General features: G+C 38.8%; 3 protein-coding genes and 1 long non-coding RNA gene across 5 annotated transcripts; 2 read left to right on the forward strand and 2 right to left on the reverse strand.

Annotated features, from left to right (window-relative positions):
• Positions 1 to 478: 478 nt before the first annotated feature.
• LOC131985190 (ictacalcin-like) lies at positions 479 to 3507 on the reverse strand. The gene is made up of 3 exons (XM_059350255.1): positions 3432 to 3507; positions 1670 to 1815; positions 479 to 1524 (listed from the first exon to the last, which is right to left on the reverse strand). The coding sequence occupies exons 2-3, from the start codon at positions 1805 to 1807 to the stop codon at positions 1384 to 1386; spliced, it is 279 nt and encodes a 92-aa protein (XP_059206238.1). The 5' UTR covers positions 1808 to 1815; positions 3432 to 3507; the 3' UTR covers positions 479 to 1383.
• A 6270-nt stretch (positions 3508 to 9777) lies between these two features.
• s100a10a (S100 calcium binding protein A10a) lies at positions 9778 to 12142 on the reverse strand. Its single transcript, XM_059350032.1, has 3 exons — positions 12047 to 12142; positions 10159 to 10320; positions 9778 to 10038 (listed from the first exon to the last, which is right to left on the reverse strand). The coding sequence occupies exons 2-3, from the start codon at positions 10297 to 10299 to the stop codon at positions 9886 to 9888; spliced, it is 294 nt and encodes a 97-aa protein (XP_059206015.1). The 5' UTR covers positions 10300 to 10320; positions 12047 to 12142; the 3' UTR covers positions 9778 to 9885.
• A 19725-nt stretch (positions 12143 to 31867) lies between these two features.
• LOC131985468 (uncharacterized) lies at positions 31868 to 33037 on the forward strand. Its single transcript, XR_009395635.1, has 3 exons — positions 31868 to 31916; positions 32057 to 32221; positions 32590 to 33037. It is a non-coding gene; the product is annotated as an uncharacterized LOC131985468 (long non-coding RNA).
• Positions 33038 to 35115: 2078 nt separating this feature from the next.
• trim46b (tripartite motif containing 46b) lies at positions 35116 to 55217 on the forward strand. 2 transcript variants are annotated; one of them, XM_059350429.1, is made up of 12 exons: positions 35116 to 35490; positions 38417 to 38678; positions 40074 to 40263; positions 41115 to 41313; positions 42263 to 42409; positions 43379 to 43474; positions 44665 to 44918; positions 45574 to 45695; positions 45875 to 46213; positions 50161 to 50390; positions 51415 to 51482; positions 53718 to 55217. In XM_059350429.1, the coding sequence occupies exons 1-12, from the start codon at positions 35395 to 35397 to the stop codon at positions 54172 to 54174; spliced, it is 2460 nt and encodes an 819-aa protein (XP_059206412.1). In that variant the 5' UTR covers positions 35116 to 35394; the 3' UTR covers positions 54175 to 55217. The 2 variants fall into 2 exon arrangements, with proteins under 2 accessions (XP_059206412.1, XP_059206413.1); XM_059350430.1 differs by lacking the exon at positions 35116 to 35490 and adding an exon at positions 35941 to 36303.
• The last annotated feature ends 16872 nt before the right edge of the window (positions 55218 to 72089 follow it).

The raw sequence follows: 72089 nt of genomic DNA on the forward strand, positions 1-72089 counted from the left end.
GCTATTCCTCCATACATCCACCTGCTATATCCTCCCATCATGGAAGCGTATTATGACATGTACGGGGCAGGGTAACCAGGTCAGGGCGCCCTTCTCTCACAGGGCTAACACTTACCGACAGCAGCTTCCACAGTCTTACCTACAGGCAATTTAGAATTACAGTTCATCTAACCTGAACATCTTCAGGCTGTGCAAGAGAACTGGAGCGCTCTCACACACACAGAAAAACATTCAGACCTCCATTTAGAAAATCCTCAGCCTGACAGGTTTGAACAGGACCTGTGAGATTAAAGTGCCAAGCGCCCTACACATCACCTTTGATAATTGTTATAATTCATTGTCTGTTTTGCATGTACCTCATTCTGAAAAAAGAAATACATCAATGAAGTAAATGTAGTTGCGATTAAAAAAAAAAAAAAGAAATATTAAGGTAAAGTTACATTAAGCTACAATACTATTTAATGTAATCAATTTTTATTTAATCGTCTGAAGTTTGCTAACATTAGCAACTCTAACTAAACTATACATACGTACAAACATGCAGCTTAAATTGCAAAATGGAGCAACATTGACATAGCATTAAGAGAAAATGACAATAAACAAAATTATTAACAACAATAACTACAATTTTTGCAGAACTAAAAATGACATTAACACAATAAAATGTTTTTTTAAAAATCAGCAAAGCAAGTAAAATAAACACCATATTAAACATAAAAATAAGAAAAACAGTGCTTAAAATTTAAAAATGATGGCTCACACATTACTCCACATTCAAAACCAGATTAAAAAGATAGGTGTTTGATATAATTTTGAAAAAAATATTTAGGGGCATAAAATCCCCAGGTCTTTTATGAAAGAGGAGATGATATCCAAGAGGAAGACTGTGTTATTTCTTATTTCAAAAGTTATTTAGTATTGCTTTAAATGGAGCACTTTGGTAAATCTGTTCTACCTCTCTGTATGATACAAGCACCATCAGTGTCATCCTTCCTGTCATAACCTGCTTTTATGTTTTTCCTTTCCTGAAGTTAATCTAGCTGTAAGATTTTAATGCATGAAAGCTTAGCGTCAACAAAACGTAACCACATCAAGTGTTTTGGGCAAATATCACAAGTACCATAAGCTCACTATAAGTACATGTCTGTGCAACTTTCCAATATTGTTGTTAATGCTCAAAAATACAGAAACACACGAAAGTGCAAAGTGTTTCAAAGAAAGAAGTTTCTTTTATTGTGCGATACAACAGATTTTTGTTTTGCGACTTCATGGTAGTTTAGTAAATAGTAGTAAATATTAATTATTTCTTCAGAACAGCTGTCATGGGATCTTTTTCACAGGAAGGCAGTGCTCTCTGCTGGCCCCAAGATGGCGCTCTGATCCCTAACGTTTGCAGAAGAACTCGTGGCACATCACAGTGAGGCAGCCAATCATATTGTTAAACTCTGCGAAGTCCACCTTGTTGTCCTTGTTGGTGTCCAGGCTGTTGAAGATTTTGTCCACCGCTTCCTTGTCATTTGCTTTCTGCAGGTGAGAAAACATGTTGAAGAAAGTACAACAGGCTACACAGATTCCACCAAGAGCATCAACTATCCTCTACAATGCACAACACACATACAGTAAACCAGTGTGCATCCTGTTGGATAGCAAGAGGTCAGAGGTCACTCACCCCCAGCAGCCCCCCGAGTTCAGTTTGAAGCAACTCTTTCAGCTCCCCTTTAGTCAGGCTGTGGCTGTCTCCATCCTTGGCAGCGTATTTACTGAAGGACTCAATGAGGAGGGCCATAGCCTTCTCAATGTTAGACATGATGAGTGCTGGTTTTAAAAGAAGAGAAAGAATGAAATAGTGACACATGGAGTTTGATGGAGAAGATGATGCTCTCATTTATTGCCGCTTTGACTCCATCTAGAGGCAGAGGCTGTTAACTTTCACTGACATGCAATGGAATGGATCATGTGGCATTGTGGTCAAATTAGGAATGTTAAACAAAGGACGTTTATATCCTCAATGGTTTTTACCAGGGGAAGGAAAGGGAGTCGCTTTGTCTGATACTTAAAAAAATCTTACATCCAGTCTTCTGATTATGCCATTGTTGGACTTTTTTCCCTTTTCTGCTACAGTTTAAAGGAACAGTTCAACCCCAAATCAAAATTACATATTATTTCTTTTACACGAAGAGCCCTTTTTTAATCTAAATTGTTTTGGAGCATCATAGCCTGTATTAGAGACATCGGCTGTGGAGATGTCTGCTTTCTCTCCAATATAATATGCTTTTTAAATGTATTTTTTGGCACTCGAGCATAACAAATTAAATGCCATCTAATTCCTATACCTTTTTTTAAAGAAAGTAGTAATATCTACAGCCGATATCTCCAACACCAGAACAATCTATACTGATAAATAGCACCACAGGTAAAAGGTAAATGTATGTATTTTTTATTCTGGGGTGAACTGTCACTTAAAGTGACTAATTTCTTAATCTACCATATACAATATATATACATAAATGAATGCATAATTTACTTAATTAAGGATAGCAGCAGGCAGTGGCTGACATCCTTGTTTTTGTCTCTGCTAAGGTGTTTTTCTCAGGGTTTTCCATGGAGCTGGATAAAAATAAATCCTAGGTTTCCACCGGGGCCCAGCGGCTCTTATTTCCCCCCCTGTCACCTGGCTCTAACACACAGTCTCTGCTAAGTGACACATTGTTATGGCAACAGTTTAATCTCTCCAGGTAACTCAGTTGAACCAGGTAAAGAAGCAGGTCAAGACTTGATTAAAGTCCCAGCAGTGATGTGTGATGTCTGTTCTCTTAACGGTGTAAAAGTGTTTTTTTTTCCACTGACTCCATGAACCCAAGAGAGTCAGTTCTGGTTGCATTCAGACTCATGACGCGTCTCTCTCTCTCTCTCTGGGGTGTGGTGAGCAGAGGAAACTGTGGTGGCAGAGGGTTTGTAACCAGATGGGAATTGTGGAGGAGTAAAGCACAAAACAAATACCCTGTAACTGTTCCGATGTTTAATTTGTTTTTTTTTAAATTGAAAGCGTGATTAAAAGCTTGATGGCAACTTCTAAATGTACAATGTATCAGTAAAATAGACTAAAGTTAAAAAAACAACTGACATCGGAGCAAAAAGAGCCGTTTCTGTTGCAACTTTTGTTTCACAAGCAATAAAGGGAGAAATAGTTTTCATGTAAAAAATTAAAAAAATGTAAAAAAAACAAAAAGGACACATGGTGAGAACACAGCTTGTAACTTTGCAGTTTTACTTTCCATTAATAAAAATCACAGAAATTACATTAAAGTTTGTGCGTTCAAAATAAACTCCTATTGGGGAAAAAAGTTTTGGTGCATCTTTTAAGTCATTTAAGGAAAACTCACAACAGTAACAACAAAACCAATAATTTATTCTTTAGATTTTTTACTCACCAAAGCGGTTTTGCAGAGATTTAAGTAGACTGGAGAGTGAAAGTCTGTCTTAGAGGAGCTGCAGTGATGAAGAAAAGGATGCAAAGGATGCTTTATACACCACCACACCCTTTATCCCTCCCTCCATAACACTCCTTTCATCTCCAACCACTCCCACTTCTCCCCTCGTGCCTTGTTACTTTTTTTCATTTGCCAAGCTATTCTTTAAAAAAAGAGTAACACTGGGTTTATTGTTTCAATAAAATCATTAGAAACAGCTGATGGTTATTCATGCTGGTTGTTAGGGAGTCTGCCTTAAACACGTCATACATTTTTTACAGTCAGATTTTCGAAATGTTAAGAATTTGCGTAGTTTATCGCAAAAACATTTCAAATGTTATGATCTTGGTTGCATTTGAACCTGTAATTAATGCTATTGAGACTGTAGACAGCATGAAATATGTAGAATAATTGTAGCAGCGTGCTGTTTCTTTAAGACTCTGCAAATCAAAAAGGGGGATGTTTTGTACTACTTCATGCTTGCTACAGCTACAGTATAATTTAAGCCAATTTAGTAATGTAGCACTCTTAAAAAACATTGTTTTCACTCTTTGATGCAAATATATATATAAGTAAAAGGAATTTGAGATGTTATGTTTAGTGTTAGTTGCCTTGTTTTGTGTGTGTTGCTCACTGAAGCTGTTTTGCAAGCTGATGAATACAGCAATCACTGTGTGCACTGAATCACTTTTTGTAATGTTGTAGCCACATACAGCTGCTCCATTTAGAGCTCACTTTTGTTTCTTTACGGGAAGATACACAATTTGTGCAATGCACTTTACTACAGACCCTTGCAAAAACAAATCTCTCAAGACTCTTGGCAGCTGGACCAAGAGACAAATACTGAAGCAGTTTTGAGAAGTGTTTCTTTTGTCCTACAAAATCATTTTTTGTAATCATTACAACATTTTTGTATGTGTATTTTGAATTCCACTGTTCCCTTTTTGTTTGAGTTTACAGATTTGTCATACCATGTGTGCAGCAAAGCCCAAAATGTGACTAGACTTATGTTGCAATATCCTTGAAAATCAGAGCAGAAAGCACTGAATTGGTACATATATTTCAAATTAAATTAGATTTCATGTTTATGTATCAGAGCATGCTTTAACTGCATATTGTGTGTTTTTTGTGTGTACATAATTTCCTTTTTTTCTATTTTTATTTAATTGTTTGGGATGCACATGATTCAAAAATAAAAACATTTAGGCACAGTGACTCACTGAGGGTTGATTGTTATGGTCCTGAGTGGGTCCTCTCTTCCTTGCAATTTTGTGGTGGAGGCTGTGACTCACAGTCATGTCCCTGAAGCTCATGAGTCACGCTGCAGAGCCCAAAAATCAGAGACATTAAAATGAGAACTGTGGCAGTTCTGTACGTATGTTTGTTTGTTTCACCGTGTGTGTGGCCGGTTGCATGACAGTAGCGTTCGATATCAAAGACCTTTTCCTGTCTCTCCTCTCTGGTCAGGCTACAACTGTTCTGCTCTCTAATTAACAACTTCAATTAAAGTCCAGTGAAGTAAGCCTACAGATCATAGGTTGGAATTGAAGTCACTGCCACCAACATTCATGAAACTCTGAAACTGAATTTAAAATGAGAATTTTTACATTACGCTGCGCATTTCTAACTGTGGAAAACTTAAGTCAAAGGTTCTTTCCTGTCGTCTTCCTTCCTCATCTTACTCACTCAGATTGACCAAACAAGGATGGCAAATCCATGGAAACTACATTCTGTATTACATCCAGATGTGATTCATACAAAACTATTTGCAGTACAGCTGAAGCAGTTTTCAGAACTTATCAAATACTTATGGGGCCAACATTATGATCACAGTTAAACTCTGACTCCATCTAGTGGCCAATTAGGAGTACACTGAAAATACAGCAAAACCTTCCTAACAAATAATATATCTGTTTAGAAAATATAATATACAAAAATAAAATATACACACTGAGAAAACTGCCAATTAAGGAAAAGCACAAGTTTTTCTAGAGACTAAATACTTCTTACCACCTCCATAACTATTCTTACATGTCCCACGACCCCCCTAAAAACACAACAGTAATATGATTTTATGCAGCTGAAAGTTGCATTTAGATATTTAGTCTGTTTGATTATTTTGTCACAGTTTGAACATATCAGTGCACTGTCATTTCATGCATTAAAAGACAGTAATACATATTTAAAATTGTCAGCCTAAAAACATTCCAGACACACGGTTTAGTAGCAGAGCTGACAGAAGTCAAAAAGACAATAGCACCAGAAGAAAAGTGCATTAGTGTCCATGGGTAAAGTGCTGTTTTCTGTTGACAGGTGCTTAGTTTGTGTGTAGGGAGGGGACAGCTGGTGGAAAGAAGTTCCCACAGTGTCTTTTTCCCCCTTATAAAACAACGTGATGCCCCGACCGCGCCCCAAATGGTCTGTACTATCACCAACCACACCACCCTCACCCTTCAGAAGGTTGCTTTATTATTATACACACAGGAGAGAGATGACAGGAAATGGTTGGAGAAAAACATGAGGAGTGATAAGGAACAAAGGTCCTTAGCTTGTAAATATAACTCGTAAAGCAGAGTGTTGCCTCACATGCAAACAGTGGTGGAAGAAGTATTCAGATCCTTCCCTCTTTCTGTCCTGTGAGAACCATTGATCTTTAAAAGATCAACGTTTCATGGTTTCAGAAAAACAGCCCTGTATTTCAATGATTTATTTAAAGGAGGGCAATTTTCATCCTGTTTATCACAAACGTTCAAATTCATTACATCGTTTAACTGGAAAGGGATTAACCTAATCAGTAAAGTAACTAAAGCTGGCAGACAAATGCAGTAAAAACTACAACATTTAGCTCTGAGATTAAGTGGAATAAAACTCTAAAGTTGCATGAAATGAAAAACACTCAAGTTACGACCAAGTAATTTGTACTTAAATACAGTGCTTAAGTAAATGTACACCGTTGCAAACAAACAAACACAGACACTAAGTACTTTTACTTCCCACATTTCAGCTATATCAAGATGACAATAGTTTGGAGTCATTTCCCAGCCGCTACAAAGCGGATGTTAGAAGGGTTTGGTATGTTCAGAACATTGCTGTTATTGTTTAACAAATTGAAATGTCCACAGAGAGGGGCTGTTCTGCCCGTGTGTGTGTCCAAGAAAGGTGTGGCATGCTTTAGTGAATGTTTGCTAAGCTCTGAAGTCACACCATACACACCTTCACTGTGTATCAGTAGAGGAATCTGAGGGTATTTCAGCTGACAAAGGCTGTGACAGGTTTGGGCCTGTTCACTGACATCATAGGGTCTTGCTTCATGCTCGGAGGAAGTTCTTCATGTGATAATGGTTGTGTTGTTTCAGGCCACATGATAAATGTACAGAATATATGTATATATATATGAAAACAGTGCACATTTCACTCAACTACACAAAAGGGAATTGAAAAAACAGTCAACAAAGAGGGAAATCCCGGCTGTAAACTCAGCTTTGGGTCACATGGGCGTGGTGCTTGCATAAACACACACACACACACACACACACACACACACACACACACCGTTGTAACCTAGCAACTTGAGTGTTTGCTCTGTAACCATGAAAGCTGGTAGTCAGCAGAGCACAGCTCTACCCAGGGAGGTGTGTTCAAGGCTTGAGACACTGTTCAGCCCTGAGTTTGGTCTTTAAGGCAGGCCTTACTCAGACAGTCAAAGTTCTGCCTACAACAATAGCTCACAAGTGGCATGCTTAACCATGTCAATGCCAAAGTACCTCAAACCTGTGTTTTTTCTAACGGCCAGTAGGGGGCGACTCCACTGGCTGCACAAATAAATCTGATTATATAGAAGTCTATGAGAAAATGAAATTCCTCCTCACTTGATTTAATTCCTTTGTAAGCCTTTTGCTATTTTATCATTTCAATCGCTAGTTTCAAGTCTTCATAAAAGTTTGTTTGTAGCTAGCCCGTATCAATCACATTGCAGTAAACAAATAAAATAAATGAATGATACAAGTTTTAGTTGTTCTTTCTCTCCGGCTAACGTTTGCATGCTATTAATTGGCCGCTAATGTTAGCATGCTAGCGCTGTACTATCACCAACAAGGCGAGCCGTCATCAGGAGAGAAGCAGAGCAATGCGTATCCACGGCAACGTGTCAATAAAGTTATAAAGTTTAGTCTCATTACTTTGACCCTTTCACATTGTATTTTCACTTAATGAGTTTTGTTCAGTAAAAATGTCTTGTCCAGCGTTTGGTTGGACAGACACTCCAAGGAGTCACTGTTCATTTTTCTGAGGTGAGTAACATACATTTTGTTTTTTTGCTAGCCAAAACTAACATCCCAGTAAATGCTCCAGTTAATGCTAACATGAATTAGCAGCAGCTTCTCTCAGTCAGGTTGAGGTGTAGAGAGGCTGTAGTCAGTGTCGTCAGATCCCTCTCGCTCCTCCACAGTCCAAATATTGTCTGCTCCCCGTATCGAAAACAAAATGGCAACGCAAGATGGCGACGAGTGTAACGCTGAACTCGATGCTTCCAACGGGCAGTCCACAAACCTGTGACTACATCCATTATTTATATACAGTCTATGTTCAGGACCAGAAAAGAGTTGGTGCAGCTGTGGAACCCATTTTCCCAGACGGGAGCCGGCTCTTTGGCGGTGGAAAACCAAAGAACCATTAGCAATTAGGCACTGGCTGCCTCTGATGGAAAACCCCTATTATAGTATTGTGCAACTTCTCTTCTATAGTAAATGGTCAAATCCTACATTACAAAGTCATATCCTAACCATTTATAACTTAAACAATTGATTTGCAGAGCTTGTCAAGTGCTGCCTGGAAGACTTAGAGCAAAAGAAAAAGTCTCTTTTCAGTTCAGGAAGAGTCAGAAGGCGTGGTTATCCTGTTCATCGCTCTGGTGTCATCCAAGTTTCACCAGACATGAAACACAATGAAAAGAATTTAGTGGAAAAACAGCAGTGTACTGACCCGCTGTGCCATGTGACTCAGCCCTCTGCATTTCTTCACAGTGCCCATGGCTGTCTTGCTCACTCAAAATCAAATAGACTAGAATGCAACAAACTTCATTCAGTCACAAGGCAGCCACTCATGGGATTTATCAGTTCATGAATGCATCATCATTTAGACAGTTGCAACACCAGCTTCAGAGAAAGGTGTGTTCATGATTGGAACATTCTGCAGATTCCTCAGAGCAGCGATAAGCAGGACTTTATCACACAGAGAGGGAGAGGTTTGTCTGCAATTTCACATATAGGGAGCCATAAATTACGGGTGGGAATTACATCATCACACCTAGTGTCGCTGGTACGGTTGCCAAGGGAGTCAGTACACTGTGATCTCTGGAAGTAGCTTCACAAGGGCATGACGAGAGCGCAAAGCAGAAGCAGGGGAATTGCTCTGATTTGGGGATTTGTGTCCATTTAAAATATTTATAGTAAAAAACACTTGAAACTCAAAGAGGCATAGATGTGTTTATATTTAAATATGCAATGTGTAAGATATGGCCATATTTTTAATTTAAAACAATTAAAACACATATTATCAATAGAATGGGATAAAGTAACAGTTCTTGCATTATGTCAAAGACTTCTATGTGTTGTGCTAAACACCCCCCCCCCCCCATCATGTGTTGTGTCCAGGCTGCTCTCAGAGAGGAAGAAGAAACTACACCGTTAATTGTAGCAATAACAGCTTTACACCTAAAACTAAAACTAAAATAAGACCCACACCAGAACTGAGATTCTGCTTTTAAGAGACCGTTGCAATGCACAAGTCTGTGGAAAGTCTAGCTCCATCCCGGCAGAGATTACTTGCTCAGCAGTGTGCCAAGACAGTCCTGCAGCTAGGAGCCATTACTAACCACCGCATGGATAGCAGCATTATGGTGAAGATGGAGACCTGGCTGGTTGAAAACATCTCCAACTCAGCTTAGCTGTGAAGCTAGCAGGTAACATTGTTTACCTTGCAGACCCCACACCTGACTCCGCATTGCATCTACCTGTGTCTCCTCTCTGTTAGGCTGTTGGTCTCTTTGCACTCCACTGAGCGACTTATCTCCACTGGCATGGAACCAGACTTCATTGAAACTGTCTCATTACACATCGCAAGTTTATTGCATGTTTCATTGTGATAACATTATACAATCTTGAACAGTGTCATAGCTGCAATTAGTTAATCATGCAATTCTTGCACAAGGTAAAATGCGGCCCCCTATTGTGGCCAGGACATAAAAGACAGTATGATACCTTACAGGCAAACACAAATATACAATAAATAACCACCAGATACAACAGGCTTGAAATCCTTCAGTGAATTTATTGGACAAAACTATTACTACTTTTTACAAAACTTTAAATGCAATTGAAATGAATTTTTTTGGTTTATTCTCTTCTACTTCTGCCGTCTACTTCTTCTTCAAGTGCACCTGATAGCACTGCTCACAGGCAATGGAAAGTCCAACAACCAGAGAAACAAACTCCTCAAAGTCCACCTGGCCATCATTGTTGGTGTCCAGGTCCTTCATGATTCTGTCTACAGCAGCAGGGTCCTTCTGGGACTGAGTTAAAGAAGGGGGGGATCAACAACAAAACACTGGGTTATACTCATTATGTGACAAGTAATAAAATAATGAACGTGATTAAATTCTATGATAATTAACTTTTATGTCCCTTCTCACCTTGAGGAAGTTAGACAGCTCGTTCTCCATCAACTCCCTGAGCTCTTTCCGGTTGAGTGTGCGGGTCTTGCCTTCCTGAGTGGCGTAACGGTGGAACACCTTGATGAGTGACTCCATGGCTGTCTCCAGTTCTGAAGGCATTGCTGCTGAGGTGTGTTTTGACTAAAAAAAAAAAAGAGTTTAATTGGAAAGAAATATGATCAATGATGGCATAGAGTATGTCAAATCTGGATCATTATACTTGTTTTGTTTGGTGATTCTTGCTGATAAACTAATCAAAAGGCTGTCATATAAGAACATCTTCTACTGATAAGCTTATCTAAGGATTTGAAAGGGCGTGGGGGGGCTCAAATGCCTGGGGGTGGATCCTCAGTGTAAACAGTAGCCTTTCTTTGCAAGAAAAGAAATGCTGGATTGACATATCAAAAAAAATGCCGGCCAGCCCAGTGAGACTGAGCTTGATCAGAGGATCTTGCTGACAAAGTATTCCATGTCTTGGGTGAAATAAAGGTCACCCTCTGTTCTTTAAAAGAGGTACACTACATTGCATCTTAGAATGATGTGATGTAGCCCAGTGATGGGGAAAAACAACACTTTTCTCTTTGCTCCAGAGCCCTTCCCACTAGTGACTAATTCTCATGAGAAGTGAGCCGTCTGTAATTAAGGTGGTTAGCCTGATGACAACAAACACAAAACTCAAAGCATTCTGTTGCTGTGGAGCTGCAACAGTTAAAAAAGGAGAAGTGGGAGGGAAAGCAGGGGCTGTGTGTCATTTGTGTAAGAGGGAATGGAAAAGTTTAGTTGAATGAGGGAAAAAATGTGCAGATTGAAATGGTGGTGGTGCAGCAAATGACAGCGTATAGTCACAGAGTGCATATGAAGTAGCGGAAAAAGCACTCAGATCTTTGACTTAATTTTTCAACACCACAGTGTAGAATAACTCTGCTACAAGTAAAAGCCCTGTATAACATGTTAACTTAAGTAAAAGGAAGTATAAGCATATGTGCTTAAAGTACATAATAAGTGATGCATTCATGTGTAAATTATGTTAATGTTGCAGCTGGTAAAGCTGGAACTAATTTGTACTTCATATATTTCTCTGGTTGATTAATAATAATAATAATAATAATAATAATAATAATAATAATAATATCATCATGAATGAGTTGATTTTAAATGTATAACCTATAGATTATATCTGCAAAGTAAGTAACTGAAGTTGTCATATAAATGTAGCGCAGTAAAAAGTAGAAAAATTATCTGAAATCTAGTGAAATAGATGTATAATGTAGCATAAAATGAAAACACTCAAGTAGTGCAAAAATTCAGTACAATACTTGAGTAAATGTACTTAGTTACATTCCAACACTGTGCATGTGTCCATGCCCACAGTCCAGCCACACCCTTTGAAGTTTACCTGTAGATTATATGGACTTTACTGTGTTAACAAAACAAGAGAGTATCCTGCTGCCATTCAGTGGAGTCTAATGAGATAAACTGTAGAAAATAAGAGTTGTAGTTTTTTAATAAGTCCTTATTGTGTTAGGCAAACGTATATAACTTCTTAAAGGTAGAAAAACTAAGAATACATATCGTACAATGATTGAATACAATTCACTGTATAACTTTTCAAAAGATGTGAATACAATACCAACCAAAAGCAGAAGAAATAACAGAATGTTATGTTTAATATGTAACAGACAAAACATTAACCACCGACGTGTTTCCAAACGTAAATATCTTCTCTAAACTATGACTGGCAGATAAAAGTAATGCTTTAATCCCGTTTCTATTCTACCACAAACTAACCGGTTGGTTTGACCTGCAGGCGTTTAATAAAATCCCGACAAAGGCAAAGCATTCAGACAAGAGTACCGTTATTTCTTACCGTGCAGGCTGAGACGTGGTCGGCTGAGAAGAGTTGGAAATGATCAGAGGTCGAGGAAAAAGTGCAGCGGAGGTTTTATAGCGAGGCGCCTCCCTGCAGGCTGTGCAGTGAGTCAACCTGCGGTGAGGCCGGTGGGCTCACGGTGGTGGGCGGTTACCGTCTTACAGCTGGAGGAATTAACTTGATATGAGGTCAGGGAGTCGGCTGACTAACTTTCTTTGATAACATGAAGTTATGAAATTAACTCAAGTAGAAGGAGCAGCACTCGGAAAGTGTCTTTTGTGGATGTAACACACATTTTGTATGTAAATGTATTTTACTGCGGTCAAGCCAGCAGGAGTTCGCGTTTGCTTGGTCAAGTCAGCAGAACATTTTTTTTTCAAGTGCCCGAATCTACTAACATTTACGGTATTCGTGATGAAACCGCTCTGAAGAGCTGCTGGACTGTGGGACAGACTGCAGTCTCTCAATCAGACCCATGAAACATACGATACTTTTACAGTAATTATTCCCGGTAGTGAAGTAAAGGACGACGTGTGAAAAAACAACAATTGTTTCCATAAGTAGTTTTGGATTCATTAACTTCTGAACTAAGTACTTCCTAGACTACTTGCATGCATAATATGAAGTACTCTTACTGTGTACTTTTAGAATAATACTTTGTCAAAGTACTTATCAGAGAACAAGAATAAGGTTTTTTTGACGAACTTTGATGTGGAATAAAAACATTATTTTCCATAAGTAGTCCAAGATTCGTGTACTACTGAACTAAGTACTTCCTAGTTTACTTGCATGCATAATATGAAGTACTTTTACTGTGTACTTTTCAAGTAATCCTGGATCAAAATCCTTAAAAGAGAACAAGAATAAGTATATTTTGACGAACTTTGATGTGGAATAAAAGAAATGTTTTCCATAAGTAGTCCAAGATTCATGTACTACTGAACTAAGTACTGCCTAGACTACTTGCATGTACAATAGTAAGTACTTTTACTGTGTACTTTTCGAGTAATCCTGGATCAAAATCCTTAAAAGAGAACAAGAATAAGTATATTTTGACGAACTTTGATGTGGAATAAAAACATTATTTTCCATAAGTAGTCCAAGATTCGTGTACTACTGAACTAAGTACTTCCTAGTCTACTTGCAAGCATAATATGAAGTACTTTTACTGTGTACTTTTAGAATAATACTTTGTCAAAGTACTTATCAGAGAACAAGAATAAGAATATTTTGACGAACTTTGATGTGGAATAAAAAACTTATACTCCAGACACTAAGACATTAACAGAGAATTTTGACTTAACAAAAATTGCAATGCCCCCACCTCTTTTTGGGCGGTCAGCTCTGAAAACATTGTACCCATTTAAAGAAATATCATCATCAGGGATCGATTTACTAAGCCAGGTTTCAGACAAGATGATAACGTCAGTGTTTGTTGATTTGGCCCAGATGCGAAGGGAGTCAATTTTAGGGAGCACACTTCGAATATTTAAATGGATAATACCCAGCCCTGTCCTGTTTTTAAAATCAGCAGGAGTATTACAGATAGCAATATCCGGCCCAGGATTAGGCTGTATGTTTCCAGATATCAATAAAAGAAGAAGAAGCAGACCTCTAAAATGAAGGACCCTCACAGAAAAATACACCTCAAAGATCGGAGGCCTAGTATGTGTTGATATAAGTCACCAGTCTTTGAGGCCAGTATGCTAAAGACTATTTGCTACATGTAATAAAGTGGACATGATACGCCATATAGACATCTAAAGAGAAAATTACTATAAAGAATGATTGCCTCGCCCATAACGAGTAATGATCGTCTATTATACATCTACTACATTATTTCCGAAGAAAAGATCAATTAGATGTTATAATCACTTATTTCATTTTACAGATACAGTGTGACATGTGTGACAGATGGTTCCATGTGCAGTGCCTGGGGATGACTAAGGACCAAGTCAGAGATGCCAGGGCAAGCAAGTGGAATTGCTTGGTCTGCACATAGGACTTTAGATCTTAACTATGTTGACATTATGTTTGTCTGTTGTGTTATGTCTTTAAATGACAGATTAGTCTTTGAATGACAATGTGTTGAAGGTGTTCATATTGTTTTATTTTAAAAGACACACTAAGTATATTTTTATATTTTTTTTTACTTCATTTATTTAAAAAATATGAAAGATGTAAATAGTATTTTGTATTTGATATCTATTTGAAATAGATCATTCTAATTTCAGAGATGCTTGTATGTGTGTGTTTATTGTAACACGAAAGCAACCTTAAGTAAATTGAACATCAAAAGCAAGAAACAACACAGCAGTCATCCCACAACAACTGTACATGTTTGAATTCTTTGGTACACTCCAGCCACCAGCTTCCTCTAAACTAGTCTTGCTAGCCACACTTGCCCTCGTCCTGCTCTGCCAGCTACAACAACCTATAACTTTCTTGACACTAATCCAGCCCAAGATGAAGGTGCTAAACTACTACTTCAGTAGTATATGAGTCTTGGACTATTTATGGAAAACAAGTTTTTTATTGCACATCAAAGTTGGGTGAAATATCCTTATTCTTGTTCTCTGTTAAGGATTTTGATCCAAGATTACTCGAAAAGTACACAGTAAAAGTACTTCATATTATACAAGCAAGTAGTCTAGGCAGTACTTAGTTCAGTAGTACATGAATCTTGGACTACTTATGGAAAATATTTCTTTTATTCCACATCAAAGTTCGTCAAAATATCCTTATTCTTGTTCTCTGGTCAGGATTTTGATCCAGGATTACTCGAAAAGTACACAGTAAAAGTACTTCATATTATGCATGCAAGTAGTCTAGGCAGTACTTAGTTCAGTAGTACACGAATCTTGGACTACTTATGGAAAATAATGTTTTATTCCACATCAAAGTTCGTCAAAATATCCTTATTCTTGTTCTCTGTTAAGGATTTTGACAAAGTATTACTCTAAAAGTACACAGTAAAAGTACTTCATATTATGCATGCAAGTAGTCTATGAAGTACTTAGTTCAGTAGTACACGAATCTTGGACTACTTATGGAAAATAATGTTTTATTCCACATCAAAGTTCGTCAAAATATACTTATTCTTGTTCTCTGGTCAGGATTTTGACAAAGTATTACTCTAAAAGTACACAGTAAGAGTACTTCATATTATGCATGCAAGTAGTCTAGGAAGTACTTAGTTCAGAAGTGTATGAATCCAAAACTACTTATGGAAACAATTGTTGTTTTTTCACGTCGTCTTTTACTTCACTACCGGGAAAAAAGTAAAAGTATCGTATGTTTCATGGGTCTGATTATATTTATATTATATTATTATTATTATTATTATATTTTATTTATATTTAATATTGAGAGACTGCAGTCTGTCCCACAGTCCAGCAGCTCTTCAGAGCGGTTTCATCACGAATACCGTAAATGTTAGTAGATTCGCGCACTTGAAAAAAATGTTCTGCCGACTTGACCAAGCAAACGCGGACTCCTGCTGGCTTGACCGCAGTTGTATTTTGATGTAGAATAAACAGACATACAAAAGAATAACGGATGAGAACATTTTACATTTACAATTACATTTAGTCATTTAGCAGACGCTTTTATCCAAAGCGACTTACAGGAAGAAAGCAGTCAATTTTAATTACAGGTTGGACAGGGAGTGGGAACATGAAATTAACTGAAAAAAGGAAATATAATACATGTGTACAGTCATGGAAAAAATTATTAGACCACCCTTGTTAATGTAAATTTGTTTGGACAAATATAACGATAACAACAAAAATAGCTCATAAGAGTTTAATTTAGGAGATGATATCTAGCCATTTACCATGGTTTTCTTGATAATGATTTTGGTTATTATCAAGAAAACCATGAAAAAATGGCTAGATATCATCTCGTAAATGGAACTCTCAGCACACACACACACACACACGCGCGCGCGCGCACACGCGCGCGCACACACACACGCACACACAACCATCAATCCATCATAACCACTTAAGTATAATGTCATACTTCATTCAACAAAAAGTATAAGTATAAGTTGACTCTACACCGCATTTTTCCAAGCAGCCACAAGTGTTACCAATATTGGAAAAATGCATACATTATTTACATTTTAACAGCCTGTTTTGTCTTTTCGTCCTGTTCTTAAACATCACTGAATCTTTGAATGTTCATCTCCTTGGTGTCAATCATGCCTTTAATGTTTTCTTTACAAAATGTGGTTTGTGCAAAGGGTTTATTGTTGGTGAAATGTTTAATCAGAAGTGGAGTAATGTTATTAAGTGTTTATCACACATAATTCTTTCAAAGGCAGATGGAAAGTTGCAAGTGTGACCATAATGCCTGTTTCTACAGTTGCTGTCTTTCTTTCTAAACCCACTGTTGAGTTTTGAGGTTAGATGGTAAAAAATAAGATTCAAGGCTTTAGAGAAAACATTCAGGGCTTGTGGCCCCTGCCCCCCGCCCCTGGTTTATATAGAGCCAAGCAGACATGTGACTCAAATCACTTGGTCCTAGCCTAAAGCAAGTCCCAGGTCATTTTTTTTCTGAGGCAAGTCAAGTCACAGCATGAGAATAACTATTCAACTGATAATGGCCAGTTGATGCTACAACTGCAGACATGCAAAGTATTTTGATCCAAGTCCCAATCCTTTTTTGGGGGCAAGTAAAGTCACCAGTTATGTCAAGTCAAGTAGAGTACTTAGTTAAAGAAAGATGAGTCCTAATAGAAAACTTCATTATTTAACTGAGAACAGACATTCAATTCTGCGTTAGATGAAGTCACTTGGTCCAAGTCTTTTTTGGGCAAGTCAAGTCACAAGTTGTAAATTCAAGTAAAATTTAAGGCAAGTCAGGTCCCAAGTCATGTTGCAACATAAAACATAATTATTTAACTGATGATGGCCATTTAATGATGTGTCAAATGCAGACATGTTACTCAGGTCATTTGGTCCATGTCCCAAGTCTTTTTTGGGGCCAAGTCAAATCACAGGTTATGTCAAGTCAAGTAGACTCCTTAGTTGAGGCAAGTCAAGTCCCAAGTCAACCCAGGTCAACTATTAATATTAACAATATTACATCCTTAATAACAAATTATGATGCCCATCTTGCTGACACTGCACACACAGCCACTGAAATCCTACAACCGGCCTTTGACAAACTTCAAAATGCACTTTTTAGTTGGAAATTACAAGACTGGATTTGGAAATTACCACTCTGAACTGGCACAGCATTGAGAGGGTCACAAAGAATAAATATCCTGGATCTTGAAGTTACATTTAAATTTCACACTTGTCTGCAAGTTACGACAATAAATGGGATATTTATACAGAAACGGAAGAGATTTTCCTTTGATTAGTAAGAAGCAGATATTGAGGCTGTTTTTAAATATGCTGATATCTACAGACACGCCGCTGAAAGATTTATTACAGGTGATTTATTACACTAAGATTACACTGTGATTTATTAAAGTTACTCCACTCATCAGTAAGACGTGACAGACATTGGTTTCCATTTATTTTGCCATTATATATCTCTTCCTTATTAAATTGGTCTCATTCTTAGTGATTATGCAACTCGCTGAATCAAGTCAAGTCAACGAGTCTTTAACACCCAGGTTGTGGAGTCTGAAGCAATTTATTTTCTGTCAAGTAAAGCCACAAGTAGTTAAAAGAGTGACTTGAGTCAACTCAGGTTCACATCTCTGGAGCCTGGACTTTATTGTTCTGCTCAACTGTTTGGTTTGCGTCTCTATATCTTGTTATATAAACGTGTTGAACATAACTGAACCTGAATGAGCCATCTGTACCATTCTGTGCTAACAAAATCCACTAGATGTCGCTGTCTCTTTAAATAATTTGCCTTTTAGTTTGTCACTCCAGTTCAGGAACAGTTTTTTTTAATCTATTAAAACTATAAATAATAATAAATGTATACCTATATACATGATAATAAAATAATTATGTAAATAAATTTGAGCGTGTGTCTTTTGTCCTTGGTAACTACTTATGTTTATTTTAATGAATTAGGTTTATATTAATTAATTAGGTTCTTCTTTTGTTTTTTTCCTTTTTCTTGTTTGTTTATTATTTCAGTATTTTTTTTAAACAAATGCACCTTTTTTGTATCTATTCAAATGTTTATATATGTTGGAGTGAATAGATATGTACTATATGTGTATGTTTATATATGTGCATGTGAATATACAGTATATTTCAAAATAAGTCACTCCAGACATGACTGAAAAGAAAATAGTGTAATTTGATAAAACAAAAAATTCTAATAAGGGTCAAATTATTTTCTAAAAACTTGTTCCTTTGCTCTTTTGAGGTAAAGACAGTGAAGTTTAAGTCAATGTAATCAAATTTGATTATTTGTTACTACATAAAAAGCCATTATATATATATATATATATATATATATATATATATTTTTTTTTTTTTTTACAAAGTAAGGGTTTTAAAGGGTTAATTAGTAATTGAGTATTTGTTACCTTTACTTAAGTAAAAGATCTGAGTGTTTCTTCTACCACTGCATGAGGCTCTTTTGACTGTTTTGCAAAGTGTGCTTTTACTTTAATAAATGAATTGTCTGCCATCTTGTGGTTGAACTATGTTTTACAAACTATATATAATAATCAGTCTTTATTATGTGTGTGCTAAAGGTCCTCCACTGCTGGCATACATTATTACAAGACTACAAGACTTCAAGACAAATGTTGAATTACATCATTGCAACAGTGAAAAATAGGCTAATGATCAACCGAGTAGAGGAATTCTGACAGGTACAGAAGAGTGCGTACTGGACTACTGTCAACAAAACAAGATGAAGTTAATGAACGGGGCTTAAAGTAATCAGGAGATAAGTTAATCAGTAGCACACACACAGTATGTATTGTACCTCAGTGACTGACAGCACATGCAGTCAAGTGACTGGATCTAGGTTAAAGCAGCAAAGAAGTAAACATATTACATTCCAGCACATAATCCTCTATTTTGAAATTTTTTCTTTAAAAATCATTTTTGACAACTGTTGGAATTTTGAAAGATTTCTGGCTTAAGGCATGTTATACAGTATATGAATAATTATAAGAAGCCAGTTTTGTCTCACAGGCCTGAGACAGCGCAGTGTGTTCTTACAGTATGTTATCTTGTTTAGGCTTTGTAGCTCTGAGATCCTGTTTCCATTTAGTGGTAACATGTGATCCGAACACTAGTGGACAGCTCTGAATACAGGTGAAAACACTGTCAGGATGCATTGAGGATCGGATGTCAAAAACCACATTTGGGGGTGATTCAGGCCGCATGTGTCCACATTCAGATAGTAGTGAGAACGGGTATGTGACTCTTGTTCACATTAGGGGCCGCCTACTCAACTGCTGCCCCCTGCCCGAGCAGAATCATAAACAGCACAGTTACAGATAAACAAACAACAGAAGAAAAAAATTACAAGAACACGCCAAAGAATGCATTGTTCTGATTTCCTCTTCTTCTTCTACTACTGCTACTACTACTACTACTTCTGCTGCCCCCCGTTAGTTAAAAACAGCAATGCATTTGGTGTTTTGCAAACGTAAATGTTGTACGTGTTAATTTACATACAGAGCGGGGAAGTGGAATCGGATCATAAGTGGTCACTGAAGACACATGTGGAGAAGCAGCTACTGCCAGGTGAGAACACACAGGCTGAGAGTTGTCCACTTGTGTTCGGATCACTCAGACCACATGTTACTGCTAAATGGAAACAGGGTCATAGATACGTGCCTATAAGAACAACACACACACATTGTGTTTCACAATCATCTAACGAGACTTAAGCAGCTGTTGGCCTGTCCATAAACACAGACTCTCTCTACAAAAAGGGATAGAGCAGCCTCTTTTTCTTAAGAAAGCTCAGATCTCTTGACATCTGTTGTAAGATGCTGCAGATGTTTTATCAGTCTGTGGTGGCAAGCGTGTTGTATGCTGCAGTCTGCTGGAGAGGCAGCATCAGTGGACGGCCCCTTTCTCTCCGTTGCAGGATACAAAAGATCCTTTGCTCCTACAACCATCGGGCTGTCTCATTCGTTCAGAGTTATCAGACTAACTGAATTCCCCCTCCTGTGGAGGATGAAATGTGAATTATTACAAAAATCGGGGCTCATTCCGACTGGGAAGAACACGTTCATTAATCTGACGTAGAATTTTGTTAAGATCAAATTTAAGAAAAAAACTTGAATGAGTTGTTCTTGCCCATTATCTGCCTATGCAGTTTCTCAGTAAGTGGTGAACCTTGCCCCATCCAACTCTATCATGTTAAACCTGTTTACCTGTGGAAATTCCAAACAGGTTTTTGAATGACTTTTGTTGCTCCTGTCCAAACAAAGTTTTCCTGGCAACAAATTCAGTTGAAGTTGATAAACTCAAGCATGAAATACATAGTCTTTGTACAGTTTTCAACTGAATATACCCGCAAGAAAAGAATTAGCATCTTATTCAATTCATTCATTCACGCAATGTCTTAACTTTTTGGGAATTTGGATTGTTCCATTTCTGTCTCATATTTTGCATTACAGTTTCTCATAGCCCTGTGTTTGAAATTATAATTTAAGAAAAATACCCATCAACCACACCACAACAGTACATCATGCAAAAGTAATATTGAGCTTCCATATTTTATTCTGTAGGTCCTTTGAAAACAATTTTACCTACAGAAGTAGCAGATGCTTCCAAAAGAGAACAATACACATGTAAAACTAGCCTCTCAGTCACTTTATAAAGGACTAATGAAATTAAAAATAAACAAGCCTAAAGGTCCAGCCTCTGACAGGGCAGAGAGTCAATCATAGTTTAAGATGATGGGGTGACACCTGTGGCCACTCCCTGTTATACTGAAGAGGATTAGGGCCAGATAAGAGAAACCCCCCCAATTAATTTTCATTATGCAGTTGCAAATGACAAGAATAAAGTCAACTTTTGTGTTCGGTAAAGTTGGAAAGATATCCACAGATTGGTTGTTCCCGTTTCAATAAGTCATCAAGGGAACATTGTTTCAGAGAAAGGTCTATCTGAACAGTTAGGTAGACTGCAAGCTAGGAGCTAGAAGCTAGCCTGATTTTCATAAATGTCAGAAAATGAGCAATAACAACAATATTTAAGGGTGTAGTAGTACTAAAATCCTTCTACACATAAATAAGCGATTGGCTATAAGCTTGGTTGTAGGTTACACCAACAAATGTTTTGAGAAAATCTGCTTTTATGTGAATGTATTTGGACATATTTTAGATGTTTTGAGGAAAATCAGGTTGTAGCTTGCAGTCTACTTTACCAAACTCAAAAAGTCGACTTTATTCTCGACCGTCCGTCTTTATTCTCAATATGCATGATTAATTTTTTCCCCCTCCTCTCATTATTTTTATTATTATGCAGTTTGAGAAAAAAAGTCAAAATGACCATAAAAAGTTGAAATGTCGAGAATAAAGTCAACTTTTTAAATGCATTAAAGTTGGAAAAATATTCACAGAAGAGCTATTCTTGGTAGCAGGCTACTACAAACATTGTTTTGGGAAAATCAGTTTTATGTGAATCTTTTAGACATATATTAGACGTTTTGAGGAAAATCAGGTTGTAGCTTGCAGTCTACTTCATCAAACTCAAAAAGTCGACTTTATCCTTGTCATTTTGACTTTTATCTCCTATCTGGCCCTAATCCTTTTCCATACTGTTAGGATACCGTGTTAATTTAAATCTACATGCACAATATCTGATCAGTTTGTATAACATGATGCATTGCAAGACGAAACAACCCAGTAGTTCTATATTAAGCAGTTAGATTTAGCCCAGTCTCAACCAGTTGCAAAATTTTACAGATGTTGCAATATAAATAAATCAATAATAATAATAATAACTAGGCCTGCAAGCAGGACTGAACGGGACCGAGCAGAGTGGAGCCGTCGGGGTAGGGCACGTCGGGTGAGGGCATGTCGGACGCGGCCCTGTTGGCTCAGTCCCTATGTGTACCAAATTGCGTGTCTCCTACTAGTGTGCTAGTGGTAGGTGTAAACATGTTACTTCCTGTAGCCAGCAGGGGGCGCTATGACTGTCTGTGAAGATGGACACGTGGGTGTGTTCCTGGCTGGACCCTTGTCATGTGTGTGAAATTTGGGACAGATTGGACAATGTATGGTCAAGTTATACAGTCTTATGTGTTATCGCGAGACGCCATATTTTGCCGCCATGCCACGCCCACATAGTGTGACAGGCACATGGGGTGAAATCTGTCAGAGGAGTTTGTCAAAGTATGCAACGTGGTCATTTTGTGAAAGGGGGCGTGGATAAAGCATAAGGGGCGGGGCTTCATGAAAAATTGTTTATGAGAAGTGTTAAGGGCTGGACTCAGATGAAGCATGAGAAGTTTGGACCAGATCGGACAAAGAATGGAAAACTTATAACGATCTCGTGTTTTATGGGGAGACGCCATATTTTGCCGCCATGCCACGCCCACATAGTGTGACCGTCAGTAAAGATTTATACAACTTTTGATCCCAAAGGCCTTGTGATGCTACTGACCAAGTTTGAAGTAAATCAGGTGAAATCTGTAGGAGGAGTTATGTAAAGTATGCAACGTGGTCATTTTATGAAAGGGGGCGTGGATATAGCATAATGGGCGGGGATTTATGAAATATTGTCATTTACAAGTGTTAAGGTCTGGACTCTGATGAAGCATGAGAAGTTTGGAGCAGATTGGACAAAGAAAGGGAAAGTTATAATGATCTCATGTTTTATGGCGAGGCGCCATATTTTGCCGCCATGCCACGCCCACATAGTGTGACCGTCGGTAAAGCCTTATACAACTTTTGATCCCAAAGGCCTTGTGATGGTACAGCGGAGATTTATGTATATTCCAAAAATGGGGAGTTTTTGAATATGATAAAGCCCCCAAATTAGACTTTAAAATTGGTTATGAAAAAGAATAATAAGAAAGGGACCAATTTCAATAGGGTCCTCGCACCGTTAGTGCTCGGTCCCTAATAATAATAAACGGACCAATTTCAATAGGGTCCTCGCACCGTTAGTGCTCGGTCCCTAATAATAAAAAACGGACCAATTTCAATAGGGTCCTCGCACCGTTAGTGCTCGGTCCCTAATAATAAAAAACGGACCAATTTCAATAGGGTCCTCGCACCTCGGTGCTCGGTCCCTAATAATAGACGGACCAATTTCAATAGGGTCCTCGCACCGCTAGTGCTCGCTCCCTAATAAACGGACCAATTTCAATAGGGTCCTCGCACCGTTAGTGCTCGGTCCCTAATAATCATTCGAAATACAATAGGGACCTCGCAGGTCGTTGCCTGCTCAGGCCCTAATAATAATAAAAAGAAAAAGAATAATCATTCGAAATACAATACGGACCTCGCAGGCCGTTACCTGCTCGGTCAACAGTCTAAGTGTATGAAACTATCAGAAGTGAGCCTTTACTCATCTATCAGTAGGAATATATTTTTTCAAGATGGAAAAGGGCCAGGAAATGACGTAAAATGGCAAAGTTGTTTCCTTTGGAAAAGTCTGCAAAATAGTGTTTCAATATGGCCGCCTGGTGGTCATGTGACAAATTAAAGCGTTGCTATTGGTTCCCTATACTCTTCCCTCTTTTTTAAAGTATTGCATCACTCAAAAAGATGCATTGTAGAAATTTGACAGGCCAGAAATGGGGCAACACCGTACAATAGAGGGTCAACCCTCCGTTTCAGGGCATTTTTTGCTCTTCTTACATTTTATCTCTGTGTTCTTGTATTTCACTGCAATCTATAAAGTCCTGCAGCTCTGTGGAATCAGCACAATCATGGCTAGAAGTGGGAACAACTCAAAACTAGGACTGCGCGCAGTACTGAACGGGCCCTCGCAGAGTGGAGCCATCGGGGGAGGCGCCGTCAGGGGAGGGCACATCGGACGCGGCGATGTGGGCTCAGTCCCTATGCGTCCCAAATGGCGTGTCTCCTACCACTGTGCTCGGGGTAGGTGTAAAATATAATACTTGCTGTAGCCAGCAGGGGGCGCTATGACTGTGTGTCACTATTGACACGTGGATGTGTCCCGGACTGGACCCTAATCACGTGTGTGAAATTTGGGACAGATTAGAAATGTATGGTTAAGTTATACTGTCTCGTGTGTTATGGCGAGACGCCATATTTTGCCGCCATGCCACGCCCACATAGTGTGACCGGCGGAAAAGCTTTATACAACTTTTGATCCCAAAGTCGTTGTGATGGTACTGACCAAGTTTTATGTAAATCGGGTGAAATCTGTAGGAGGAGTTCATTAAAGTATGCAACGTGGAAATGGCGAAAATTCCATATAAAATCCAAGATGGCCGACTTCCTGTACGTTTTAGGACATGGCTTCTTGAGACTTTTTGGTGCGTCTTCCCATGATACACGTATGTACCAAATTTCGTGTGTCTACGACAAACCTGTGTGAGGTAGTGAAATTTAGGGGGCGCTAGTGAGTCATTTTCCCACGCCCATTCCCGCGAATACTAGAAAACGTAAATTTCACGTGAGATCAAGTTATATTCCAAAAATGGTGAGTTTTTGAATATGATAAGGCCCCCAAAAAGGCGATTCATTTGGGAGATGAATAATAACAAGCAGTACTGAACGGGCCCTCGCAGAGTGGAGCCGTCGGAGGGGGTCACGTCGGGGTAGGGCACGTCGGGGGAGGCCACATCGGGCGCGGCAATGTGGGCTCAGTCCCAATGTGTCCCAAATGGCTTGTCTCCTACCACTGTGCTCGGGGTAGGTGTAAAACATAATACTTGCTGTAGCCAGCAGGGGGCGCTATGACTGTGTGTAAGTATTGACACGTGGGTGTGTTCCGGGCGGGACCCTAATCATGTGTGTGAAATTTGGGACAGATTGGACAATGTATGGTCAAGTTATACAGTCTTGTGTGTTATGGCGAGACGCCATATTTAGCCGCCATAACACGCCCACATAGTGTGACAAGCGGTAAAGATTTATACAACTTTTGATCCCAAAGGCCTTGTGATGGTACTGACCAAGTTTTAAGTCAACTGGGTGAAATCTGTAGGAGGAGTTCGTTAAAGTATGCGACCTGGAAATGGCAAAAATTCCATATTCGATCCAAGATGGCTGACTTCCTGTACGTTTTAGGACATGGCTTCCAATTACTTTTTGGTGCGTCTTCCCATGATACACGTATGTACCAAATTTCATGCGTCTCCGACAAACCAGTGGGAGGATATGAAATTTAGGGGGCGCTAGTGAGTCATTTTGCCACGCCCATTCCAGCGAATACTAGAATACGTAAATTTACAGGGAGATTGACGTATATGCCAAAAATGGTGAGTTTTTGAATACGATAAAGCCCCCAAAAAGGCGATTCATTTGGGAGAAGAATAAAAAAAACAGACCAATTTCAATAGGGTCCTCGCACCGTTAGTGCTCGGTCCCTAATAATCATTCGAAATACAATAGGGACCTCGCAGGTCGTTGCCTGCTCAGGCCCTAATAATAATAAAAAGAAAAAGAATAATCATTCGAAATACAATACGGACCTCGCAGGCCGTTAACTGCTCGGGCCCTAATAATAGACGGACCAATTACAATAGGGTCCTCGCACCGTTAGTGCTCGGTCCCTAAAAATACCAGGTTGGGATATGACTGTCATTAACTTGCATTGTAGCGAAATCCGTGTCAGTTTCACGGAAATTTGAGTTATTCCGTGGCTATTCCACGGATTTTGAGTTAAGCGAATCCGTGGCTATTTGACGGATTTCTGTGAGACCAGGTTGCTAAGATCTCTAATCCACTTCCACTTCAACAGAACGAGGCATCAAGCTACTAGAGAAGAAAAAGCTACTGAGCTTCTTGGTCGTTGTTCGGGGGAAAATACTATAAGTCCTCTTGGACAATACGAAAAATACCTAAAAAAGCTTTAAAAAACTTGACTTTTTTGACTTATTTTTTAGTGCATTTGTCAGATTTACCCCTCTAACAAACAAATATGGGAACAACAAATACCTGAGCTGACTAGACTTTGAGCAGGAGGAGCCTGGCCTCGCCTGGCTGCTTGTTTAACAAGTGGTGCTTCATTCCAGGAAGAGGAGAGGTTTGAGAACAACTCTGTGTCAGTTATAGTTGCCTTCCAGCGAACTAAGGGAGTGTCTGGGAACTGCCATCACCCAAAATGTTTATCCATTTAACCCTCTATGGTAGGCATTATGATGCCAGTTAGGAAAAAAATGTTTGGAGTGTTTTTTTTGTCTTAAAATAGACTAAATAAACGTAATCTGAAGAAATTTTACAACTTTTTTTATTGGGGAGTTTTCGGGGGTTTGTTGTCCATTGGCAACATTGTACCATAACGGTGCACAAGTGAAAAAGAAAGTTTTTAAAATGAATTTTAACATAATTTATTTAATAAACATGTGTAAAAGATTCAGTAGCTTCAACAGGGTAAAAACATAACATTTTAAATTTAAAAACATTATAAAAGAAACTTTTTTAACTGGTTTATTGTCTGAAACTTGCCTGTAGGAAACATTGAACCATTGAACCAATGACCCATTGAAATGAATGTCTTCAACAGTCTAAGTGTATGAAACTATCAGAAGTGAATCTTTACTCATCTATCAGTAGGAATATATTTTTTCAAGATGGAAAAGGGCCAGGAAATGACGTAAAATGGCAAAGTTGTTTCCTTTGGAAAAGTCTGCAAAATAGTGTTTCAATATGGCCGCCTGGTGGTCATGTGACAAATTAAAGCGTTGCTATTGGTTCCCTATACTCTTCCCTCTTTTTTAAAGTATTGCATCACTCAAAAAGATGCATTGTAGAAATTTGACAGGCCAGAAATGGGGCAACACCGTACAATAGAGGGTCAACCCTCCGTTTCAGGGCATTTTTTGCTCTTCTTACATTTTATCTCTGTGTTCTTGTATTTCACTGCAATCTATAAAGTCCTGCAGCTCTGTGGAATCAGCACAATCATGGCTAGAAGTGGGAACAACTCAAAACTAGGACTGCGTGCAGTACTGAACGGGCCCTCGCAGAGTGGAGCCATCGGGGGAGGCGCCGTCAGGGGAGGGCACATCGGACGCGGCGATGTGGGCTCAGTCCCTATGCGTCCCAAATGGCATGTCTCCTACCACTGTGCTCGGGGTAGGTGTAAAATATAATACTTGCTGTAGCCAGCAGGGGGCGCTATGACTGTGTGTCACTATTGACACGTGGGTGTGTCCCGGGCTGGACCCTAATCACGTGTGTGAAATTTGGGACAGATTGGACAATGTATGGTCAAGTTATACTGTCTCGTGTGTTATGGCGAGACGCCATATTTTGCCGCCATGCCACGCCCACATAGTGTGACCGGCGGAAAAGCTTTATACAACTTTTGATCCCAAAGTCGTTGTGATGGTACTGACCAAGTTTTATGTAAATATGTAGGAGGAGTTCATTAAAGTATGCAACGTGGAAATGGCGAAAATTCCATATAAAATCCAAGATGGCCGACTTCCTGTACATTTTAGGACATGGCTTCTTGAGACTTTTTGGTGCGTCTTCCCATGATACACGTATGTACCAAATTTCGTGTGTCTACGACAAACCTGTGTGAGGTAGTGAAATTTAGGGGGCGCTAGTGAGTCATTTTCCCACGCCCATTCCCGCGAATACTAGAAAACGTAAATTTCACGTGAGATCAAGTTATATTCCAAATATGGTGAGTTTTTGAATATGATAAGGCCCCCAAAAAGGCGATTCATTTGGGAGATGAATAATAACAAGCAGTATTGAACGGGCCCTCGCAGAGTGGAGCTGTCGGAGGAGGTCACGTCGGGGTAGGGCACGTCGGGGGAGGCCACATCGGGCGCGGCAATGTGGGCTCAGTCCCAATGTGTCCCAAATGGCTTGTCTCCTACCACTGCGCTCGGGGTAGGTGTAAAACATAATACTTGCTGTAGCCAGCAGGGGGCGCTATGACTGTGTGTAAGTATTGACACGTGGGTGTGTTCCGGGCGGGACCCTAATCATGTGTGTGAAATTTGGGACAGATTGGACAATGTATGGTCAAGTTATACAGTCTCGTGTGTTATGGCGAGACGCCATATTTAGCCGCCATAAGACGCCCACATAGTGTGACAAGCGGTAAAGATTTATACAACTTTTGATCCCAAAGCCCTTGTGATGGTACTGACCAAGTTTGAAGTGCATGGGGTGAAATCTGTCAGACGAGTTATGTAAAGTATGCAAGGTGGTCATTTTATGAAAGGGGGCGTGGATTAAGCATAAGGGGCGGGGCTTTATGAAATATTGTTATTTAGAAGTGTTAAGGGCTGGACTATGATGAAGCATGAGAAGTTTGGAGCAGATTGGACAAAGAATGGAGAACTTATAACAATCTCGTGTTTTATGGCGAGACGCCATATTTTGCCGCCATGCCACGCCCACATAGTGTGACCGTCGGTAAAGCTTTATACAACTTTTGATCCCAAAGCCCTTGTGATGGTACTGACCAAATTTGGAGTAAATCGGATGAAATCTGTCGGAGGAGTTCGTTAAAGTATGCAACGTGGTCATTTTATGAAAGGGGGCGTGGATTAAGCATAAGGGGCGGGGCTTTATGAAATATTGTCATTTAGAAGTGTTAAGGGATGGACTCTGATGAAGCATGAGAAGTTTGGAACAGATTGGACAAAGAATGGAAAAGTTATTACGATCTCGTGTTTTATGGCGAGACGCCATATTTTGCCGCCATGCCACGCCCACATAGTGTGACTGTCGGTAAAGATTTATACAACTTTTGATCCCAAAGGCCTTGTGATGGTACTGACCAAGTTTTAAGGCAATTGGGTGAAATCTGTAGGAGGAGTTCGTTAAAGTATGCGACCTGGAAATGGCAAAAATTCCATATTCGATCCAAGATGGCCGACTTCCTGTACGTTTTAGGACATGGCTTCCACTGACTTTTTGGTGCGTCTTCCCATGATACACGTATGTACCAAATTTCATGCGTCTCCGACAAACCAGTGGGAGGATATGAAATTTAGGGGGCGCTAGTGAGTCATTTTGCCACGCCCATTCCAGCGAATACTAGAATACGTAAATTTACAGGGAGATTGACGTATATGCCAAAAATGGTGAGTTTTTGAATATGATAAAGCCCCCAAAAAGGCGATTCATTTGGGAGAAGAATAAAAAAAACAGACCAATTTCAATAGGGTCCTCGCACCGTTAGTGCTCGGTCCCTAATAATAGACGGACCAATTACAATAGGGTCCTCGCACCGTTAGTGCTCGGTCCCTAATAATAAGAAACGGACCAATTTCAATAGGGTCCTCGCACTGTTAGTGCTCGGTCCCTAATAAACGGACCAATTTCAGTAGGGTCCTCGCACCGTTAGTGCTCGGTCCCTAATAATTCAGTAACATAATTCATAACATGTCACCCTGAAAGAGGCATCAGGAAACTGTAAGTACATTTTGCTTATAATAAGTCTTTCCCTGTGAACTCAGACTGCCGCCAGGAGTCTGTTTACCCAAGGCACATCTCCGCTAAACCAGCTCTCTGATCATTCCATTACGATACCACACCCAAAAAATAACTTAAAGAACAACCTTATATAATAGAGGTGTCTGGTTACATGTTCTGTTTGTGTAAGAGCCAATTGAATCCAAGTTAACCACCCCAAGTAGCAGCTTTAATGCACCTATAACCAAGAAAAAAGTGCTTCCTTGTATCCTCTGCAAGATTTTTTTCATACTGTATGTCTGTTTGCAGACTGACAGGTTTGATCATAAACTTGCATTCCCATGAGTGTGCACTCCACCCACGCAGTTCTTTTTTTACTTTTGATGCTGTTCTGATATTGCAGGACGGCATGATTTACCACAGAATTAATTGTTTTTCCACTAAAAAGCCTCTCATATCTCATATAAATTGACCACCTATCTAAGCCCCTAATCTACCATAAGAATATTGTTCTAATTAGTAGCTACAGTTGAATTACACAATGTTAAAATCAAGGTACATCTGTAATATGTGACCTTAAGGTAATAGAAAAGAGGGACTCTGTATATGCAATACTCAATTACCTATATTAATACTATTATTTTTTCAGAAATGTTATGTTGAAATATTATCTTATTAAATATGTGCCGACTTGCAAACATTTCCAGAACAGAGAGATGAACATTGCATAAAGGCGGCTTAAACATTCAGGTTTCATTGTGATAAAATATTACAGTCAAAGGTTTTTACAGAAGGAATTTTGAATATACAGTCATGGAAAAAAATATTAGACCACCCTTGTTTTCTTCAATTGCTTGTTCATTTAATGCCTGCTACACCTAAAGGTACATTTGTTTGGACAAATATAATGATAACAACAAAAATAGCTAATAAGAGTTTAATTTAAGAGCTGATATCTAGCCATTTTCCATGGTTTTCTTGATACTTTTTTTGGTTATTATCAAGAAAATCATGGAAAAGAGCAGGCATTAAAATGAACTAGAAATTGAAGAAAACAATGGTCTAATATTTTTTTTCTTTATTCACTCCATAAATTAGAAAATACTATACAAAGCCATTAAAAAGTAAAATTTTAAAATAATCAGGCTGTGAAGTGTGTATACAAAAAAACCCTCTGTAAAAACCTTCAGAATACAGACTGGTGTATGTAAGTAGAGATTACTGGAGCAGAGTAAAAGAAAAAAAAAACTAATTTTGAGAAAACAACCTTATTCATTTCATTCAATTTTGCAAGATACTACAGGTGAATGGGGTAAACACTTCAACCTATAAATACCAGCATCAGTCTCTACGGGAACAACACGAAGCTCCATTTGCCCCTTCACCCTCTATGGGTGTGGCCCTCAGGTAACATACCCATTTTTGGCTTGTCAAATTTCTATAATGCATGTTTTTGAGTGATGTAATACTTATAGGGAACCACTAGCAATGCTTTAATTTGTCACATGACCTCCAGGAGGCCATATTGAAACCCTATTTTGCAGACTTTTCCAAAGGAAACAGCTCTGCCATTTTGCGCCACAAAAAATCACTCAAAACGTAATTTTCTGGCCCTTTTCCACCTGGACAAAAAAATATTCCTACTTATAGGTGAGTAAACCTTCATTTTTGATAGTTTCATACACCACTTTGAGGCCAGATATACTTCTGGTTTCCGAGGCTACTAAGAACATCCTCATCATGGAGCTGACGGTGCCTTGGGAAAACCGCTTGGGGGAGGCTCATGAAAGGAAGAGGACCAAATACGAACATCTAGTAATAGGCCGTCGAGAAAGCTGCATCCACAAATAGACAAGTGTAAAATAAACACCTAAATGTGTATTTAGGATGTTTTTTCTCCACTTGTCTGAAAGAAGGCATGTTATGGAAGCAAAATAAACATACATTTTAAAATTGACCGTCATCTTGGCTAAAAAAAAAAAGAGTGTATCTACAGCTCTCTGCTGTAGATAAATGCCTCTAAATGACAGTGAAACAAGTTCACATTTGTCATCACCTTCCTTAATCCTAAAAACTTGCTAGACAGGATACCTTAAACACCAAGGTGAGGGAGTGTCTTCGACTGGCTCTTTATTTAAACCCTCGCAGGCTGTGCTCTCTTCACTGCGTGGATTCATCTCCTGACTCCAGGTAGGAACAGGGTGGGATAAAAATTGCATAATTTCTTTTGTCAGTAGATGCTTTAAGAACTAAAGTTGTTATATTTGAAGACTTATTGGTGATTGAATGTTTAACTGCTGTCAGAACAGTTCTAATAAGTTATTTTAATTGCATGGTTTCTGATTTCAGGTACTCACTTCAGTGCGGCTGCCTTATACCTTTTGACAGGTGTGTGAAAATCCAGATCTTTTTTGAATATTTTGATGATGAATTCAGTTAGTCTGCATTCCTGTTATCACTGTCTTTCTCGTGATATTATAATGTTATTATGATGATCATAGTTGTCATTGTTGTTATTTTTTTTCTAGATCCTCTTCACTTTAAAAATGGATGTAGGCAAAGGATTAACTAATTTGGAACTGAGCATGGGCCTTCAGCTTGCTACGTTCCAGCAATATAAAGGTTTGGACGACAAGATGACCAAACAGGCGTTCATGAATTTATGCAAGGAGCAGCTGCCTAGTTTGGCTGAAGTGAGGACAATCATTTTACTTTGTAACATTGCATTGTTCTGCAAAAGTTTATTCCTAAAAATGTTTTCATGTTGACATGCATTAGAAAATTTCACAGTTAGTTTAAGAATTCTGCAAATCACGCTACACTAAAAGCAAATGGTGAATAACTAAAATAGAAATTATTCAAACTTTTAGCACATGGCAGGATCAGTGTTTGAACATTGATTATTAATTCAATTTATTTTTATATGAAAATGGCTTGAATGGGAAACAAAACAATAAAACAAGTCAAAGTAGTTGGTGTATCTCAGTGAAACCCTCACGGCTTCAATAATTTTTTTACAATATGACACTGTGGGTGAATATATTCCAATTTTTGATTACAGGACTCTAAACTTGAAGAAGCATTCAAATTGGTGGACGTTAACAGCGATGGGTACGTGTCATTTTCCGAGTACACCGCTTTGCTCACCACATTGTGCTGTGCAACGATGGAAATCTTCGAGAGCATGTCAGTGGCAGCAGGGGAGCAGCAGCGAAAAAAATAAACTGCAATAAACATGAAAACACGTTAAATGGGAAATAAACATGGTTTCACCTAACAATAATAAAAGTGTTTTTGTTCCAATTTTGCTTGCTTTTTTGTTATCATTCCAAGTAAAAATTTAGAACATTACTACATAGACTTTAAAAAACATCATATATAATGTTGTCTTCCAGCACTTCTCAGCAGCATAAAACTACAATCCAAAGTTATATAATTAATTCAATAATGCCAACTGGACCTGGAAAAATTTCCATGTCTAAAATCACTATATAATAACCAACTAACTAACTAACTAACTAACTAAATAAAAAACTAATAATAATAATAAAACAACAATAATAATAATAATAATAATAATAATAATAATAATAGTTGTAGTAGTAGTAGTAGTAGTAGTAGTAGTAGTAATAATAATAATAATAATAAATTAACACTGAGTTTTAAAATGGTGTTTTTTTTACTCAATGTAGAATGTTAAATATTGCAAATGTGAACACAGGTTGCGAATATAACATAAAAGGGTGAAATGAATATCTAGTTTTATATTTTTATACTAAATATATTTGACCTTATCTCTGGTTTTCATCATCATCAAACAAAAACTGCCATGGAGTTTCAAACCAGTATTTTAGAGGGATATTCAGGCCAGATTAAGGCCATTATGTATAATAAATTAAGACCCCACATCACTAATCCTACGGAGGTGAAATGGTTGTGATTTATCAGATTTAGAAGTAACTTGATTGTTCTCTTTTTACTCCCCAACACACACATTTTTTAACAGCTTAAAACCATGTTGTCATTTTACACAACGTTGTTACAGATTCAACTACATGCCAGTTTAAAACGTTGTTCAAATAAACATCCACCAACTAAAACAATAAAATGCTGCTTATATGTTATTGCATCAGTACTAATAATGAATAAAAACATAATACTTTACATTCGGCACTCACATCATATATAAGACAAGCAACTTGTGTTGACAGTTTGAAGAAACAGCTTATTTTAATAATTTGGTATTTAATTAATTCCACTTTTAGTGACATCATTGTGATTATTTATGTTTATTTTATATTTTAAAACTTTTCTCACCATTATCAACTTGTTTCTATTAGTAATATTTAAAAACATTTTTTTACAGTGTAGCCATATATATTTAATATATAATTAATTTTTTGTATATATAAATTAATTTCACGAAATGTACTGAATCATTTTATAGTTGTTGTTTTTTTTTTACAAATGTTAAATTACTTTTAATAAAATTATATATTTTTTATTAATGTAATGGGACATTGTAGATCATTTCCTTTTTCAAAAAAAGTATTATTCAATTGCATACATAATGGTAGTTTTAAAAAACCTTTCTCACCATTATCGACTTGATTCTATTCTAGTATTTTAAATATATATATATATATATATATATATATATATATATATATATACATATATATATGTAAATATATGTATATGTAATATATATGTATATATACAATATGTAAATATGTAAAGATATAAAATGTATTTTCCAGAAATGTACTGTATTATTTTACAGTTGTTGTTTTTTTTTTTTATTTTTTTACAAATGTTAAATTACTTTTATTAAAATATATTTTTTTAATGTAAAGGAACATTATAGATGATTTCCTATTACTTTTTTTTTTTTTTTTTTTTTACAGTATTATTCAATTGCTTAATGGTCTTCATTGTTAAATTACAGTGTATTTTATTAAAAAATAATTAAAAAAAACACATCAAATTGCTGAATGTAAATTTGAGGCAAATAATTTTTTCCTTACAGTAAAATTCAAAATGAATGTAAAAAGAAATGTAAAAAAAGTAAAAATGTTAAATATTTTAAAAAAAAAGTCATATTAGAGTAAAAATGTTAGTTATTCTACAGATATGTGTGTTAAAATACAGATATTTACTGTATATCATGAGGATTGTTATAGAATTATATGTAAAAAACAAAAAACAAAAAAAAAAAAAACTGTTATTTGACTGTGAGTAAGTTTGTTTTTTTAACCGTGGTTTTACCATTTCTTTTTTTACAGTGAATTTTTTGCACACTCACCTGTAGGGGCATTTGTTGACCATTAGCAAAACATGGCTACCATTTAATGCTCCGAGGGTCCTGGGAACGTCACCACTGCCTTTAAACCGCTGCAAACGGTCTGAGGTGTTGGTCTTCATCCCGAAGGAAACAACACAGCTCGTTTAGAGACTCACATTTGTTTTACAATGATGGTTTCAAACCGTTTGATTCCTCCAATGACATCAAGCTTGCACCGTGCTGTGCGTGCGCCACATCATTTGAAGGCATCCGCTGCGAGATGGGAAGGGTGGGAGGGGGGCAGGATCTCTGGGTGAGGAATAAAGCCACAGGCATCTGATAGTGTGGATATACATTGACGTTAGCAACAAATATAATCGGTGTTTTCCTTTTATTATTAGCATTATTCAGAAGGGGATGCCATTTTTCCAGCCTTTGCGTGCGTAAAAATATCCAGACGGAGTGTATTTTATTTAAAGAAAAAATAAAAATAAATGTAGCTACCAAGATTTTATTATCTAGAAGAGTTTTTGATATGTACCAGAGCGTGTATGGAATAGATACATCGCGGTTTATATCCAGATGATGAAATCAGGAGGAGGCAGCTATTTTCTTAAAATGGCAGAGATGGATTTAAAAACAGCCACATCCACGATGGAAGCATTGGTTCGTATCAGTGTGAGTATATGTCTGTGATGATGTCACTGGGTGCATTTACAAATATGAGTCTTTAAAAAAATCTTCGAGTAGGCTTACAGCTTCTTTATAGATAGGCTATACAACCGAATTAACGGCTTGGATGGCTCGTCTCCATGTTTCATCTGCTTGACCGTTTCTGGACCGTAAAATGGGCCTTCGTGTGTTATTCTGCACCCACATTAAACAAATGAACATATTAAATGATAAATAATGTTGAAAAATGACTAAATATTGGCTATTACCAACCCACTGTGCAAAAAAAGGTCAGTTATGTTGTTTTGATGTTGTTAATGGAGGTCCTTAAACGCACCAGACACCAGACTTTTTTGTTGTTTTTTGGTCTTGATTAGAGACGGGGGTGTTTAAAAACAATAGTAAATAACAAAACGGTGTGGGTGCAGACTGAAATGACACGTTTCTTTTTTTGGAGGGGGTGCTCACGGGATGGTCGTTTCCATGGAGACGGGATGCAAGGGGAGGCAGAAGGGAGGAAAGTGTGTGTGTGTGCGTGTGTGTGGCTGCTGCTTGTAGCATCGGTCGTTATAGGGTTAAAACACAAGCTTGTGCACATGTTGCATCAAATATCACATTAAAAAATTTTTTCTTGGTGCTGTGGATTGAATCAGCCTCCTCTCCAGCAGATCCTCCATCTATCTTACCGGCGCGGAGGGCTCATTGCTCGCCATGTATCATGCCTCAAACCCCTCCCCTCTTTTCAAGAGACTGCGCTCTCTTGATGCTGGGAATATACACGTAGCTTGTGCTGCCATGGCGCCTAGATTCCAGGTGAAGGTAAGGATGCGCTGTCGCATCGCCTGTTTTACGCCTTCACCGCGCCGGGCTCAGCATTAGCAGCGACGCACCGTGCATTAGAGATGGATCCAACAGGCCCACTGTGTCGTGGTGCATAGAGCCTGCTGGGATTGCAATAGCCTGTTATTGCGATAAGCCAAATTGCTAGTGGAGAAGAGAGAAAGGCAGGCCGGAGTTGACATTGGAGAATGACACAGAGAGGCTGGGTGCTGAGGGAGAAAGTAGGTTATTTTGATTAATCCAAATAATCCACTGTAGCAGTTCTGTGTGGTAGTGTTTTTCATTCTTGCTGCAGCTTCATTCTGTCTCATGTAGGAGACATGTCTGTAGCTGTGTGTTTTATTTCACTATGCTGCTTTCATCAATCAACTTGTATGTGAATTTCCATCTTTATATACATCCATATATAACATCATGTTCTTAAAGTTGATTCATTGTATATGATCCAGTATTAAAGCTACTGATTCTGCATTCACACCCTCAGAATCAGTTATTTTAACCATGGTTTCTATTAGTTTCAATGGTTTCTGGCGTGAAAAGCTGCTGTCCCTATGCTGCATCTCGTCACATCGCAGTGACAGACTCCCCCAAACCCCCCTATGCAGCACTGGTCGCCAGTCAGTTTGCCTTGTCCTGGTTTTGAAGTTAACACACAGCGTCAGTGATGGAGATGTACTGCCGCTGGCCCTGCAACAGTTTGGGCTGCAGGTTGAGGTGTATCAAGGGCATGCATGAAACAACAGAAAACATGTCATAGTGAAATGAAAGAAAGTGTAGTATGCTCCTCCTCTGCTGCACTCTCGAATGCTGACTGAACATAAAAACGTGTTGGAGATGCAAAAGGAACACACCCCTTTAATTATATCATTATTTAAGAAGCATGGTAGTCTTGTGGTTAAGACCGTAGCTGCAAAGACAGTGCACATTTCTGCAACAGTGCACGGTGTGTCCTTCTCTGTCAAATCCATGTCCTTGAGCCGGACTGTGACACGCCAACTGCTCCAGAGGTGCAGCTTTTCACACCTCTGACCACTGTGGATATAGACTGAAGGTGCTGGTTCAGCAGAAAGGTACTTTTGTAGCACAAAGAAACAAATCCAATAAGCTGCAACTGCAAATGTTCCTGAATTTGCTCCAGTTGAACACTTGCACTCTACGTGTGTAATGTCGTTGCACTGTATATCATGTCCTGTTTCCCATTGTGCTGTCAGTGTATATCTGCTGAGTAAGAAATATGCCATAAAGACAGAAAAATGCTGGTGATACAAAAGCATATGCGACTACTGGCTAAAGAGCTCATGTCCGATTTAAGGGATGCACTCTGTGCAGTGACTGAATAATTAATGCCTGGTCTTTATCCATATTTAACAAGAATGATGCCCTGTGTCGCATGTCTGGGACAGCTTTTGCCCTGATTATCTCTCAGTCTTCAGTCAATCGGAGTACAGAAGACTAGCCGGACAGATCATAATCTGTCATACTTATTCTTTTATCAGATAGTTAGTGATTTAATTTAAAAAATGTTGCAATTACTGCAAAAACTATTAATGGGATAGTTTGGATTTTTTTTGAAGAGAGGTTGTATGAGCTATTTAATTCATATCCACAGTGAGTATATTACCTACAGTAGATGACGGTCAGCATGACCTCATTTTGGAGGAGCAGGCAGGAGTGCCGGCACGGAAGTGAAGCAGTGTACTGCCTTTGGACAGGATGTGCTTTAACCGCCTAAGAAAATCAATATCAGCTTAAGTGCACGCTATATTTAGAATATTTTCACCACTTTACCTTGCTATCAGACGGTCCTGTTTAAGTTTATGCTGAGTGACTGAAGCCGCTCTATGATCTTGTCAAAGCCACCAGACTCCATTGACAAAAACAGTAATTTTACCTCGCAGAACATGGGAGTTGCGGGTCTACCACTGCCTTGATTGTTCAGTGTGTTTGTGCTATTATGTGACATTGGTAAGTCTGAAACACATAAAAAGGTATTGGAAAGGTATTTCTTTGGTTTAAAAACAAAACTCAGCAATTGTATCAGCATTATGTCAAATGCGCAGACCATAACTCCTCACCTCTTTGTCTCCGGCAGTCTAACATGAAGAGCCTGGAGCATGAGCTGCACTGCCCCGTGTGTAAGGACATCGTCAAACAGCCCGTGGTCCTGCCATGCCAGCACAGCGTCTGCCTCATGTGTGCCTCGGAGGTGTTAGTGGCAAACGGCTACCCGCCTCCAGATCTGCCCCCAGAGCCGAACTCCCCAGCCTCCACACCCAACACCCGATCCCCCCGCCAGGCCCGAAGGCCGACTCCTAAAGCGGAGCAGCGACCTATTGACCGCGTGCTGCGGGCAGGTTTGGAATACCTATTCATATAAATTAAGTCAGTTGAGCGGGATGTTTTGTTTGGATAAAATGTTCTTCTTTTAAGATATGTTTTGATGTGAGCATTTTGGATTGTGGTTTGACATGCAGACTGATTACACCTAAACTTTACTATTTACACTAAACAGAACTATATGGAAAAAATATAAATTGTGATTATTTTGACTGATATTGCAACTGAGATAAAATTCTCTATATTGGAGGGAATGATTTTTGAAGGCTATTTTAATTTCAAATATTTTTATTTGGATTTTTCAGACACATGTTCATGTTGATTACAAAGTAGACAGTAGATCCTTATTTTAACAAACAAAAAGTGCAGGGATTAACAAATACAATTAACAGTCCCGCACATAACAACCCCCCTCCCCCCTCCCTTTACAGTACTGAGAACATTTTAAGGCACAGTTCTAAAGATTAGCTTATGGTGTATCCCCCTCACGGGAGTCAGGCTGCTAATGCTTATGTCAAGGGCCAAAGCTGAGCACATTCATGTTGTTTGGGTATTATGAAAATATAATAAAAAAAGGATCCCATGTTTTATAGAACTTTATCTCTGAGCTGCCGATAGTGAAGCGCAGCATCTCCAACTTGAGACAGGTCATTATGTCTTGAAGCCATTGGTTCAGCGTGGGCGAGGCAGCATCCCTCCATCTAAGTAGAATTGCGCGTCTGGCCAGAAGCAAGGAAGGCTATTTTAAATAAAATACATAAGAGATAAAATGAAGAGTTCTATATTTTTATACTAAATACATTCTTCGGTTTTACTTCCCCTATCATCATCAAACAAAAACTGGCATGGAGTTTCAAGTCAGTTCTTGAGAGGGAAGTTGACGGTAGGGCTGCTTAGTTTTCAGTGATATTATTTGAAGGCTATTTTGTCCATCTTAGAATATTTACTCATTCTGCCACTTTTTTCAGCACAACCTCACCTATATGACTTGATAATCACATAAACTTACTGGATCAACACTTTGAACTCCAAAAAAACATGAACATCTTTGAAAATTATATTCTTTTTTATCTTCAAAACACACTCTTGTAGAATGGAGAATTTTAAATATTGCAAATGTGAACACAGGTTGCAAATATAATATATAAGAGGTAAAGTGAAGCACTAGTCCTATATTTTTATACTAAATATATTTGACCTTATCTCCCGTTTTACTTGGCCGATCATCATCAAACAAGAACAGTTCTTTAGAGGGAAGTTGATGGTCGGGCTGCTTAGTTTTCTCGTTATGAAATCATGAACCAATGTGGCGACACTTTCAGAGACTCCAGAGGGCTAACTGTTCAGCCTCGAAAAAACATGCAGTCCTGTCTCCTGCTGCTCATATCTTTGCTTCTCTTCTTTGATTTGAGGTCCCCACCCGCCTTCGCCATCCATGCCCCGGTCTCCAGGATACGGGACGCATCCAGGGCGACGTCGTAAGGAGGGCCCACCCCTGGTGATGATGTTCCCCTGTGTCCCCTGCGGCCGAGACGTGGAGCTGGGAGAGAAGGGCCTCACCGACTGTCTGCGCAACCTCACCTTGGAGCGGATAGTGGAGAGGTAGGTGCCGCCCCTCTACTTGCACACACACAAATGCACACTATTCAGGCAGAAATGGAAAGATATGCACAAATAATGCCACACAGTGATCTTGCCCTTCAATGCTTATAACATTTGGGGCCAAATGAATAGATGACTTGGGTGTGAAAAACAGTCAAAAAAACAAGTGTGTGGGAACATGTCCAATTCTGATTGTAATTATTCAGCAGCAACTGAGCTGTTGAAGAATCGTGCAGAGTGTGCACTGACACATACTGTAGCTACCGAGGCTGACTGTGTGTTTCCATCGTCCAGTAGCTTTGTCACCTATTCAATACTGTTTGTCTCACTCTCTCACTGTGGGCCCTTTTCTTGCATTTTATACTTTTTAAGAACCTTTCATTTGTCTTTGACTCATATTTTTTTATTATTTGTATGCCTCTGACTGAAAATATTAGCATCAAAATAAACTTGTATAAAAAAAAAGTACTCATCATGCACAAGAGCTGATTTCAGAATAATATAGATATAGAAAGTGGGACTTATTTTTCACTACATTTACTGCTGGGTAGCATGTGAATTTCATCAAGGGATCAAAAGTCTTTAAAATCTTTATTTAGAATTATAACTGTTTGATGATTATGTTGTGTTGAATGTATTGTATTGAAGTGGAGTAGATGTGTAAAGTAACAGAAAAAAGAAATACTCAAGTAAAGTGTGCAGAAGTACCTCAAAAAATTGTACTTAAGTACCGTATTTGAGTAAATGTACTTCCTCCACCGAAAAAGAACAAGCAGACCAATATATTTAAGTACTGAAATAATCTTTCTATTCTTCCTGTAATTGCTGTTTTCCCTGCTCACCACCACCAGGTACAGACACACGGTGAGTCTGGGCAGTGTGGCTGTGATGTGCCAGTTCTGTAAACCTCCTCAGGCTCTGGAGGCCACCAAGGGCTGCGCTGACTGCAGGGCCAATTTCTGTAATGAGTGTTTCAAGCTGTACCACCCGTGGGGGACGCCACGTGCACAACATGAACATATCCAGCCGACACTCAACTTCAGGCCAAAGGTATGGCAATTAGACAATTAATCTGATTATTCACTAATAAGATATAAAATCTTCATCATACAGTATTTACAGAGATTAAAGCAAATATTTTTTTAAAACCCGTTGGTGAGAAATCTCACTTTTCAATAAGCCATGAACCCTCTGAAGACCAAACAGTTTCAGGGCATTTTTTGTTGTTGCTCTTTTTACATTTTACTCACTGTGGCCTTGGCCATACATAGATAGATAGATAGATAGATAGATAGATAGATAGATGGATAGATAGATAGATAGATAGATAGATAGATAGATAGATAGATAGATAGATAGATAGATAGATAGATAGATTCAGGAAATTATTATATACATGGAATGAAAGTTTGAGAATATGGACTGAAAAGTGTTATTTTTTACATACAACACTTTACCAAATTCCCACAAGTGTCATGAATATTGGGGGGAAATGGGTCTCCACATGCAATACATATTGAACTATTTTCATTTTTACAAACTCTACCCACAACCTCTCCTGTCCTGTCCTCTCCTCTCTGCTCTGTGTAAACAGCCTGTCATTCTGTCTGATTTTTAGTGAATATCTATCCGTTTGTCTCAGCAGAATCAATCATGGCTTCACAGTGTCGCTAAGGAGCACAGAATTAAATGTTTTTAACAGGATCCAGTTATTCCAATTGGTTTATTTTTGGCGACGTTTTAAATGAGACATGAAGAATAAAGTGATTTTGGTCTGCTGTTGTAAAAGGTTGAAGGTGATTAGTAAAAATTTGTTTACAAGAACGAATGAACTTATAAGTGGTTAATAAAAGGAGCTATGAAGTGATAGATTTTGGTCCACAGAACTTGGAGGGTCATGTTTGATTATTTAAAGAGCGAGCTAAAGTACCTGTCAACTCTTGAGGTGAGATGTACTTCAGATAAATAAGTCTGGATTTAATGTGGTTCTTGTCCTCAGGTCCTGACCTGTCCGGAGCACGACCAGGAGAAGCTACAGTTCTATTGTCGGTCCTGTCAGCGACTGCTATGCCCTCTCTGCAAGCTGCGCCGTATCCACACCGGACACAAAATCCTGCCAGTAGCTCACGCATACCAAGCCCTGAAGGTACGACATAAAAGTGTTGGGAAGACTACTTTTGAAAAGTAATAGGGTACAGATTACTAGGTACACTATTAAAAGTGTAATAATGAAATTTAAGCTATTTCATTAAAATATGTAAGTTATTATATTTGATTACTTTTGGATTATTTTTCTAACAAATGTTTTTTGAACAGGGCTGGCAGACTCGGGTTGCACATTTATTTGATTGGCAGATGAGCCAATGGGCGGTGCATATCTTACAAGAGAACCAATCAAAAACAGCGCAGAAAGCAACAGAAAAAAAGTTTTTCCTACATTTAAGCTTTTTACCAAATATATTTTCTCTGTTTTTGTAATAGATTACAACTACATTCATTTTGTAATAAAATTGTGCTAATGATGACTAATGGACTAGTTACTCCCCTATTTTTAATAATTAATAATAATTAATAGCTCACATAGTTCTAAAAAGCACATTTAAACATAAAAATGAAAATATACGTTTGAAAATTAAGATTCATAAAAGTGACATGAGGGACTCAATTTTCAAACTTATATATATGTTTGTGTGTGTGTGTGTGTGTGTGCGTGCGTGTGTATATGTATAAATCTACATTAATGTGTTCACATTATTTTAAATTATACTTTTATTTGTTACTTTACTACTTTTTTGCAATTAAAAGACAATGATCTTAATTTTGGAAATAGGTTATATTGATTCAACAGTATGCATGCTTGATATTTGCTTCTCTTACATTTAAAGTTTCTTTAATGAGTGAATTAATTTTGAAATTGTACACAGTGAACTGATGCAGTTGCATTTTTTTGCAGAACATTAAAAGCAGCTTTTAATACATCCGTGACAAGCATGTTATAGCAGAGCAGTCACATAAACGCACTGATGCAGACTTCATGTGCAGCTGTGTGTGACATTAAGCTGTCTGCTGTGTATTTGTTGTCCTTATGTTGTGTTTTTTGCTGTATATTTGACAGGAGAAGATTACGAAGGAGATGAACTACATTCTGTCCAACCAGGACACAGTTCTGTCTCAGATTACCCAGCTGGAGAGTTCCATCACTCAGACTGAGGTGATTAATACTTTGTGCTGACTGACAAAATGTTTGGTGAACATGGTATTAACACCATCCACCAGCTGAACACAACATAAAAATGTCTTTGATAATCAGCCACATTTTCCTTTGTGACCTTGTGACTCACAATTGTTGAAAACTGACTAAAACATTGCTGGTAACAATTTATTTCAAACATCCCCATATTTAAATTTCATAAGCAGTATATATACACAAGTCATACACTGTTTATAACACGCTATAGTGTAGCTGTTATCATATATAAGGCTTTTCAAAGTCTTGATTATTTATAAGCAACTAGGCTATAAGAAAGCAGCAACCTCCGGGTGTGAGCAGTGAGGCAAACCAGGAGGTGCCTTAAGCTGCATTCTACATTCATTTCAATACAAAATGAGAAAAGGAAGACATTTTTTTTCGGATAACACTATGGTCTCAATCGCTAGTAAAAAATCTTCTTCAAGACAATTTGATGTTAATTGTGTAAATAATGGCCCAATTTAGAAGAAAATAGAAGATAAAGAATTGTATGATTTGGGGCATGGCTACCTTTGATTGACAGGCGGCTAACAAGGCGAGCTGTCATCAGGAGAGAAGAAAAGCGATACGTATCCACGGCAATGTGTCAATAATTTAAAAAAAAAAAAGGGCGTTAACAGGTTCGGTCTCATAGCTTTGACCCTTTCACACTATATTTTCACTTAATTACAGTTACTTTGAACGTTTTGTTCATGTAATTCATTTCTTTGTAATGTAGGTAATTAATCATTAATATACTGCTTATAAATGCTTTATAGAGGAGGCTAAAATAAAATGTTACTGTCTTAGAGGTAGACAAGGTAATTAGTGGTAAGGATGGAAACAAAGTTGTTTGTTTTTGCTTTACAGCTCAAGATATTATGTGTGTTTGAACCTGTGCATAAAAAAAACACCCGTGGTTTGTATTGCAATTTTTTGTAAGGTGCAGCTATGTAAGACAAGACAAGATATTTACTTTGTTTCTCAGTTGTTTATAAGGTTAAAGAAAGACACACACACACACACACACACACACACACACACACACACACACACACACACACGTTTTCATTATTTGAATCCATTTTATGTACTCTCTCTAACTTTATGTGTACAATCAGCTAGGTGTTTCTAAATGTTTGCACTTGTCCGTCTGTGTTATTTACCACCAGGTCAATAGTGTAGCAGCCAGAGAGCAGCTGGCTCAGAGCATAAGAGACCTGACGGCTGCTCTGGCCGAGCGCCATGCTTCTCTCACCCAGGCTCTGGAGACGACACGAAAGAAACGGGGAGAGGCATTGGCCGCTCAAGTGTCAGAGAGACGGGGTTTGATGGAGCACGCAGGGCTCATGGCGTTCACGCAGGAGCTGCTGAAAGAAACAGACCAGCCCTGCTTTGTGCAGGCTGCACGCCAGACTCATAACAGGTTTTCCATTTAGTTATCTTTACTCCCAGTTTCGATTGAACAGATCTTAGTAAACTGATCACAAACAAAAATAAAAACAAAAAAAGAGATGTTATCCACAGAAATGATGTTGCATCAAGACACAACAGAAACTGTCCTTAACGATAATGATCTTCTTTGTTGTGGTCACGGTTTCTCCACTGTTGTCCAGTACTACAAAAACACTATCATTGAGCCACACCCTACCCTTTTTATAACAAAAATCAGGTTTTGCAATCAAGACCTGATCTAGATAAGTGATGAGTCACCCTGGCTCTGTGTTTGTTATTTTTTGCCAACTTGTCCACCAAACCATACATAGGTTGTTTTTACCATCAAATATGGCCTTTTATTATCATGAACATTGTCACTGCTTAGTTTATTTCGAGTCAATCCCATATGCACTAAAGCGCCATGGCCCCATACTGCAGCTGAAAATAGTCCCAAAGAAACTTCTGTACTGAAAGTATTGACGGACCGGTCTTGTTTTTGAGATCTGTTGAATCACACCAGCCTTATCTTTCTAAGATTATCATACACTCCTCTCTTCTCATCAGTCCGTCTCACCCTCCCTCACATAAACACTGTTCATCTATTATTCCTCTGACATTTCTTTCCCTGTTTCCTGCGGCACCAGGTTCAGCAAAGCAATTGAGAATCTCCAGCATTTCACCCTGGCTGCTGATCCATCATTCAGACACTTCCAGCTGGACGTCTCCAAAGAACTCAAACTCCTGACAGAGTTGAACTTCATCCAGGGTGAGCAGGGGAGTGACTGGAGAAAAGAGGAGGAAGGGAAAGGGTGGGAAGAATCCGAAAAGGAAGAAAGGAGGGGAGTAAAGATACTGAGTGATAGAAATGTCTTGCACTACAACTATGACAGGTTAAACTTTTATATTTAAGTTATTCAGGTTCATTAAAAAACATGTTTTTCACAGCTCCCCTGGCTCCAGTGATTGATACCCAGCACACCCTGGCCTATGACCAGCTCTTCCTGTGCTGGCGACTGCCGCAGGACTCTGCACCCGCCTGGCACTTCTCTGTTGAGTACCGTCGCCGGGGCGTGGTACCAGGAGGAGCGTCGAGGGGCGGGATCAGGGGAGGACTGGCCGCCGCCCGCTGGGGCTGGCAGCGATTGGATGAAGTGAGCGGGAGCAGCGCTGTGATTGACAGGCTGGAGATGGACAGCGTGTACGTGCTGCGGGTGAGAGGCTGCAACAAGGCGGGCTACGGGGAATACAGCGAGGAGGTGTACCTGCATACCCCGCCTGCACCAGGTGAGAGCACACACAGAACTTTCCAGTCGTGCAAGCTGACATTGCCGCAGGGAAACTGCACCCAAAGGACAGATGTAAAAACAGGTCAAACTCTGCCCTAGTTTGGTAGCAACCTCATAACCCAACGGCTCTCAGTCAAGGGCTGTATTCTGGGGTTTCATGCAGATATCTGAGCCTAGACTTCCTCTTCCTGGTCATTGTCTACTGTCTGATTTGCAACTTCAGGCGTGATAATGGAGTTAGAGTTGAAAGATGATGTCTATGACTAGATTGTAAGAAAAGTAACCAGTTTAACTTGGTTAGCTAAGCAAATAAAAAGCTATTTGTTGCAGGGTGTCTGCATTCTGCATCCTCTGCTCTCCACATGGACTGCTACTAACCTGCAGACAAACAAAACCTACTCTAATCAGATAGGTCAATACTCCTCTCCTGTCTGCATTATACAGCAAAGTGCATTTAGAACAGACTGTCGATAACTGAACAAAGGTTTTCTGCTCTAAAAAAAAAAATCGAGTAGAACATGTGCCACACTTTGGCACAAACAACGAGCTGGTGTAAAGTTAAAACAGGCCTTTTACATGGCAGAATTGTTTTTTTTAACAAGGTACATTCATTTGTTCGGCTGAGCACCTTTCAACAAAAGAAAGACATATATAAAGACATATTTAAAACAAATAAAATAGAGTAACATAGAATATAAAAATAAGTTAAAAACATGCCTGACCCATAACACGTCTGTTTTTCACACTATTTTCTGTCAAATATCTGTTTTTAAAAAAAAAACTTTTTCTGGGGCAAGCGGTGAGCGATTTGTGTGGAGTGGGCTGAAATCGGTGTTAAGCATGGATCAATACTGAGTGCCATGGAGCATGTGAAGAGGAGGGAACAAACTGCTCCTTGAGGAAATTCTCTCTGCTCCCCCCTGCTCACATTTTCTGATTACGACCTCCAGAGTCTCTATCTTCAGAGACCCTGATCTCAACTTCAACTTTATTATCCTGAAGGAAATTTGATCTGCAGCCGGCATCACATCACATCAAGGACCATGACAAACATGAAATACTGACAGTAACAAATACAAAAAAAAATTTCCACACCACTAATGAGAACAAGGTAAACCTGCCACACTCAACCTGTAGCTAAAAAACAGGCTAAAACATATTAAACAGCAAATTACATGATACATGTTAAATTAGGTGCTGTACAGAGCTGTTAGAAATTAAATGGACATAAATAAATATTCAATCCAGGCTAATCCAATATATCTAAGAAGGATACACATAAAAGCAAGCAAGTTAATGAAGTAAATTAAGCTTCTCAATGATCACAGGGATAAAAGAAGCCCTGGCACGCCTTGTTATTGTTCTGGGCGTTCTGAAATGGCGACCAGAGGGCAAGAGCCCAAATTCCTTAAATTCCTTAGCCTGTATCTACCTCTTTTCGTTTCATTTTGCTGTGTTTGGGAAGTTTTCTGGGCATTACCCCTTGAAGCAAGAAGCTAATAAAATAGCAAACTGCTTGAAAGTAAAAAAATCTAGCCATTTTCCATGGTTTTCTTGATAATGATTTTGGTTATTATCAAAAAAACCATAGAAAATGGCGAGATATCAGCCCTTAAATTAAACTCTTATGAGCTATTTTTGTTGTTATCATAATATTTGTCCAAACAAATGTACCTTTAGTTGTACCAGGCATTAAAATTAAGAAATTGAAGAGAACGAGGGTGGTCTCATAATTTTTTCCATGACTGTATATTGTGAGGCGAAATGCTAACGGGACAACCTTCCAAGCAACTTTGAGTCTTGAGTTTGTTTTGACTTTCGTTGAGCCGGAAAGAAAGAGGCCATGTTTGAATCTAAAGTGACAACTCCTGCATAGTACGCCTTTAAAAATTGTACGATTATATGACTGCACCTGTTTCTGGACTTCTTTTTAAAAGTGAGTGCATTCCCAGATCTCAGCAATAAACTTTCTTTATTGTCATTACACTCTTACATCTACTCAAAAGTAATATGTTTCATTCTGAAGAGTCAGCTTTTCTAAACCAACACTGCTCTGTTCAAAATTTTGTTTCAAAACAAAACCTCTCATCATTTCTCTGACATGATTTTGACATCAGATGATTTGCTACACCACTACACTTCATAGTGATGTTTGTTCAAACAGAGAAACTGAAGTCTCATCTGTCACTGGATTTAAATGTATGCCTCTGACTGCAGTAAATGCAGAAAAATCTAACATCTGTCATTAAAGGAATGTATAAAAATAAGACACATCTTCTGATATGTCTAAAAATCACACTTTTACTGAGAGATTTGTTGCTTTGTGGAGTTCATCTCATCTTTTGGGGGGATTCTCCTCCTTTCTTGCCTGCTTAACATGCTCAATTTCAAATAATTTCACCTAAAAGCTAAAACAGTGCTGCTTTATGATACCTAAAAAAATACTACAATAATTTTAGAATATAAAAATGTAAAACTTTCATCCCCCCCCCCCCCCCCCCCCCCCCCCAAAAAAAAGGTCTAAAATAATGCTTGAATATCAAATTAATAGTAAACAGGATTGAATGCACCACCTCAATCTTAAAGAAAACAACACACATGCAAAATGTGTTTGCATCTCATTATGCTTCCCTTTTTAAAGCTGGTGGAAGCTGTGCATGTCTCTCCAGAATACTGCTTCTCTGTGTGATGCACTTGGATGGAGGGGTAGGGTAAATAGCTGCCGAAGAGGACAGTAACACAGAACACTGTTGTAATAATACGCACACACGCAGACACACATAAATACAAGGCCCAAACTATGACCAAAGGACCTAACTGGGATAGGGATCACCCTCCACCTGAATGTGTCTCTGTTTTATTTCTATTTGTGTCTTCCCCCAAACTATGCAAAAGTCTTCCAACTATTCTTGGTTAATGACTTATAGCCACCTAAATCAGCGACAGATTATGACAGCTACAGAAAAATCTCATTATATCCACACAGCAGGCTGTAGTCGCTGTCATCCAGGAGCCATTCATCTCTTCTCACCTACTGTTATTTAAAAGCATATGGGATGGTTACCATGATGAGCAGTTAATAATTCACTCTCTCTTTTCTTTTCTGCCCAATACCATCTCCTTTTTCCAATTTTTCTTCACCTCTTTAATCACATCCTCACTTTCTTATTTCATCTTTCTCTCATGTATTATTTCCATTTCACAGCTTTGCACTTGTCATCCTCTCCTTCTGCGCTCCTTCCACGCCGCCAACCTACATGCCTCCTACGGAACGTAAGAAGTGCATTCATATCTCTTGTCGCCCCTCCGAGCCCCCCCATACTCCTCTTTCTCTTTGTGGTCATCCCATGCATCCTCTGCTCTTCCACCCCACATCGAGACACCCACTCACCCCGCTGCCTCCCACTCTACCTCCTATAACGAGATCTGTCCGAGTGCTGATGAGGTTTGCAGTTTGTTAAGCTGTGAAGCTTAACAACATGGATCGAAAATTCAGATCCAGGTTTTTTTAACGGTGGAGTTGAGTGATTGGTGATTTCTTTGTGTCCCTGTAGGCTTTCTGTTTTTCCTTACTGCTATTACGTATGTTCCCTCTGTAAGTTGTACTTCCCTTTGGAAATATCCGCACTCCCCACAGCCAGAGCTTCTTTTGTGATACCTTGTGTATTTTACTCCCTGAGTCATCAATTTATAGATGATCCTTTTCTCTTCCAGTGCTGCTGGGAGGAGGTGCATGCCTGCTCTCTGCTCCTCCCTCCCTATAGTCTCTCCTGTCAATTGCTTCGTATTCTCCTCATTTCTCTTCTCTGTGCTGGTTTAAATCTGTACCACTTTTCCTCCCCAAACTTCTCCTGCTGTAACTAAAAACGCTATATGTCATTTTTGAATGCTCCTGTCTCTTTGTTCCTTTCCTCTGCTGTTTCCTCTCTCCTCGTCTCCTGCCAGTGCTCAACTTCTACCTGGACTCTCGCTGGGGTCTCCATGCTGACCGGCTGGTGGTCAGCAAAGAGCAGCGCTGTGCTCGCAGCGTTCCTGGTCTCTCCCTGCTGCAGGCCGCTGACCACGCCCTCACTTCCTGTCACCTGACCTCGGACCTCCTGGTGGGGGATGTGGCCATCACACAGGGACGGCACTACTGGGCATGCTCAGTGGAGCCTGGCTCTTACCTAGTGAAGGTTAGTAAAGTAAATTGTAGGGCTGGGTGATATATTGATATAAAAATATATGAATATATTTTTAATTTAATTTAATTTTAATTTAATTTTTAATATATGAATATATTTTTAAATGTGACATAGAACAGTACATTGTACATATTATACATACTGAATACTACTGCTCAGTATGTGGCAGGCTGGGTCTTCAGTTTCCCTCGATAATATTTCAGACCACATAGTCATGTGGTCATAGCAACAATCATAGTCAACCCTTTGAATTTCAAAAGCAGGCTCTGTTTTCAAGCTGAAAAAAAGAAACTAGATGATCTAAGGAATCTATTGGTACCAACCATTTTCAAAAGGGTCCCTTGACCTCTGACCTTATAGATATCTAAATGAAAATGTGCTCTGTAGTTACCCACAAGTCTCCTCTTTACAGACACGCCCATTTTATGCTAACCCCTTGCAATCGCAACAGCAATCTGCATGCAGTAGAAATGCGTTCAAAACGTTTTTGACTATTCTAAAAAAAATGTTTTTTCTGCATACTGGGGTCCCCAAGCAGCCTTGGAATTGCATTGGATATCACTGGAAAGCTAGACTCCTAACTAAATCAACGAGATAGAATTTGTACACGAGTAATAATGTTAGTCTCCATATTAGTCATTTAAACAACTTTACATACAGCGCTGAGCTGCATCTCAAATTAATCTTAATGTTCATCACTTCTATGTGGTTGTCTACTGTTGACCTATCATCTCTCCCTAAAGATCTCCTAAAAAAAACATACAAAAATGGGTTTTTAATAGTATGAAATGTTTGGACATAGTGATTATAGATGTCACCCTGATGATCACAATTATTTTCACAAGCTGAATAGGAATAAATATATATTATTCCTATATATAATAAATATGTTAGTATTTCTGCTTCCCTTAAAATAATCTAAGATTTACTTAATCAAATAACTAGATCGGTCTATAAAGATTTGCTACAAGAAAAAATGTTCAGTTAATTACAAATGTACTGGTTCTTTGAACAGGTGGGAGTCGGTCTGGAATCCAAACTGCAGGAGTGGTTTCACCTTCCACAAGACATGGCCAGTCCTCGGTGTGTAGCTCGTACTTTACTCTGAAATTCACTGTTTCTTCACAACCTTTCTTGGACAAATTGTTCTTTTTACCCCACTACATTAAGCTGTTAGCTCCAGTTACTTGCCGCTTTTCAGATTAAGATGACTACATTAAAAAAACACAGTATGAAATGCAGATTTTGTTACAGTTAATGAGTGCAACATGGAAACATGGATAGGTTCAGGAAGTTCAGGGATTTGTTCATGTGGCTCAACCCATGACCAGAATATCGGTGGTTCGATCCCGGAAGTATCTTTGGCCAAGATGAGCAACTGAACCCAAGTTGCTCCTGATGCTGCGTTCATCTGTGTATGAATGAATTCCCAATGGTGGCACCATGTAGGATAGCCTCGGCCATCAGCATGAATGTGTGTGTGAACGGGTGAATGAATACAGTCTGTAGTGTTAAGCGTTTTGGATAAAATCACCATATAAATGCAGTCCAGTCCATTGTTCACCAGATTAAGTGCCTGTTCACATAACGCTCTCGGGTGAAAACTACAAAATATTTTATCAGATGTGCCTTTTGGTTAGACAGCGACGGCCTTTTGGGGGCTTAAAAACACAGAAATATGAAACCACCGTCCAGAGTGGAAATCTTTACAATGCTCCACCATTGTTTTTCCGTCTAAAGGGTTGAAAACGCAAAAGTGTCTCTGATCAGCTCATGCTGGCTCTCGTGACATTTACGTAACATCCATGTGCAGTCCAGGCAAACAATAACATGTCGGACTATTTCCATCAGTCAGACATTCAAGTGCCCTAGCAGCTCTGATAACTATCCAGGAGTCATTTCAGCAGTTGAGCAGAATTATCACTGATAATATAACAGAACAGAGAAGGCGCATTAATTCCCTGGGGCAATTTTTTCTATTTCGCACTACTAGGAAGAGAAGTAGGAGAGAAGAGAAGTGTCTCTTGGTGGTGTTGTGTGGCAGTGCTTCACAGTACCACCTAGCCACCTGGCGTGCATACTACATCACATTTCACAGACTTTTGCGTCACTGTATGCACGCCGATTTCCCCTTAAAAAAAAATAAAAAGTGACAACGCAATGCCACTTTTTTCATTTTCTGTCCAGATCGTCTCCATCTTAACAGGGCCTAAGGTATTTAAAGTTATGGAAATGAGTTTATAAGTTGCTAGCAGAGAGGATCCTTACGCAACAGACTCTCTGCTAGAGCTGCCAATATATGGTTACTATGGCCAAACAAACACTAAAAAGAGTGATTACTAGAGAGAATAAAACTTCAAAAACAAGTAAAAGTGAGATCCAAAAACACATCTGCAATTACTTCACCAGAGAGAACAAAATGGAGTTGTTCGCGTTTGTAAGTCAGATTTTGAACGCACAACTTTTACTAAGTATTTTGACATTGCTGTATTTGTACTTTTGCTTAAGTACAGAATCTGAGTGACAGCGAGTTACAGCAGCTCTTATTATTTCTTCTCTTCTTTAAGTTTATTTAATGTCTTATTTTATAGTATTGTAGCCTGTAGAGGTGGGGGGAAAAAATCGATATATATATATATATATATCGATTCATTGCTATATCACCAGCAAGCCGGCAGTATTTCCGACATTTTTTTGGAGGTTGTAGCGGGCTCCTTTTTAGGAATATACTGGAAATACTGGTATCTTATGAAACTAGAAGGTCTGAATCAACCTATAGGCAATATGTGTGTCAGGAAGTTGTCAAAATAACGCTGCAAAGTCAGGCTATTTTTAATGTTTCATTAAAAAAAATTCAGGGCAGCGAAGCTGAAAGTTGAGCAAAGTTTGAGAAAATGATGCAATTGTGGTCGTCCATACATGTTTGATATCAGTTCACTCTCATTGTGGAGAAACAAAAAGACTGAAGTGAGATGAATAGACTGAGAATTTTCTCTTATTTGACAAAACGGTTCTTGATTGAACTTAATTTTGTGGACACAAAATTCAGTTAAACAGTTAAATCTCAATATATTGTATCTCAATACTCACCATATCGCAAAATGCTTAAAATCGCAATAATGTAGTATCGTGTGCCCTCTGCTGATTCTCACCTCTAGTAGCCTGTATCTTAAGCTATTGTGACCACTGAATTTTTCCCACTGGGGGATTGATCGTAATAAAGTCTCTTCTTATTTCTTCTGCCATTTTACATAACGACATATCAAAAATAAGCATCGGGGCTCATCCAGATTCATTTTTCAAACTCTCTCTCTGCAGCTACGACCCAGACAGCGGCCACGACAGCGGAGCAGAGGACGCTTTGGACTCGGCTCCACCCTTCTGCTTCCTCACCATGGGGATGGGGAAGATCTACCTCCCCCAGCACAACAACCACCACCACCACCATCACAATAACCACGGCAACGGCAACCGAGACACCATCACCAACGGCAATGGCCCCTCCTCGCCCACAGGCGTCACCTACCCTCTGCCGCCCCGGCTCGGTGTGTGCCTTGACTTTGAGAAGGGTCGCGTCACCTTCTACGACGCCCACTCTCTGCGCCCCCTGTGGGAGGGTCACGTGGATTGCTCCGGCCCCGTGTGCCCCGCTTTCTGTTTCATCGGTGGCGGCGCTCTGCAGCTGCAGGAGCTGGTGGCCAATCGCAACGCGGATCAGACACCGGTCAGGAGGGTGACCATCCAACCGCGTGGCTCCAACTTAAATAACAACTGACAGCTGATCTGAGGTCATATGGTATTTGGAATGTAAGTGGTTATCGTGAAGTATTTACTCAGCTAGAGCGGGAAAAAAAGTTAGACAACTCAGCGATTTTGTTTGTATTTAATTTTCTTTGTATAAGAAAATCTTTCTATAGCAACAAATATGCAATGTAATTAAGTTTCTTACATTTTTGTTATATGCAGTTTTGCAAGAGTTATTGCTTAAGTAGTGACTGGTGTATCCAGCACTTAATATGTAATTATACCTTTGATGCTTGCACTTGTAGTCAGGCTATATTGCATACATTTATAAAGCTAATGTGGATACAACACAATGTCGTCCTTCCTGTAGACGCTTTTACGCTCTTATTTCATGCCCTTAATGTGAAAAGCTTTTTATGTTTTAGAGATATGAACACTATGTGAGTAAAAAATGAATAAAAGGCCTTGACTATTTTATTGCATCTATATCTAAACTTGTGTTTAACCACATTGATTTCTCTGCTGTCGGTGAACACTTTCCAGTCACTCGCCCATTATGATCCCAACCAAAGTTTGTGTTTTTGTGGGATGTAAATGTGGTAAATTAGAGATAGAGAGGAACAATGAGGCAATACTGTAATTAGAAGCTCCAATTATACCTCTGCTGCACAGCTAATCACTAGTTCCCGCCGTTCTGTTTGTGCATTGCTGCTTTGTATTTCAAATACATGAGGCTCTTTGTGTGTGTGTGTGTGTGTGTGTGTGTGTGTGTGTGTGTGTGTGTGTGTGTGTGTGTGTGTGTGTGTGTGTGTGCGTGCGCGCTTCCCTTTGGGTGCGTGTGTGTGGTTTGACTGATAACATTGATTCATTGGCTGGCAGTAAAAAGTTGTTTTCCTGCAAACTTTTTTATTTATTTATTTAAAACTTTGCTTGATTGTAAGTTAATGAGTCGCGCTTCTTATGAAACAATAGCAGATTAAATCCATGTAAACTTCACCTGCTGGCAGAATATTTGCTAAAGAAAAAATGGATTAAGGAAATAAACACTTAAATAAATGCAAATTGTTTAAATTACTAAAACAGCTTCTGTTTCCTTTTGTTGTTGATTGTGTTTAATTCAGCTCCATTTTGCTTTTCAACTGTTCATAATTACCTTCTTCTCTCAGAGAATGAATATTCAATGTTTCACCACTAGGGGGCAGTAACACACAGCAAAAAACCAAAGATATCCACGACCTCATCTGAACACACTGCAGCCATTGTGATGGTCAGAACATTTTCCTTTGGAGAGCTGAATCATTGCACCCATTTTCCATACAAATCATTCTTTCTTTATGGGATTTTGGCAGAAGTAGATATTGAAATGTGCTGTCAAAAAATTGGAAACAGGAAAAATTGGCACCATTTTTCAGATCTAAATCTTTTACAGATTTCCTTTAATGGATCTCTCACTTTAATGGATCTTTAACACACAGTGTATAACAAATTTATTAGACCACCAGTCGTAAAATGAGAAAACATACATATTTTCTAAATCTTTCAAAAGCTTGTTGAAAACTAAAATGTTATTTTTTATTTGGCAAATAAACTGAATTCACCTTTTTATACCCAAATTTGAGGTGGCTCACTGGGCTTCTCTGAAAAGTCAGAAATTAATCAAACATAACATTCAACCACTAAAACTCATTTTTCTGTTCAGGAATGCAAGTAAATAACTATAATTTGACATATTAATCAAGAAATAATAATGTGCTTAACTATTTTTTTTTACAGTTTTTTTGTAAAACAGTAAATTTGAATATTCATGGATAACAATAATAATTACATTTTAGCATTAAAACTATCATTTCGGTTAAAGAGCTTCTACATACTAGTGTATTAATCATAACAGAAAGATAAAAAATGATTTTGGTAATTACAAATGCTGTTAATTTAGGACAGTTGTGGCTTAAAAAGGGTCTAATAAATTTGTTAAGCACTGTATTTATATCAGCTGCCTTTTTGTTATTATGTTCCCAATTAACAGTGGCTCTGTGTACAGTGATTTGTATTTACTCTTATGAAGGTTATATATAAATACAAGGTACCAGGAGGCAAAAATATTAACCCTTTGGTGCCTACAACTGATTTCTTTTTTATTCCTTTGATGGAATTGTCCTATGGGCTTGACTTAACACGAATTCCAAATAAGTAAAACTGTTTCCCTGAAAATTGAGTTTTTCTTATCATACTATATCTAGTCTCTGGACACATGGGACTGCTGTTTATGCAACAGACTCCACCATATATTTTAGGAAAAAGAAGTAGGCCCTTGTGCCTGAAAAGAGCTCCATCTCAGAAACTGTAAGAAGTATTCTGCAAGTCAAAACAAGCAGAAGATCACATATATGCACATATAGTTAAAAAAAGTGTTTTATTTGGAAAAGTTTTAATAAACACAATGTAGTATGTGTTGTTTGTTACTCAAAAATCCTGACCATTGATAAAAACTTTTGCATGTGAGCTAAAGAAGTTTTACTGTTAGATATTAATTGCATAAAAGTGTCTGTACCACATTTCAAGACTTGAGACCAAATGTTGTGGCATTTTCCTTACACTTATAATTATATTGAATATACTTTGAGCACAAATGGGTTAAGAAAAGGGGGGAAGTTGATATAAAATATATTTTTATTATTACTTTAAATATTTTAATTGAATTTCATATATGTATAATATATTGAGTCAAGACAATCTTTCATACAACAAAAAATCTACTTATCAACACCTATTAAAGTACAACACCAACTCCAACAAAGTTGGGATGCTGTGTGAATAATGTAAATTAAAAAAACTGAACTCAGAATGGGTGTATATATTTGAGCATGTGAGATTTCATATTGAATTCAAAGGAATGTAGGTCACAAAGGTTTTTGCAACAAAATAAATGAAAAATGGAAATAAAATACAATATATATTAATAATAAAATAAACCTGTGTGTGTGTGTGTGTGTGAGAGAGAGAGAGAGAGAGAGAGAGAGAGAGAGAGAGAGAGAGAGAGAGAGAGAGAGAGAGAGAGAGAGAGAGAGAGAGAGAGTGTGTATGTTATGTGTGAACTTACACCTGCTATTTAGATACATATTATTGTTCAAAGTAAAAGACAAATGGCCACCAGACTTTAATAAACCTTCAAGTTGAGCCTCTTTTAGAGTATTTAAGGTTTTTAGCTGTAAATATGCCACAACATTTTCTATCAACTGAGAATGTGATTGTGGCTTTTTTGGTTTCCCCTGTAGATAAATATTGTTTCTGACTATAACCATAGAATATGTGCATTGCCAAACTTTGATTGATTGTGATAGCCGATGGCCACGATAATAAATAACTCACATAACAATACACAAACCTTTACACATGTGGGCCGATCTGGACGACCATCATAAAGAAAAACTGGACAATTCATGCCAAGTTTTTAACGCAACAGAAAAGCATTTCCTGCCAAATGGTCTCTTTATGTATATGTATGGGTTTATGTGTATGAATTACCATGAATCAAACTTTATTGTTTACACACATGCAATAAAAACATCAGACATAAAATACTTGCCCTTTAGTGAGCTACACCATGGCCTCTGACATACTGAGTACAACACGACACGAGGACGCCACCTATTGGCTAATCACAGCTAGGAACACAGACGAAGAGATTCTTTCTCAATGAAACACCTTGTTTAAGAATAATGAATAGTGATGACCATCTGCTTTTGATAGAGATATTAACACCTCACATGTGTAGGTACTTAGCATTCCTTATGTAAATGTAATGTAAATCGCTGGCGTTTACCTTTTATGAGCTTCAATATGAAAATCCACATGTGTGTTTAATTGGACCAACATTCAAGGGGAAGCTGTAGGGGCATTTGGGTTTACCTCGACCACAAAGGGAAAATAAAAATGTAAGAGAAGAAAAAAAAGAGAGAGAATCCAGAAAAAAATATATAAAGTAAAGCGCACAGCCTTGACACAAGCCAAGGTTCTTTTTTAATGTTCCTAATACACACAGATAAAAATACTGCCTCCAGAGGGAGGTTTAGCTCTGATCCCCTATGATATAGAAGAAGTGGAATTTACTGTAAAGCATGAATATAGTACGGCATAGACCTCCACCCACCCCCTTGTGCTCGCTGCACCTCTCTTCTTTAGTCCAAATCTGTAACAGATTGGGTTTAGTCTGACTGGAGGTATGCAGCCACAACACCACATGTAGGGGTCTGCATAATCCCTCCGCTGAGTATTAAGCACACAGCATGGGCATTCTTTTAAAGACCTGGCAGGAATTACCAATACATAATCTCCGTGATCATCATTTAGCATAGTTCAGTGTCAGAGGATGGGGGGAGGGCATCATCTGAATTTATGAAGGATCTAAAGGCTGTATACAATCTGTCAGAGACAGTGTGCGCTGCCATCTGGAGAACACATAGACAGAGTCTGCTGGAATCCGCTAACCCAACTGTCTTAAACAACATGAAGCCGAGCCACATGTTCAAAAGGCCTGATTTGTTTGTTGAACCCCGCTATGTGGTTTCTATAGCCTGAAGTGGAACACATCGTTTATGGGGAACCTGTTTAAAACTATTGTGCTGAGTCGAAACCATTATTGTGGAGCTCCCCGATGGAGCGAATTAAACAGGCAGGGGGTCAAAAACAGGAGTATATTGACTGTCTCAGAGATGTGTTTTATTGTTTTTGCCATAAAGAGTTCATACAGCAGTACAGTACTTTTCCCTCTAGTGAGCCGCTATGGGTGTGGCTTGGGAGAGAGGATCCGCCCAACTTCATCGGTTAGCGGCTCAGAAAGTACCTGCCTCAGGTAGGTACTTTTCTGAGCCGCTACTAACTAGCAGACGCTGATTGGATACAGTTGAGGCGGGATATGACTAGTAGAACTCGACACAACATAACAGCGCCATTTTTAAAAGAACCAGAGCAGACTGAGACGAGAGAATTGAGAACAAGAAACCAAAGAAGAGAAAACGTTAGAAGGTGTCTCTACTGTTTGGACTTGCCACGTCACGTCACTGACGTCTCGATCAAAATTGTCACTGAATACTCACGCAAGTGTTGCAGAACTATTTACGTCACATTCGAACTCCGTTGGTTAGCCGCTACAAAAGTACCTGTATGGGAACAGAGCCCGAGGGGAACTAACTAGTGGGCGTAGCCAAAACACTCAGCCCATTTCCAAAAAGAACTCAGTGGAAACATGCCTATTATGGGTAACAATACTGCACAATGTCCAAAAAGCGCACATGGTAATTGTAGTTTGCAGGGCTGCCCCCTCTTAGTCAAGCTAACACTGAATGACTTTAGTTCTAATTTTCCCCTTGCTGACAGTTTGTGGAGCTCCCTGACAAAAGCCACAGTTCAGAGGCAAGCCGGCGTTTCAGAAGCGGCAATCACCATGTGTGAACTGTTCAAAGACTCAAGCCGATTGCCGATGCCTCTCTCAAACACAGTCCAGATATCTAGCAGGCTGAATATCTGAATCGGTTCAATCTGTCGGGGAACTGCAGCCAATGAGGCGAGGGTTGAGAGAAGGAAAGGAGCCATGGTGGTGGTGGTGTGTGTGTGTTTGAGATAGAACAAAAAGAGAAAAGTTGAAAACAGACCACTGTACTGTATGTTTCTGTATGAACATCTAATTAATTGTTTATTTGGCGCACTGCTTTGTTACATTGTTACCCACCAGGGATATTGTCTACGTACCATCTGCTGAACCAAAGCGTTGACCCAAGTCCCTTCAGTTGACCTGCTCATCACCATAAACACTCATTGACGACCTTTCCTGCTGAAAGATCTTGTCGTATGTGACTTCCTGTGTCCCATCAGTCATGTAGTGTGAAAACCACAATAACTAGATTCCCAATCATGAGAAAACAGTAGCATACTGTGACCAGTTCAGTGATCTGATGACTTTGAAATTCTGGTAATGTGAACTTAACTTTTTGGCCTTAGTCAACTAAGATTTATTTAGTCAATTAGTGGTTTTTTATGCTTTTTGCCTGCTGAATTTTATTTCCAAGTAACCTATGAGCACATCTCTGGTAAAGACAAGATTTAAAGTGGTGTTTTTGTATGACTTGTGGAGAAACTCAGTTTTACCGATCAACTAATCAACAAGTCAACAGAAATAACTAATATATTTGAACGAGGACAGCCCTGGTTTTATATCTGTGTATAATGATTTCGGATGCTTGTTTACATGGACAATAAGATATGTTTCCAGCTTTTTTTTAATATATATATATATATATATATATATATATATATCATCACATTTCTGTTGTGCTAACATGTTTGCACCTGTCACTAACTTGAGAGGCTTTAAAATAACTGAGAGGTGTATTTTTGAAACTTTTTTGTATCGTTTTCTTGTACTTTTCATGGTCTTCTTCTAACAAAACAGAGAAAGAGATCGAATAAATCTTTAAAAAATATCTGTACGATGTGTGGGAATGATTCCATTGCACCAGTGTGTCTACAGCTTCTGACAGCTTCTACCTACACTTCATTGCTGTGGACTTTTCATTTGATTGAAGAAGTAGATTAATTATTAATCTTCACAAGCATGAACCCCCTACATTTCAATCACGAGAGGGTAGCACTCTTAATTTCTCTCTCTCCATATGTTACTTGCTGAAAGGATCGAATCAAGCTCACGTCACTCATTTCTTTGACTCAGTTTGCTCTGCCTTTAAATTCAATAGTGCTTTGATATTATTCTTCCAGACGTTGCCACTGCTAAAACATTTATGTTTCTCTCTCTTGTCCGTCCGTCCACCCATGAGACCGAACTGCATTAATAATATACAACTTCCTGCTTTTATCACATTGATAATCTGAATAGAGGTAGAAGGAAAAAATCAATCAGCTAAATGTTGGCTAAGAGGATTTGAGGGGCATAGCGGGGCCATCTTCCCTCACTATAATAAATGAGGGGTGACAGTAATGCGAGACGGAGCCCATATGGCCACATACTGTAACCTAGTGCACTGCGGCAGCGAGGGAAGACACAGGGCTAATTCAGTTTAACATTTACACTCCAGTGGCATGTCCTCCTGTAATGGATTTGTGTACTGCACTTTGTTTTCTCTGTTTAATGATGCAGTGAGTATTATGCAGTGCTCGTGTAATTTATTGCATAAATCAAACTGCATACAGTGCACAATCGGGCAATTAGATTTCACTGTGACATTAAAGGCCAAATTACAGAAATAGTTTGACATTTAGGGACACATTATTTACGCTTTTTTGCAACACACAAGAAAGGATGGACTTCAAGGATCTAATTTAACCTAAAATCAGGATCTTTTCCTAAACTTAACAAAGTTGCTTTGTTGGCTAAAACAAGATTTAGTAACTTTTACCATGTGTGGCAAGAGTTCGATTGATGTCACTCTCATGCTTTTCCATTATTTTCAAAGATATACGTTGCAGGATATCCAATTGATTAATACAAACATGATCAATGTCAATCAGACAGATAAAAGAGAGGGTAATTTCAGATATTCCCCTTAGGAGTTGGTAGGGACGCAAAACTGAACTTAAAGAGAGTGAATATAGTAACTGCTGGACGTGCAAATAAGAAACTTTTATTTTACAGGTTTATCAGCTGAGATGTCAATGTTTAACATTGTCTCCTAAAAATTACATTCCCATACAACTATTAATTCTCAGTTGTTGATTACAGTCGCAGTTTAACGTTGTGATTTTTAAACTAAACTGCATGTGGTTAAATGTTGTCAGCATTGTGAAACAGTCACAGTTACTTCAGGTTAAGGCACCAAAACTACGTGGTTAGGTTTAGTAAAAGATCATGGTTTCTGACTATTTTTGTTAGTTGAATTAATCAATGTTAACTTTTGGTTTTACATGCGCATCGACACCAGTCTCCAGGGTAAAAGTCCTGTTTTTGTATGACTCCTTTTGACCACCCCATCCTGCTCCATGCAAATAATAATTCAGGAGAAAATATGTTTCCCTTGAAACCTAATTGAAAATGCAGTTTTCTTGCATGGATATGTTTTTTTAGGAGACCAGGCTGCAATGTGTTCACAATTTGTTTCTGCTGCCCCCAAGTGGCCAAGAAAAACAGTTATTGCAGGCTTAACTACAGTCTGAAATGTGGGGATCCCATCCATAAACCATTTTATTCTGAACCCAAAGTAACGGTTCAGTGGTTTGGACCATTAAAATCTGTCTTTTGGATCAGGAGTGTGAAGTGGACCAAACTATATTACATCGCTTTTGGCCCTAAAATGTAACTTTAACACTGGCGTAACTTCAGATATATGTCCTTACAGTCTGCCTGTAACTAGGATATTATTGTTTCCATAAAACCTAGGTGTGGAATAGCATTTTAGCGAGACTAATGACACAAAATTCTTTGTAACAAATGGTGTGAGCAGGTGTGGGACCATTGCACGTGTGGTTGGAAACCACATTTTTTGATTGAGCTTTATGTACTATGTGACATATCCTTTCAATGTGTCAGTCAGTCAGGACGCAGCATATTTTGAGTGGTTTTCCACCGTGGTCAAACATGCTGAGTCGGACCTCAATAGCCCCTGTGCTGTTAAAATTCCAGGTCTCTGAAAAGTGAAAGGCAAGTCAAATCAGTATGTCAACAGGGGATCTGTAAACCACACGTTTCCTGGACGGCTCTGTCGAGGCCAGCTGTGCATACATCATAGCCTGCATGATCTGTGTGTACAGTCAAAGAAAGAAATAAAAGACACAGAGAGGGAGACAGAAATAAAGAGACAGACGGAAAAAGAGCAACAACAGATATTAACACACATACACAGATTATGAGGGGGAGGATGGGGGAGTTGGTATTTGATCCGTGAAAGGAGAAAAACAGTCTGACCGTCTCTCTGAAGTCTGACAACTCCATAGTCGTATCATTTACCATGTCAATACTTCACAACAGGCCACCCCGGCCGCCTCGTCTGTCCCTCCTCACCTTCCAGATGCTCACCCAGTGAAGGGGTGAAAGGTTGGCAGGTGCCTGGGGGAGTAGCAAGGAGCCACAGGGTCAGATTTCTGAGAGGTCAAGCAGTCGCAGTCTTTGGGTTGAACTAGCGGAGCAGGAGGTGGGGGGGACAATATGGCTAGTGTCCAGAGCAGGAGATAGACGGGACCACAGAGCAGCAGTCTCACCTAATCAACTTCATTTACGAGCATTGACAGACAGCCACGCCCGCCTGAGGAGGCCACAATCAGCTTTCAGGGTATTACCCACTGCCCACCGCAAATCCATAATCCTTGAATCCTTGACCTTTTGCATTTGCAACATAAAGTCAATGACAGTGACAATGTCATTGACAAATGCACGGTGCATTTATGTGATTCCAATTCCAAAACTGATCTGTAATTGCGAAATAAATAAGTGGCTGCACCTTTCAAGTGGCAGTTATTGATTGTATGTGACATACTGCACAGTAATTAAACTCTCCAGCTTGTTTTAATGCAAACTGGGCTGTAATTAGTCTGTAGAATCGATTAACAGCCGATTGATGTTTCCCCCACGTGATGTCTCTGATCACGCAAAGCAACAAGAGTTCGGCCCTGAACGCCGGACACTATCTGATGGAGAGAAAAGGACATCGTCTGTATAATGACAGACCAAAGGCAATATATCGTATGCAGGCAGTGATGCGTGCAGCCATCGACTCGATTTAATGAGTTTTGTATGTAACCTCATGTTCAGTTTGGCTATCTAATGCGTGCCCCAGTTTCTTTCAGAGCCCCCTCACTGCATCAGTGAAATGAGGCGATAAAGTTCACAATGTCTGCCCTGAAATCAATGTGGTATTGGCAAGAGATATGTTGTCCTCCTGATGGTTTACAGCTGTAGCAACCAGATTCACCTCTACGGTAGCTACTTCTCCGCAACACCTGTGTGCAACACATCTATCAAAGAGAAAACGATGTAGCGAGCAGATAAAACTACCGGACAGAATCCGCCCATTACCATCCATTATGTAAACACAAGATGAAGTCGGTTTGTTCTAGTCTAGACATGTAGCCCTACATCATCCGCCCCTTGCTGAGTGCACCGCACTGACCCACATTAATACATTTATAATCGATACCTCCCCAGGTCCCGTGCACGGACTTGCCCGTCAGATGTTGAAGAAAATTGTGCAGTCCAATTTTAAATGGCCCAGGGGGGAACTTTCATAACCATGTGCCAATTAGTTCCACTGTCAATAATGGTAATGCTAAAGGACATTGTGTTCCAGGGTGAGAGGAGAGGATAGATAGAGGGAGGAGGGAGACATCATCAAGCTTATGCCCGTTGTTCATTGTTAATGGCTGTTACACTGACAAGAAGCATTTGATCAGACACACATACACATATTGTGGGCCGTGGATGCGGTTGAGGGGGCTGTGTTATAGGGCAGAATTACACAACCCATGAAGATAATAAGTAATGACGTCTTATAAAGGTCAACAAACAAAGCACTAGTGGGACAAACACAGGCCGTGTGATGAGATTCATTAGGACAGCATTGAGAGCGTGGAGAGAGAGAGAGAGAGAGAGAGAGAGAGAGAGAGAGAGAGAAGGGATGAGGAGCAGGAGGGGGAGGGGAGGGGAGGGGAGGGGAGGCGCATTCCTCCGTTGTTTCACGGCGGCCGTCACAGCAGCAGCTGAAACAGGTGCGTGTCTTAACTCGGGGCACCGAGGGCAAGACGACAAGTGCTATTCTCACATGGTCTGGACTGGTCACACTCGACCACACTCTGACCTTACACCCACTTGAGTAGCCCAGGACTTCATTAAGTAGGCCATAAGTAGTGCAGGGGTCCCACAACTATTATCTCGGCAATTTAATGCAGACTCTACCTGTCCATTAGTGATCTTGGCTCAAGGATATTTATGAGCAGTGTGCTTATCAACGTCAAAGCAGCCCTGCTTTGGATGCGGGACCCCTGATGAGCTGCATCACGGGGCTCTTCACGCTGATGCATCTACTTTGATCTGTGGTCACCTCACCTGTCTGAGCAGCCTGTTTTTAAACTTGCAAAGTCATCCCACAAACTATGCTGCACTCAATGTGGTCTATATGGGCTGAGAAGGAATCTGCAAGGGGCCGGGGACATTTCAAGTTCAAAGTGCAACAGAAAATAGAGACAAGGAGAAAACATGAGCCCAACCTCTAACAACTTAGCGAAGCTTTAGGTATGAGACTGTCCGACTTCAATGCACAATATGTAATCTTCTGCCACTACAACAATCACAAATGTTATTAAAGTTAAAACAGGGTTTCAAGATGCTCCTGTGGCCTGTAGCATCTGCTCTCAGTTTTTCCCAGAGAGGAATTATTTTGGTGTTTGTTGTTCAAGAGGTTTTTTCAAGTAGCAGAATTATCCAAAGAGGCCTCCTCACTTTCAAAACAAGAAGAACCATCAATAAAAACTAGTAAAAAAAAACTGAATAGAGCAGTTTCAGGTTAATATCGTTGTTTCTCTGTAAATTCTGTCTGACAAAGGAAGGGCTGCAAGCCTAGCTGTTGAGAAACAAGCTGAGGCTTGTTTCTCTGACTTAAGATCCAGATATCCAAGCACTAAAATCCATCTGGCTAAAATATATAATTTAAAAGAACCAATATTTAAAAATGTGTATTATTTTTTAAAATTAAAAATTAAAAATATTTTCTTTTTAAATAATAATTTAAAAAAAGAAATAAAAAAAGAAAACTAAAAATATAATAATAATTAAAATAATAATAAAAAAATAAAAATAAAATAAAGAAGTACTTTTTTACTTCAGTAAAAGTACTAATACCACACTGTGAAATGACTTCACTCCACTCATTTAAACTACCTAATAAACTTTTAAGTGGTTTAATTTATAAAAATGGATAATCATTTTAAATGTATCATATTTTTCATTTTAAATCTTGACCTGAAAAGTAACTTAAGCTGTCAACTAAATGTAGAGGAGTAAAAAGTACAATATATGCCTCAAAATGTAGTGGAGTAGAAGTATAAAGTTACATAAAATGTACATAAAAGTACCTCATAATTGTACTTTAAGTCCAGTACTTGAGTAAATGCACATAGTTACTTTCCACCATTGCTACCTGCCTTTTCTAACTTATACATATCAGTTAAGAGTCCTACTTCAGACACTGTATGAGGATTAAAGGGATAGTTTCTGCATTATTATACAAAACTTGGTACAATTATTGTCAATTAGATAAAGAGATAAAAAACATGATAATGATAATTAATGTCATTGCCTTAAGTCTTATGGTCTGGGCACAGTGCCAAATATTAAATTAGACTGCCACCAGAGCGCCACCTAGGGGTCGATCAATAAAACCTTCAAGGGTTATCCTCAGGAGGGCATTGACAATAAGTATACCAAGTTTGGTGTTTATCCGACCAACCGATTTGGAGATATAAAATACTTCAATTTAAAGAGCGCCACCTAGTGGTCATCGGCCAAAATTTTGCACAGAGCCTCAGGGACTCATGGGGAAGTAGGATCTTGAGTTTCATGTCATTCAGACACACCAATGTGGAGATATGCAACACTTTGTGTTTTGTGTTGATAATAGCGCCACCTGCAGGAAGTTGTTATCAAAATTCTTTTAATAACTTTTTGTTATGAGGGTCCATAGATGCTGTGTGTAAAGTTTGTAATAGGGACCCTGCAGGTCGTTGCCTGCTCGGGCCCTAATAAAAAGTCAATTTATGACAATTTCTGGCTGAGGGGATTTGACGCCACTGACAGGTGACAAAACCTTCTTAATTAGGGATTTATCTGGGTTTGAAAATCGATGGAAACGTAGCGTAATGTAAGTACACAACTTGGCAAAATATATCATGTAAATCTAGACATTTTAAAACTAGGGATGGGAATAGTTAATCAATCTGTGTATTTTTTAATTTTATCTATGACACGGCTGAGCGTTCAGTTCTGCGGCCGTACATCCATAAGCCAATGAGCTGAGAATTAAGTTGGATAAAAGTTCAGTTTGGAAACTGAAAGTTGTAATAAGAATTATGAAACACACAGAAATACAAGAGTATTAATATGAGCAAAACTAATTTACTGTATCAAACCTTGAACACAAAACACACTTAACTATGTAAGATTACTGTGAAAACTAACCTCATGCCTCTTCGGGGGCTAAAACATATAACATTGAACTCATTGATGCTATCTTTACAGTATCACCTCACTTGAGTTAGTTTTATGATTGACAGGATCAATTCTCTTTTCGTCCTTTTAAAATAAAAGCGTCCGTTATTGAAACAGGCTTTTGCATAGTACTGTTTATATATCTTTTATTTTGTGCTTGTAGCAATTAATCCATCATTAAAGTTATAGATAATCGATTTGGCAGGTTTCTTTCAAACTCCCATCCCTATTTAACACGTCTTAATGTTGAAAAGTGACCTCTAAATCATTTGATGTTTGACTTGTCTCAAGTTTTGTTGTTGTTAAAGAGACAGACAGACAGCAGACTTTTTTGCCAAGAGGTAAGATTTGACATAGATGTGTACCACTTGACTTGGGCCTGTAATTGGCCACAAAAGACTTAAAGTTTGTTCTGAATTCTTCAGATTTCTGAATGAGGAAAAACCTGGGATTTCTTGAGGTAAGACATGCCATGCAGCATTTTTAAATCGATAATATCTAGTTTAAACTTGTTTTAACGAGGTCTGGTAGTTTTAAGAGGTTGCCTCCACCAAACCACTCCAGTTTGCTGATTGATCTGGCATTGAGCTGTCGGGCTCACTGGATTTAATTTCTTTCCAAACCAAAATTTCATCACAGAACCTGAGCTCTGTCAGGCTCTTTTCACCTCTCCGTGCTTAGGGTATGAGACAAGTATCGGTTCTCATTCTTCCAACAGTGATATCCCTGAAACACGGACATTGTGACGCACTTTTAGTCACTCTTTCCTTTTCCCAAATACACACACACACACACACACACACACACACACACACACACACACACACACACACACTAATGACAACATAACACACTGATATGGTCTCCAGCTCAGGAAACAGAGGGTTCCTGTTTTTGACTCCAAAGCTCTATTGTTATCTTAACCAGCATTTTAACAGTACATGCTCTCTCTCTCTCGCTCTCTCTCTAATTCTGTCTGGTTTTCCCTGCCTCTCCAGCTCTTGCTTCACACACTTGTAATATTACACAATTATAATCTAGCCAAATCTTGATCCCTATATAGCTCTTTAGTAGCACTCTTTCTTATCTGGACCTTTCACTCTACTAATATTGACAAATCCAGAGAGATAGAGTCAACACAACTCTCCATTACCACCTTTCCTGTTTTATCCTTGCCTCTTATCTCTGCTCTGTGGATGGAGTCACAAAGTCACTCCTATTTCTGCACTTGAGGATCAAGTATCTGCTCTGCCATCACTCCGTCTCAGCCGATTCCTCTCACACACACACTGTCTTCTTGCTTTTTTTCTCTCTCTCTGCTTCAGCCTACGCGGCTATATTCACTCCTCATTGTGGGAACCGAGGTGCTGCACGCAGTCTATTGCGCGGTTGAAGGTGTTAGGGGGATTGAAGAAAAGTCTGGATAAGCAACAGCTGGATTTAATGCACCATTAAGGTCATTGGTTGTTCAAGCTGCACCTGCAAATCCCCTGATTTCACCCCCCGTCTAAACCTCTCTCCCCTGTCTGCTCTCCTCTTTCGTCCACACACTCGCTCACCCTTTCTTTTCAATCCTGGTCCTCTCAGCTTTCTCACTCCTGCCCTGTCAGCTATGAACCCCCCTCCTCCCCTCTCTCTTTTCTGGTTCTTTATCAAGAGTAACTGCTGCTTCACCCCTGTCTGTCGCCCTCTGGTTCCCTCCATCCCTGTCTCCCTCTGCATGCTCTCCCTCCCTTTCTCTCCTTTTCTTCTTCCATCTCCATGTCTCTCTCCCTCTCTTTCTCTCTGTTTTTAAAGCCCCTCCCCTCACAGGCTGTTGTGTTGTGTCTGCCAGGCCTTCTCGGCTGGAGCGCAGGTTTCCTGAGTACTGGAACGGAACAGAAGCTGGCAGCGAGACACACTGAGAAAAGCCAGCTCGACTGTTCCCACTGAGTGTCACACGTGCTCTCACTGCTGCTCGTACTGATGCAACACAGGCAGGACACAGCACACACCATGATGTATGTAATGATGCAGCACGTCGTGGGTAATCCCACCTGGATTCAGTTTTCGGAGTAGGCTGATCTTCACAGTCAGATATGTACCATATCACATATTTTAAGTGTAGCAGGTCAGGCTGTCCTCATGGACGGTTTGTGTGATAAAAAGTATTGCTCTGGATTTCGTAGGTATCCCAGGAAAGCCTGACCGGTAACAAAGCAAGGTAATGTTAAAAGCCACGTTGGAGGGCGAGTCAAAACCCCATTTTCTTCAACGAGGAGACTGGTGTTTGTGTCATTTTTTAAAATTATGCCAGGATGTAGTGTTTTTAAACTTAACCTTATTCCTGGATTTCTTCAGCCGATACCAATAACCAATAATTACTTGCTTTCCGTTGCAGATATCAAAAAGATAACCAATAATTTCACATATTTGTATTTTTACATAACCTGTAATATATGCACCCATGCACAGGGTAAAAAAATATGCTAAGATTATTCTCGTAATTATAATTTTTTTTCTAAAAAATGTTTCTTCTTGATAATTTCGCCTAATAATTAAATTAAATTAAATGCTTTGACGTATTCCTTCTAATCAGACTTGTCACGCAATAAACATGCTGCAGACAGTTGGGCCACAGCATATATCCTGGCTGCTCTACAAAGCCACAAAGCCATTCACAAGATGAAGCATCCTCGAAACTACATTGCAGACTTGGAAACGTAATTGTTGATTTCAGGATTTCAAGATTTATGTTTGAGCAAACAGACATAAACCCTGACTATCTACCATTCTTGCATATAACAGTCTCCATAAACAGAAGAAACAGGCTTCGCCCCTCTGGCAGACGCGCAGATCGTCACTTACACTATTAACACTGGTGCAGACAAACATAAACACCACCGTCCCAAGAATAACTCCCCATTTTTCCCCAAAGAATGATGTTTATTTCTCGGTGGCTCTTTAGTGCGTCCCTCTCCCCTGCTAACTGAATGATGTTTACATCTCCCACTCCTCCTGATTTCACCCTGGAGATGTCTGTGTACTCTGCACCTGGACAGTTCACGGCCCTGAATGGACGGACGTGCCCCATGGCACCTCCAGAGACATGGAGATCCAACACCAGCGGGCTCCCGGAGGCTCCTAATGAAATTGTTGTTGGATTTCTTGCTTTGGAATAACATTAGTATTTATGGATAGCTTTCAGCTAGTACTAATGGTAAACTAATTTTCAAAATGGCTTTTCTAAATTAAGAGGATGGCACAGAGAAACAGTTAAAGGTCTAATGTGTGTTAAAAGCCTGACTGGGGGCCTCATTATAGACCCGGTTGAAACAAATTGTTTTCTCTCTCTCAGCTGACAGGGTGCTGCTGTTGTTAATAAATCAGAAAACAGTCTGGGGCAGCGTTTTAATGAAAAACATAGACAGCAACAACATTGAGATTTATTGAGAAGTATAATGAGGCAATGTAGGAATGAGTCTTTCTGACCACTGTCCTCTCACTCCTTATACGAATAAGTGGACAAAAATTACGGTTGTTGTTTTTACAGTGCTATACTGTCTCATTCATTTTTTCTCTTTACATTTAAAACTGTCACTTACTCTTACACACAACCCTCATCTTCATATAGTTCTATATTATATTTATGTCATCTAATTTTATCTGGCAACTTATTGTCTTTCTATCTTATTAATGCCATGTTATCTTGTTACTGTCACTTTATCTTTAATGTGACTAGTACTCTTATCGCAACAAGTGCTTTTATTGCTGAGCTGACACATTCCTCTTGTCAAATACATTTCATTGTACCATTGATCCTGTGTGAAGCTACAAGTAAAACTGAAACCTGAATTTGAACTACAAGAATAAAGACGTGTAGTGTGAATTCAGTACAACAGTAACGTAAATTACTAAATTAATAAATATGTGAATAGGTAGATAAGTAGTTAAGATTTCCAAAAAATCCACAAATTATTATCAAAATGTGTAACAAAAAGGGGGGAAAATATCTTTAGTTATGTATTCAATAGATCTCAAATATTTTACAACATAAATAGACAGACAGACAGATAACTTTATTAATCGAAGAGGGAAATGTCACTGTTAAAGCAGCTAAGAACACAAAAGATAGAAGACAAAGAGCAAAAACCTACTTAACAACAATACACAATACTTAAAAACAATAAATAAAAAGTTGGAGATTTTTTTCAATAAGCCTACATATACACATGTGTGAGGAGGTCATAGTACAGGTAGTGCAGTAAAGGTAGTAAGTGCAGTGCAGGTAGTAAATGCAGATTTAAATATTTGTTGAATTAATTTTAAGTGAAAAGGTCTGTGAAGGCTTTAAATAGTGATACCATACCATGTTTTAGTTTGAATATGTTATTATTGATAGTAGTTTTTTTTAACCCTGTATGTATGATATCCCTATAGATAGATGATGGTTTTTTATTTCATTGTTTTGAGATTTTAAAATTGTTATAGTATGTATGGAGCCTATGATATTTAATAGGGCACCATCATAAATGAGACCTCAGTCTCAAAGGTTGTACCATTGCTAAACAGAGCAAAAGTCAATGATAAAAATTATCTAGAGAGATTTTATATCTTGATAATGATGAATTGAAAGATTGAGCTTTGTATAAAACTAATTTTGGCTTGTGAGTACTGAATTTTGCAAGACATACGAAATGTCAAACAAATAAACCAAAAATCAAATCAATAATTATGTAGATGTTGACATTTCTGGGGCCACAAAA

The sequence above is a fragment of the Centropristis striata genome, chromosome 14, assembly GCF_030273125.1.
Source record: "Centropristis striata isolate RG_2023a ecotype Rhode Island chromosome 14, C.striata_1.0, whole genome shotgun sequence".
Taxonomy (NCBI): domain Eukaryota; kingdom Metazoa; phylum Chordata; class Actinopteri; order Perciformes; family Serranidae; genus Centropristis; species Centropristis striata.

Bases quoted from the DNA above. Each gene is read 5' to 3' on its own strand.
- trim46b (XM_059350430.1), top strand. From the start codon at position 36,196: ATGTATCATGCCTCAAACCCCTCCCCTCTTTTCAAGAGACTGCGCTCT. The intron at 36,304-38,416 runs GTAAGGATGCGC...TGTCTCCGGCAG, and splicing joins CGCCTAGATTCCAGGTGAAG to TCTAACATGAAGAGCCTGGA. The intron at 46,214-50,160 runs GTGAGAGCACAC...GTCTCCTGCCAG, and splicing joins GCATACCCCGCCTGCACCAG to TGCTCAACTTCTACCTGGAC.
- s100a10a (XM_059350032.1), bottom strand. From the start codon at position 10,299: ATGCCTTCAGAACTGGAGACAGCCATGGAGTCACTCATCAAGGTGTTC. The intron at 10,039-10,158 runs GTGAGAAGGGAC...TCTTTAACTCAG, and splicing joins AGCTGTCTAACTTCCTCAAG to TCCCAGAAGGACCCTGCTGC.
- LOC131985190 (XM_059350255.1), bottom strand. From the start codon at position 1,807: ATGTCTAACATTGAGAAGGCTATGGCCCTCCTCATTGAGTCCTTCAGT. The intron at 1,525-1,669 runs GTGAGTGACCTC...TCTCACCTGCAG, and splicing joins AACTCGGGGGGCTGCTGGGG to AAAGCAAATGACAAGGAAGC.